Below are 72089 nucleotides of genomic sequence, written 5' to 3'. Positions count from 1 at the left end.
TTAGATGTGGAGGGAGCCCTTTTGGTGCAGGATGGAAGAAGGATTTTAAAGACCCCAGAATGAAAGTTCTGGCCACCTCCAAGTTTGTTTTTTTTTTTTTTTTTTTTGATTATTTGCCTCAAGACAGTTGTAAACCTCTAGCCTTCCAAAGATCACTAAACACTTGATCGATGCAGAGTGGGTAGCTTTGCCTCCCAGCAGAGGATGCAGTGCTAATTTCCCATAGAGAGGTTAAACTGGCTGAAGGGTTCACTCTATGTGTCCAGATGCCTTCTTCATGGTAAGTCAGGTTATTCAGAGCTACTCTTTGGTGAAGAGTTTTTAAAAATTAGGACAAGGCTGGTGCAGTGGCTCACGCCTGTAATCCTAGCACTTTGGGAGGCCAAGGTAGGTGGATCACCTGAGGTCAGGAGTTCAAGACTCATGGTGAAACCCCATCTCTACTAAAAATACAAAAATTAGCCAGGTGTGGTGGTATGCACCTGTAATCCCAGCTACTCGAGAGGCTGAGACAGGAGAATTGCTTAAACTTGGGAGGCGGAGGTTGCAATGAGCCAAGATCCTGCCATGCACTCCAGTCTGGATGACAGAGAAAGACTCCGTCTCAGAAAAAAAATAAAATAAAATAATATAAATAATGACAAAAATTTTTTAAATCTTCATAAAATTGCTGATTTTTTTTTTTTTAAATATCAAGTTAAAAGCTAAGAAAAGACAAAAAATCCAGAGGCCAGCAAAGCACTCTGAACTACTTTTGTCCTGACAGTGTTTGCCAAATTGGTCTGAGAAACAGACCAGTGGTTTTCACAGACCCTCAGTGTGGGAGGGACAGAAGCCAACGTGCAGTTCCCTCTGAAGACAAAGATTTAATGGAAGCCTCTGCATGAAAAGGGACTCTCAAAGGTGAATCCACCTTCCTGCTTCTACCCTTGAGATGTTTGGGTCAATTTCACTCAGCCAGAAGGAGCAAGGGATAAATATAAAATCCATGGGAAGTTGTAATTACAGTTCCTCCCACGAATTCAAAAGATGTGGGTGGTCTAAGGAACCTTAAACCTTGAATGAAGCTTAGAGTAGTACCAGACAGAAAGGTACCTCTGTACCTAAAAGAGGCATATACAAATTCTCCTGGAAGAAGGGCAACTTCATCTTAGGCCACAGAGCATCTCCCCAGATCATTTTCTAAGGCCAATGGGCAGCACATAATTAAAGATATCCAAGCCCACAAGGAAACCAACATAAACAAAAGAGAGCCAAAAAAATTCATGTAGACTTTATATTATTGAATGAGCAGTTATACATTACAAAACATCTCTGCTGACTGTGTCAAAGATTTTTAAAATAACTAAGGATTTTAAAAATAGCTAAGGATCAGCTGGGTGTGGTGGCTCATGCCTGTAATCCCAGCACTTTGGGAGGCCGAGGTGGGCAGATCACCTGACATTAGGAGTTCAAGACCAGCCTGATCAACATGGTGAAAACCCATCTCTACAAAAAATACAAAACTTAGTCGGGCATGGTGCCTATAATCCCAGTTACTTGGGAGATTGAGACAGGAGAATCACTTGAACTCAGAAGGCGGGGGTTGCAGTGAGCCGAGATCGCACCACTGCACTCCAGCCTGGGCAACAGAGTGAGACTTCGTCTCAAAATAAATAAATAAGTAAATAAATAAAAATAAAAGTAAAAATAAAAAGCTAAGGATTTTTAAAATAACTAAGGATTTTTTTAATAACTAAGGATTTTTAAAATATCTAAGTTTAGGCTTTCGCCAACATTAAAGGCTCAGGTGATGGGTTAGACACAATTGAAGAAACAATTAGTGAAAGAACAAAATAAATTTTTCTGAAGGCAACAAAGAATTAAAAAATGGAAAATATGACAGAGAGGTTAAGAGACATAAAAGATAATGTTAAAAAGGAATTTTAGAAGGAAGGGGAGAAAGAACTGGCCAGAGGCAGTATTTGAAGACATGGTAACCAGACATTTTCAGAGCAGATCCAGATACTGATCTAGACATCCAAGAAGCCCATTGAATCCCAAGTAGGATAAGTAAAACATCCGTAGAAATGTTGTATTAGTCTATTCCCACATTGCTATAAGGAAATACCTGGGACTGGGTAATATATAAAGAGGCTTAATTTGTTCACCACTCTACAAGTTGTATACCATCTCACACCAGTTAGAATGGCAATCATTAAAAAGTAAGGAAACAACACATGCTGGAGAGGATGTGGAGAAATAGGAATGCTTTTACACTGTTGGTGGGAGTGTAAATTAGTTCAACCATTGTGGAAGACAGTGTGGTGATTCCTCAAGGATCTAGAACTAGAAATACCTAGCAATCCCATTACCCAGCAATCCCATTACTATATACCCAAAGGATTATAAATCATGCTACTATAAAGACACATGTACATGTATGTTTACTGCAGCACGGTTCACAATGGCAAAGTCTTGGAACCAAGCCAAATGCCCATCAATGATAGACTGGATAAAGAAAATGTGGCACATATACACCATGGAATACTATGCAGCCATAAAAAAGGATGAGTTCATGTCCTTTGCAGGGACATAATGAAACTGGAAACCATCATTCTCAGCATAGTAAAGAAGAGAAACTCAAACACTGCATGTTCTCACTCATAAGTGGAAGTTGAACAATGAGAACATATGGACACAAGGAGGGGAACATCACACACCAGGGCCTGTCGGGGGATGGGTGGCTAGGGGACGGATAGCATTAGGAGAAATACCTAATGTAAATGACGAGCTGACGGGTGCAGCAAACAAACATGGCACATGTATACCTATGTAACAAATCTGCACACTGTGCACATGTACCCCAGAACTTAAAGTATACTAATAAAATATTTTTAAAAAGAGTAAGCAAAAGAGGTGGCTATACAAGCTGTATGGGAAGCATGATGCTTGCATTTGCTTGGCTTCTGGGGTGGCCTCAGGAAACTCAGGAAACAATCATGGTGGAAGGGAGGGGGAAACCAGGCAGGTTTAACACATTTTTAACCAACCAGATCTTGTAAGAACTCACTCATGATCATGAGAACAGCACCAAGGGGATGATATTAACCATTCATGAGAAATCCTTCTCCATGATCCAATCACCTCCCACCAGGCCCCACTTCCAACACTGGAGACTGCAATTACAATTTGACATGAGATTTGGTGGGGACACAGATCCAAACTGTATAACACATCATAGTGAAATTGCATAAAACCAAAGAGAAAAATCATCAAAGTAGCCAGGAAAAAAAAGAGAGAAGATTGGCTTCAACGGAGCTGTAGCTAGACTGACAGCAGATTTTCTTTATTTTTGATTTTATTTTTATTTTTATTTTTTTCCATAGTTATTGGAGAAACGGGTGGTGTTTGGTTACATGAGTAAGTTTTTTAGTGGTGATTGGTGAGATTTTGGTGCACCCATCACCTGAGCAGTATACACTGCACCCAGTTTATAACCTTTTATCCCTCACCCCTTCTCCCTCCCTTTCTCCTAAGTCCCCAAAGTCCAATGTATCATTCTTATGCCTTTGCATCCTCATAGCTTAGCTCCCACTTATGAGTAAGAGCATACGATGGTTTTCCATTTCTGCATTACTTCACTTAGAATAACAGTCTCTAATTCCATCCAGGTTGCTGCAAATGCCATTATTTCATTCCTTTTTATGACTGAATAGTATTCCATTATATATATATACACATATATGTGTGTGTGTGTGTGTGTGTGTATATCACAATTTCTTTAACCACTTATTGATTGATGGGCATTTAGGTTGGTTCCAAATTTTTGCAGTTGCAAATTGTGCTGCTAGAAACATGCATGTGCAAGTATCTTTTTCATTTTTCATGTAATGACTTCTTTTCCTCTGGGTAGATACCCAGTAGTGGGATTGCTGGATCAAATGGTAGTTCTACTTTGAGTTCTTTAAGGAATCTCCACAGTTTTCCATAGTGGTTGTAGTAGTTTACATTCCTATCAGCAGCGTAAAAGTGTTCCCTTTTCACTGCATCCCGACTAACATCTATTTTAAAAAAAATTTTTTTTAGTATGGGCATTCTTGCAGGAGTAAGGTAGTATTACATTGTGGTTTTGATTGGCATTTCCCTGATCATTAGTGATGTTGAGCATTTTTTCATATGTTTGTTGGCCATTTGTATATCTTCCTTTGAGAATTGTCTATTCATGTCCTTAGCCCACTTTTTGATAGGGCTGTTTGTTTTTTCTTGCTAATTTGTTTGAGTTCTTTGTAGATTCTGGATATTAGTCCTTTCTGAAAGCAGATTTTCAATAGCAACAGTGGAAGCTAGCAAAGCAGTGATATGATATCTGTGATATAATGAAAAAATAATTTACCAGCCTAAAATTGAATACTGAGTAAAAATATCTCTCAAGAATAAGGTCAAAATAAATGTTCCAGATAAATAAAAATTGTTAGTTCATTACTAAAAAACCCTCCTAAATGAAATGATGAAGGATATACTTGAGGAAGAAAGAAAGTAATCTCATATAAAATGTTTGAGATATAAAAAGGAGTGAAGAGCAAAGAAAGTGGTAAATGCAAATAAACTGACAATTTAAGATCATAATTAGTAATTTTTAGTTGTGTGTTAAAAATTAAATTAAAATAAAGTAATAAATAAGTAGATAAGGGGGAGTGGAATTTAAGTAGTCCAAGGTTTTTGTATTGATTGGGAAAAAGCACAGATATTGATTAACTGAAACTTTGGCATAGTAAGTATGCAAATTGAAATTTCCAGGGTAACCAACAAAAGAACAGAAACAGAGTGCATAACTTCCAGGTTAGTGGTTGTGGGGGAAGGGTAGAGGGTAATCTTTTCTTGTCTCTTTCTCTTTCTCTCCTTTTTTCCTTGCTGCTTTTTATAATTTTTCTCTTTTGTTTTATGCAATTTCACTATGATGTATCTAAGAACGTTTTACTTACTCTGCTTGGGATTCAATGGACTTCCTGGGTGTCTAGATCAGTATCTGATCAGTTCCAAAAATGTCTAGTTACTATGTCTTCAAATATTGCTCCTGCCCAATGGAATGGAATGAGGAAAATCTTTCAGTTAATCAAAAAGAAAGATACAACGGTGCTGTAGTTTTTTGACCCCTCCAAATCTCATGTTGAAATCTGACCTCCAATGTTAGAAGCGGGGCCTAATGGAAGGTGGTTGGGTCATGGGGGGTTGATCCCTTATATGAAAAGATTAATGCCTTCCCTGGATGTGTGTGGGGAGGGGTGAGTGAATTCTATTAGTTTCTACAAGAGCTGCTGGTTAAAAAGAGCCTGACCCCACTCCTGATCCCTCTTTCTTCCTTTCTTGCTGTGTGATCTCTGCACACGCCAACTCCCCTTGCCCTTCTACCATGAGTGGAAGCAGCCTGAGGCCCTCACCAGATGCCCAGTCTTGAACCTGCTGAACAACAGAACTGTGAGCTAAATAAACTTCTTTTCTTTAGAAATTACTCAGCCTCACGTATTCCTTTATAGCAACACTTAACAGACAAAGAGAAGCAGAATAAGCATCCAAGATTACACTATTTCCCTTTAGCCATGAGATAGGTGGGAGACATGAAAGCAAGAGACTGCCTAATCAATCAATCCCTCCATAGGCACTTCTGCATTAACTGTTCTCAAGGCATAGAAACCTCTGACTCAAGCTGTACTCTCACAGAAACTTGAAAGCATGAACAGAGATGTTAACTAAGTAGGGCTGAAACACATGATGGCAGCAGCCCAGAAAAATGTCTACAAGCCCCCGAGGCCCCTAGAGGAGCCGTGTTCCCTGTCACCCTTTCCTTCGCAAGACCTTGCTGTCTGGCATTTCCTTTGAGTCTGCGAATTATTCCACGTAATTTCAAGATGTTCTACCAGCAAACTCTTCTCCCTATATCCTCTCTTTTTTTCTTGCCTAACCAGCCTTGGTTTGCTTGAAACAAAAGAAACTTAATGATGCCAAAGACCACTGTGGCTCATGCCAGGCTATTTTCCTCCTTGCACAAAAATCCAGATATTTGGCACAGATGATGAGATTGTCTTCTTAGCAACTTAATCTGAAATGCAGCTAGATTTCTTGTCTCTCTTCGGGGAGATGAGGCTCCCCATGATGTAACCCAGGTAGGGTGGGCCTCCCACTGCAAGCCTTGGCTTTTACTTTACACCCACTTTGAGGCCATACTCATCACTTTGTCATATCATCCAAAACACGTTCAATCTCATAACACATTCAAGAGAAAATTGATGTTTTATTGAAGAGTCTATGGAATCTGCGAAAAAGAGGTTACATCCCATGCTTACCACCAAGCAGAAACTTAATCTATTACCTTGTCAGTCATCTTTTCTCTGCCCACCAAAAAGCTCACCTCTGCTAGTTGCGTCTTCTTTCCTCTTTTATCCAACTTAACATTTTCTCATTGTCATCTTAAGAAATTTAGCTTGATCAATAAATGTGATTCATCACATAAATAGAACTAAAACAAAAACCATGTGATCATCTCAATAGATACAGAAAAGACTTTTGATATAAAATTCAACATCCCTTCAAGTTGAAAACTTTCAACAAATTAGGCATTACAAGAACATACCTAAAAAGAATAAGAGGTATGACAAACCCACAGCCAACATCATACTGAATGGGCAAAAACTGGAAGCATTCCCGCGAGAACCAGAACACAACAAGAACATTCACTCTCACCACTCCTGTTCAGCGTAGTACTGGAAGTACTAGCCAGAGCAATCGGGCAAGAGAAAGAAGTAAAAGGCATTCAAATAGGAAGAGTGATAATTAAACTATCCCTGTTTGCAGGCAATAGGACTCTATACCTAGAAAACCCCACAGACGCTGCCCAAAACCTCCTAGATCTGATAAACAACTTTGGCAAAGTTTCAGGATACAAAATCAATGTACAAAACTCAGTAGCATTTCTATACACCAACAAGGTCCAAGCTGAGAACCAAATCAAGAACTCAATCCCATTTACAATAGCCACAAAAAGAATAAAATGCCTAGGAATACAGCTAACCAGGGAAGTGAAAGATCTCAACAGTAAGAATTACAAAACTGCTGAATGAGATCAGAGATGACAGAAAATGAAAAACCATCCCGTTAAGAATCACTTAAACGGCCATAATACCCAAAGCACTTTATAGATTCAATGCCATTCTTACCAAGCTACCAATGGCATTCTTCAGAGCATTAGAAAAATCTATTTTAAAATCCATATGGAGGCTGGGTGCAGTGGCTCACATCTATAATCCTAGCACTTTGAGAGGCCGAGGCTAGTGGATTGCCTGAGCTCAGGAGTTCGAGACCAGCCTGGCCAACATGGTGAAACTCCATCTTTACTAAAATACAAAAAATTAGCCAGGCATGATGGCGCACGCCTGCAATTTCAGCTACTTGGGTGGCTGAGGCACAAGAATTATTTGAACCCAGGAAGCAGAGGTTGTAGTGAGTCAAGATTGCACCACTGCACTCCAGCCTGGACAACAGAGCGAGACTCTGTCTTAAAAAAAAAAAAATCCATATGAAACCAAAAAGGGGCCCAAATAGCTAAAGCAATCCTATACAAAAAGAACAAAGCTGGAGGCATCACATTACCTGACTTTGAACTGTATTACAAGTCTACAGTAACCAAAACAGCATGGTACTGCTATAAAAACAGACATATAGACCAATGGAACAGAAGTAGAGAGCCCAGGAACAAAGCCATACACCTACAGCCATCTGATCTTTGACAAGGTTGACAAAAACAAGCAATAAAGGATGGGACTGGAGGTTATTATTCTAAGTGAAGTAACTCAGGAATGGAAAACCAAATATTGCATGTTCTCACTCATAAGTGGGAGCTAAGCTATGAGGATGCAAAGGCATAAGAATGATACAATGGACTTTGGGGAGTTGGGGAAAAAAGTGGGAAGCAGGTGAGGGATAAAAGGCTACAAATTGGGTTCAATGTCTACTGCTTGGGTGATGGATCCACCAAAATTTCACATATCACTACTGAAGAACTTACTCATGTAACCAAATACCACCGATTCCCCCAAAACTATGAAAAAAAAAACAAGCAATAGAAAAAGGACTCCCTATTCAATAAATGGTGCTGGGAAAACTGACTAGCCGTATGAAGAAGATTGAAACCAGACCTTTTCCTTACACTATACACAAAAATCAATTCAAGATGGACTGAAGACTTAAATGTAAAACCTAAAACTATGAAAACCCTAGAAGAAAATCTAGGAAATATCATTTCTAGACATAGGAACTGGCAAAGATTTCATGAGGAAGATGCCAAAAGCAATTGCAACAAAACAGAAATTGACAAATAGGACCTAATCAAACTAAAGGGCTTCTACACAGCAAAAGAAACTATCAACAGAATAAACAGACAACCTACAGCATGGGAGAAAGTATTTGCAAACTATACCTAATATCCAGAATCTATAAGGAACTTAAACAAATTAGCAAGCAAAAATCAAACAACCCCCATTAAAAAGTGTGCAAAGGACATGGACAGATAGACACTTTTTTTATTTTTATTTTTTTTGAGACAGAGTATTGCTCAATCGCCCAGGCTGGAGTGCGGTGGCACAATCTCAGCTCACTGCAAGTTCTGCCTCCTGAGTTCACACCATTCTCCTGCCTCAACCTCCCTAGTAGCTGGGACTACAGGCACCCGCCACCACCCCCGGCTAATTTTTTGTATTTTTAGTAGAGATGGAGTTTCACTGTGTTAGTCAGAATGGTCTTGATTTCCTAACCTTGTGATCCACCCGCCTCGGCCTCCCAAAGTGCTGGGATTACAGGTGTGAGTCACCATGCTCGGCCCAGATAGACACGTTTAAAAACAAGACATATATGTGGCCAACATACATATGGAAAAACAGTTGAACATCACTGATTATTAGAGAAACGCAAATCAAAACCACAGTGATATACCGTCTTACATCAGTCAGAGTGGCTATTAATTAAAAGTCAAAAAAATAGCAGATGCTAGTGAGGTTGTGAAGAAAAGGGAATGCTTACACACTGCTGATGGGAAGGTAAATTAGGTCAGCCACTGTGGAAAGCAGTTTGGTAATTTCTCAAATAACTTAGAATTATCAGTCAACCCAGCAATTCCATCAATGGGCATATGCCCAAAGGAATATACATCACTCTGCCATAAAGACACATGCACATGTATGTTCACTGTAGCACAATTTACAATAGCAAAGACATCTAATCAACCTTAATGCCCGTTAACAGTAGACTGAATAAAGACAATGTGGCACACATACACCATGGAATACTATGCCGCCCTAAAAAAGATGAGATAATGTCCTTTACAGGGACACAGATGGAGCTGGAGGCCATTATCCTTAGTAAACTACATCAGGAACAGAAAGCCAAATACCACAAGTTCTCACTGACAAGTGGGAGCTAAATATTGAGTACACACAGATACAAAGAGGGAAACAACAGACGCCAGGGCCTAGTTGAGGGCGGAGGGTGGGAAGAGGGTGAGGATCAAAAAACTACTTTTCAGGTACTATGTTTATCACCTGGGTGACGAAATAATCTGTACAGCAAACCCCTGGGACATGCAACGTACCTATATAACAAACCTGTACATGTACTCCTGACCCTAAAATAAAAGTGAAAAAAATGTAGCTTGTATATTCCATTCCGGAAAATTAAACCCAGGCAGTTAGCAGAATAGCACGTCCTTTGGGGTCAAGGATCTTGGTTTCTTCCACCACCCTCTCTGATGTGTCCTCCTCAACTCCCTTGTTCCTCAAGGGTGGAAACTCTTTCACACTCCTAACACCTTGAATAATGCCTGGCACCACAGGCTCAAATACAGTCATTGAATGCAGTTTATAAATCTTTGTATGCCCCATACAGTCTAGAAATATGCTTTACATGAAATATATGCTTGACAAATGGTCCTTGAATAGAAGACTGCATCACCATTATTTAGGAGCATAAAAGAGGGCGAAAGGTTGTGACCATGGACTAAACACTATGATGCACTCCAAGTTAGAGGCAAATTAATAAAGGGCACACTAACAGAACAGAGCATTAACTCAACTTATCCATTATTAAACCACGCTTTAGCGCCCCATGCTGAGGCTGTGAGCTGTATCAAAGAAAAGCTTGGAATGAAGAAGAGCAGTCTAAATTTCAATTTCAAAGACAGTGGATAAACCATGGGAAGAACTTCATTTCTATGGATATATATCTTTAACAAAGTCATTATTAGCTTAAAAGTAAAATTCAGACTGTGTCTATACAAGGCCAAAATATCTGATCTTTGCAGAGTTGCCAGATAAAAGACAGGTACTAGATTACATTTGAATTTCATATAAACTATAATTTTCAATTACAAATTTATTTTTTTAGTATAAATATTGTATTCATCAAGGTTATGCAGAGAAACAGAACGAATAGATCTACTATATATCTATCTGTCTATCTACTACCTACCTACCTACCTATTTTAATGAACTGGCTCACATGATATGGAGGCTGAGAAGTCCCAAGACCCACAGTTCAAAGGCTTGAGAATCAGGAGAGCTAATGGTGTAAACTCCAGTTCAAGTTTCAAGGCAGAAGATCAATGTCCCAGCTCAAAGACTGCCAGGCAGAGAGAAGGAGTGAATTGTCTCTTGCTCAAGACTTTTATTCTATTCAGGCCTTCAATGGATTGGATGTGGCCCACCTACACTGAGGAGTACGATCTGCTTTGCTCAGTCTACTGACTCCAATGTTAATCTCATGCAGAAACACCCTCACGGGAACACCAAGAATAATGTTTAACCAAATATCTGGTACCCTTTGGACAGTTAAACTGACATATAAAATTAATCATCACAGTATGTTCCAAGTATTGCTAAACTAAACTATGGGACATAGTTATACAAACGTCTGTCTATCTATCTATCTATCTATCTATCTATGTATCTATCTATCTATGTGCTATACATTTTTATTTGTTTCAGATTCAAATTTAACTGGGCATTATTATTTTTATCTACTAAATCTGGCAACCCCAAATCTATGGGGAAACAAATTTAATTCATTGTCTAGATATTTGGACTATGTGTCATCTGGCTAAATTAATTTCATTTTCATTTATTAATAGATGCTTGGCTTTTGCGTAAAGTGCTTCCTTCCTTTCTTCCCTTGCTTGCAAGTGTTTGGCTGATACAAAGATTTTTCTTGCCATCCCTCCAACCCTCACGGACCCAATGGCCAGAAGTTCTGGGTAATTTATTTATTTACTTTCCATGGAGAGGGCATTGATACAAGGGGTCAAAATGTGTGCCTTGGTTTTCAAAAAGCTCAAAGTGTAAAAAAGCTAAAAATGACAAAACCAACTCATTCCTCGACACACTTTCCAATCTGAGAGTCACACAGCCCTGGCCGTAAGGAACTATGCTAGAAAACCTAGTCTTAGGGAACATACTCATAATTTTTCATAACAAATAATAATGTGGACAAAAGAAACAGAGATATCCTCCCATATAGCAAATCAAACCCACAAATGCTGGGGTTTGAGGTATAAGATGCCCGTAGACTTGGATAAAAAGAAATCAGTAAAAATAGAAGGAATTTGTGCAACAATAAAAAGTTGCAATTTAAAAAGGCAACAGGGGGCTTGATGTCATTTTTAGTCTGATATACCTACATGGAAACTTTACCAACTCATTTTAGCTGGAGGTTAGATCTCCAGCTAAAGTTTCACGTTAAGAGTTCTTTAAGAAAGAAGCAAGTTTATTCCTTTCAAGCATATATACCAACTGGAATTAAGTTGATCAACTAGAACTATCAGAAGTCCTGTGTTAATGAATGGGCAAGAATAAGGGATATGGTTAAAATGACGGAGGCACCCCAAGCAGTAACTGTCTTTTTTTTTTTTTTTTTTTTTTTTTTGAGACAGAGTCTCGCTCTGTTGCCCAGGCTGGAGTGCAGTGGTGGGATCTCAGCTCACTGCAAGCTCTGCCTCCCGGGTTCACACCATTCTCCTGCCTCAGCCTCCCGAGTAGCTGGGACTACAGGCGCCTGCTAGTAACTGACTTCTTATAGCACAACTACATAATTAATGATAATACAAATATCATTGACACATATTTTACATTTGTTGGGTACAAGTGTGTTAGAATTCTTGGGGTGCTCATGAAGAGTCCTCTTTTTCTTTTTCTTTTTTTTTTTTTTCTGATACTGAGTCTCGCTCTGTAGCCCAGGCTGGAGTGTAATGGCACGATCTCGGCTCAGTGCAACCTCTGCCTCCCAGGTTCAAGCCATTCTTCTGCCCTAACTTTCTCAGTAGCTGATATTATGAGTTCCCACCACCATGCCCAGCTAATCTTTTTGTATATTTAGTAGAGACGGGGTTTCACGATGTCAGCCAGGCTGGTCTTGAAATCCTGACCTCAAGTGATCCACCTGTCTTGGCTTCCCAATGTGCTGGGATTACAGGTGTGAGTCACCATGCCCGGCAGAATAGTCCTCCTTTCTAAAAGTGACCCCAGAACTCAGGAGTGGGCTGTGCATAGACTGAGTCACCCAATCCCCTGGCCATAGATATGGGTCTAGAGGCAGATACCCGACCCACACCGGACCTATTAGAGCACTTCTCTAAGATTTTTATTGTATTTATTTTTTTTCTCTAAGATTTTAAAAGAGGAACTAAGGGAACAGAGTCCATATTCTTTGGGGCTGGAAGCCTGGTATGTGTGACCTGGGGGTCCTCAAGCTGCATGGGGAGATCCTGGCTGCAGCAGAATGACTCCACACGCAGAAAGAAATAGTGACAGAGCAGGAACATGTGTCCTGTTGAATTTCGGCCTCTGGCTCCAGGCTTACTCTGAGGCCCAGCAGTCCCTGTACTTCCTACTGCTGTGTGTGAGCAACTGTGTGTGTTTATCTAATGTACTCTTTTTTATTTTTTGCCTTTGTTAGAAAAGCACCCTGGGCTGGGCATGGTAGCTGACACCTATAATCCCAGCTCTTTGGGAAGCCAAGGTGAAAGGATCACTTGAGGCCAGGAGTTCAAGACCAACCTGGAAAACATAGGGAGCCCTCAACTCTACAGAAAAAAAAATTAAAAAATGGCCAGGTGTGGTGGCATGTGCCTGTAGTCCCTAATACTTGAGAGGCTGAGGTGGGAGGATCTCTTGGGCCCAGGAGGTCAAGGTGGCAGTGAGCTATGATTGTGCCATTGCATTCCAGCCTGTGTAACAGAGTAAGACCCTGTTTCAGGGAAAAAAAAAAAAAAAAAAAAAACTTAATGAATTAATTAAAAATAAAAATAGAAACATCCTGAATAGACTAGCATTGTGGCTCATATACTGTGCTGCTGCTATGGGGTCCGTACAGATGTGTAGAATGGGTCCTGCTCTTAAGGAACTTACCATCCTGTGCGTTAACTGGAGGATAAGGTGCAAAGTTATAAATGCTGCAAGAGCATTCAAGAGCTGTAAGAAAGCGAAAATGGGAGCAGTCCCTTCTAGCAAGAGGGTTTAGGGACAACTTCTTGTCCAACATGGGTTTTGCGCTTGCCTCTGAGGTAAGATAAGATTTGATCATGTGGCAATTGGGAGAGAAGGCTCTGGAGCTAGAGAAAATAACACAAGCAAAGATTTAGTGGCAGACAAAATGGGGTATGTGGGGAAAACAGACATGCTGGCAGGTCAAGGCATTTAGATTTTGTTCGGTGGCCAGGAGACATCTGAAGATTTCCTTCCTTCCTTGACAGAATCTCGCTCTGCTGCCCAGGCTGGAGTGCAATGGTGCAGTCATAGCTCACTGCAGCCTTAAACCCCTGGGCACAAGTGATCCTCTTGCCTCAGCCTCCCAAGTAGCTGGGACTACAGGCATGTACCACCATGCCCAGCTAATTTAAAAAAAAAAAAATTATTTTGGGGAGGGGCAGAGATGGGGTCTCACTATGTTATCCATCTGGTCTTGAACTCCTGGCCTCGAGTGATCTTCCCCTTGGCCTCCCAGAGCACTGGGACTATAGGTGTGAGCCAGCATGCCTGGCCTACCTGAAGATTTTTAAGCAAGAGAGGAATGTGGTCTTTGAGATAATAAATCTAACAGTGCACTGGAGCGAGGAGAGAATGGGGTCATGCGGTCAGGAGGTTATAACAGTGTTCCAGGCTGAAAATAAATATTCTAACCAAGAGAAGGCTGGCAGGGAGATAGAAAATGAGGCAAACCCTTATTTCAGATAATCACATTATTTTCAGTAAAGACGGATATCTGAGGAGAAGAGGGCAGGAATGGGCTGGGAACTCAGAGCAATGTGAAGGAGCCAGAGATGCCTAAGGACTGCCATGAGTTATTGAAACCTTCATGAAAGTTAAAATAGGCCAGGCACAGTGGCTCATGCCTGTAATCCCAGCACTTTGGGAGGCCAAGGTGGGCAGATCACTTGAGGTCAGTAGTTCGAGACCAGCCTGGCCAACATGGTGAAACCCTGTCTCTACTAAAAACACAAAATTAGCCGGGTGCGGGGGCGGGCACCTGTTGTTCCAGTTACTCAAGTTGAGGCAGGAGAATCGCTTGAACCCCAGAGGCAGAGTTTGCAGTGAGCCGAGATTGCACCATTGCACTCCAGCCTGGGTGACAGAGCAAGACTCTGTCTCAAAAATAAAATGAAATAAATAAGAACTGGAAGTAAACCCAGCCACCAGGAAGGACCCTCTGTTGGTGATCTCCCAGCAGAGGACACAAAGTGGAAGGGGCAGGTTACCCAGAGGGGGGTCCACATAAGGTTTGGGAAGGAGAAAGTGGGAAAGATGAAACAGGGACACAGGAAGCAGAGCCTTACAGAAACGAGGGAGGTGGGGGTGGAGGTTGGGACTCACCAGGGAAGGGCGGGATGGCTCAGAGGCGGAAATCTCTAGGCTGGGTGAACACGCAAATAAAGACTGGAGACATGGGGGAAATAGTGAGAGGGGAGTGATGAGATCTCTGGTTGAGCAAGAGGAAGACAGCGTGAGATGGTGCAGGGCAGAGAAGAATTTCAGGAATTTAGAGTGTGGGGCTGGAGCAGCTCTGCCTGGTCATCTGTTTGTGTCCTGATGATGTGGAATGAGTGGAGATAAAGGTCTCTAGACCTGTGGAGGTTGAAGAACTGCAAGGAAAGGAAATTTATGGACGTTTCTAGAATGGAGAGGGGAAAGACCAAGACCTCTGAAGAAGATCCTAGAGCATGTTGAGCAGGAAGGATTGGGAAAGGAGAGTGAACAGAATGGTGTGGACATCCATGGAGGCTGCTGAGAGTTGATGAAAGAAATAGTTGGAAAAAGGGACGGGGACTTGGAACAAGGAGAGGCCCCTAGGAAGGTGGAGAGCAAGAGGAATGTCATGCCAGGGGAGGAGGGAGCTATTGTCCAGCAGATAAAGTAGATTTTGATTAAAGTGAAGTGTTACAGAAAGGAACAGGGATGGTTTACTTCCCAGGATGCCCCAAGGAGAGCTCAGACTGAGCTGAGAGAAGCAAAAATACAGACAAAAATGAGTACAATTGATCATTTTCCACGGTAAGTTTAATGAAATGAGGGGTGGGTCAGGACTCACACAAGTGATGAGGACACAGATATATGACGATGGCTTCTCCCCAAATTCTCTTTAAAAGATTGTTTCTGGGCAGCTGAGTTGACTCATGCCTGTAATCCTAATACTTTGGGAGGATTGCTTAGGAGTTTGAGACCAGCCTGGGCAACATGGCAAAACCCTGTCTCTACAAAAAAAAAAAACCAAATTAGCCAGGTGTGGTGGTGCTTACCTGTAGTCTCAGTTATTTGGGAGGCTGAGGCAAGAGGATCACTTGAGTCCAGGAGATCAAAACTGCAGTGAGCTAATAGTGTCACTGCACTGCAGCCTGGGTGACAGAGCAGGACCCTGTCTCAAAAACTGTTTTTTAATAAAAAAAAATAATAAAACAGGCCAGGTGCGATGGTTCATGCCTGTAATTCTAACACTTTAGGAGGCCAGCACAGGCAGATTGCCTGAGCTCAGGAGTTCGAGACCAGCCTGGGCAACTTGGTGAAACCCAATCTCTACTAAAATACAAAAAATGAGCTGGGCATGGTGGCGCACACCTGTAGTCCCAGCTGCTCGGGAGGCTGAGGCAGGAGAATTGCTTGAACCCAGGAGACAGAGATTGCACTGAGCCAAGTTGGTGCCACTGCACTCCAGCCTGGGTGACAGAGCGAGACTCTGTCTCCAAAATAATAAAATAATAATAATAATAATAATAATAATACCTTGTTTCCAAGTATAGTATCTCCCCTCCCATCTTGCATCCTTTGTTTGGCAAATCATGTGTGTGTGTGTGTGTGTGTGTGCATGTGTGTGCTTATGCGTATGTGTGCACATACCTGTGTGTGTTCATGTGAGGTCACAAAGGCTCACCTGACTTTTTGACCTTTGGTGTTTGGGTATAGAGGGCCTGTGTCCCCTTTTTCCATCACTGCAGTGGACAGTTGAGTATTAAAGACTCCAGAGTAAATAAATCCCTTCCCTAACTCTCTTACTCCATCTTCTGGAACGGGGAAAAAAACAAAGGAATGCCAGGACCTACTGTGAGTTGAAAGTGGAAGCAAAGGTTATCTGAGGGTGGCTTTCCGAGATAAGCCCGTTTTCCACTGGGGGCATCTTTCCCAAAGCCTCAACATCTGAAGATTGTCACCTCTTTTGTGTTGTTCTTGCCTTGAGGGTGTATGGTAACCCTGCTAAGCTCATTCGCAACCTCACGTGGCAGCACTTTGGGGGCCCTGGCACCCCAGCTCCAGTGCCCGGATGCAAGGAGTCCTGTTTGGTGAGGCTGGAGTCTTACATAGAACAGAATTAGGTACAGGTTCCAGAACTGCGCCCAGAGTCCATGAAGGTGCCCACTCTTCAGATCTCTGGGCATTTGCCACCTATGCTCCTAACAGGGCACAAGCAGGGTGCCATAATTAGTCATCAGCTCACTTCCTGGAAACTCGGTGTCCTTCCTTGGATTGCATTATGGCGGCCACACACCCCATCTGTGATGATTCACGTCAGCACAGTGCCCGGCGCAGAATTTAGCAGGTGGGCAATATTACTATTACAGATTCAATAAGTTTCCATGGGAAGCAGGAGGAAGGCAGTATGTGTGGGGTCACTCAGTCCTTGGGCAGAACAAGAACAAAACAGAGACCAGGAGGGCCAGGCGTGGGGGCTCACGCCTGTAATCCCAGCACTTGGGGAGACCGAGGTGGGTGGATTGCCTGAGCTCAGGAGTTCTAGACCAGCCTGGGCAACATGGTGAAACCCCACCTTTACTAAAAATACAAAAAATTTGCCAGGCATGGTGGCGTACACATGTAGTCCCAGCTACTTGGGAGGCTGAGACATGAGAATCCCTTGAACCAAGTGGGAGGAGGTTGCAGCGAGCCAAGATCATGCCACTGCACTCCAGCCTGGGGGAAGAGCGAGACTCCATCTCACCAAAAAAAAAAAAAAACAAAAAAACATAGACCAGGAGTACCAGAGCAGCCAGGAGAGCTTGAGTCCATGGGGAGGAAGGGGAGCTTCACAAAGCTGGACAGAGTCCGCAGGTGTGCTCTGGACATGCAGCACTTCTATAACGAGGTCCTCCGGGCCTTGCTTTTCTTCCCTTTTCTTTTTTTTTCGTTCCTTTTTTTTTTTTTTTGAGACCAGGTCTCGCTTTGTGACCCAGGCTGGAGTGTAGTTGCACAATCGCGGCTCACTGCTACCTCCACCTCCCAGGTTCCAGTGATTCTCCTGCCTCACCCTCCCAAGTAGCTAGGATTATAGGCATGCCACAACGCCCAGCTAATTTTTTTTTTTTTTTTGTATTTTTAGTAGAGACAGTATTTCACCATGTTGGCCAGGCCGGTCTGGAACTCCTGACCTCAGGTGATCCACCCACCTCGGCCTCCCCAAGTGCTGGGATTACAGGCATGAGCCACCACGCCCGGCCTGCTTTTCAAAGTGTTGTTTGCACCAAGCCTTGGCATCCTCTGGGAGCTGATTAGAAATGCTGACTCCCAGACCGGGAGCTGGTCCCGGCTACTCGGGAGGCTGAGGCAGGAGAATGGCTTGAACCCAGGAGGCAGAGGTTGCAGTGAGCTGAGATTGCACCATTGCCCTCCAACCTGGGCGACAGAGTGAGACACCGACTCAAAAACAAAACAAAACAAAACAAACAAACAAACAGAAAAAGCTGACTCCCAGGCCCCAGCCAGCCCTCCTGAATCAGAATCTGCGTTTTAAACAAGGTGTACATTGGAGTTTGACAAGCCTTGCTGTTGGGAGCTATGGAAGCCTACAGCAGACTTCCAACAAAGGTAAGAAGAAACGTGCAATCCTCCTGCTGCTTCCGGGGAGTTACTGAGAGGAGGTGATAGTCAAAAAGAAACCTCTGGGCTGGCTGCCGCTACTTGGAGACATTTCATAGATCCCTGTCCGGTAAGGCCACTAATACGGCAAAAGAGTGGGATCGACCCTTTAGAACACCTTTACTAGTGACCAGTGATTGGAGGCCTCAGACAAAACAGGGAAACACTTTAGGGAAGCAAATTAATGTTCTAGCCCAGGCCTGCCCTGAATAGGCGCATGTTTGCAAAGTGCCTAGTGCTGTACTCATGAGTGTGTGTGCGTGTGTGTGTGTGTGAACAGTCCTCCCCTCTAACATGCACGGCCAGAGACAATGTCTGCTTTCTTTTATAAACAGAACCCATGTGTCTGCATAAAAGAGGAATACTATTTTATTAAGATCTCGTTTGAGAATACAAAAACTTCTATCTTAAAGAAAAAGCCATTTCCAAAAATCAAGAACTTTTTTTTTTTTTTTTTTTTTTGAGACAGTCTCGCTCTGTTGCCCAGGCTGGAGTGCAGTGGCGCAATCGCGGCTCACTGCAACCTCCACCTCCTGGGTTCAAGTGATTCTCCTGCCTCAGCCTCCCAAGTAGCTGGGATTACATGCCTGGCTAATTTTTCATATTTTTAGTAGAGATGGTGTTTTGCCATGTTGACTAGGCTGGTCTTGAACTCCTGACTTCAAGTGATCTGCCCGCCTCGGCCTCCCAAAGTGCTAGGATCACAGGCGTGAACCACCGCACCCTGCCAAGAATTTCTTCTTACTGTGAAATATGACTGGTTCCTCTGAATCCATCTCTCTCTTTCTCTTTGCCCTTTCCCCAATAGACTTCCTTTCTCTCTCTCTCTTTTTTTTTTTTTAACAGAGAACATGAGTTTCTAGTTGACAAAATCTGTGCTCAGCTCCTTCACTGAGCATTGCTCTGAGCCAACACATGTCAGCGAGAGGACGTGGTGACACAGACCTGTGGTTGCACCCAGAAACAAACAAGGTGGGGACAGCAGCCCCAGTTCTCCAGAATGACCTTTTCCCTCGGAATCCCTCTCCAGGAAGAGTCCAGCAGGCTCCCCTGAGCTTGGGGCTGGTCCCGTGCGCTGTCAGCAGAGACCCGTGTCCATCAGCACTCTGCATGGGTCTGTCCTGCTTCAGTGGGGAGTGTTCCTCAGATAGAGAACTGAGTGCAATGCAGGGACGCCATCGGAGTTGGCCAGGGACAGCCTGGCTTTGTCATATGGGGGGGCATGGATGGGCATGCAGTGCTCAGGGTGGACACCACACACAAAGGTTAACACTGAGCTCAGAGGAACAAATCGCGGGGAGAGAATGTGCCAGTGGTGCTTTCTCCAAGACACCTCTGACCTGGAACTGCAAACCACCGCTGGATTCCCTTGCCCAGCTCCTCTGTTAGAATGACCCCGTGGGGTTGCAGATGACTTAACAGTTATATTTAGCAAGTCATGGGAGGGATGGGCCAGTTCCAGCCAGCTAGCCTGCCTTCAGAGGCCCTGGATTCCTTTGTGCTTCCCCTCTGCCTCCCCTCCTAGTTCTTCCCACTGGCTGGCTCTTAACCCCTTCATGGCTTGAGGACTCCCCTCAAATACGGGCAAAGCAGATAGAATGTAAGGGAGGCCACCCAAGTATCCCAGCCCCCAAACTTCTCACTCATCTGCCTGGAATTCTGCTTTACAAACTCCCTTTCTTCAGTCCTGAACTTTTTTTTTTTTTTTTTTTTTATCATTAAGTGTTTCCTAATAAAATTATGCAAGTACCCTTGGGAAGGGGATGACTCAAGCTTCTCTTTGATCAGCTCACAGACTCCGCAGACTGGGCACAGTCGGGGCTTTGGAGGGGATGGGATTGACTTACAGAGAAAATGGAAGATGGTGACGCCCCCAAAATCAGTAAAACAAAGCAAAGTGATGCAAAAGGGCAAAAGGCACGGAACAAGACACAGAGGAGTTCTCCCTGGCTGGTTCTGCCAGCCCTGAATGAAACTGACAGTTAGAATAATGGAAACCCTACACATTGATTTAATCAAAATCTGTGAGAGGAGGAGTGTAGGTGGGAGATGGTGCAGATGAAACACTCTAGATCTTCATCTTCCATACGAGAAAGATATTGAAAACTGAAATACTGAGAGAGCTTGAAATATTCAGAGAACTGGATTTGCTTGTATTTTAAAAATAAGGAGTAACGCCGGGCATGGTGACTCATGCCTGTAATCCCAGCACTTTGGGAGGCCACGGCAGGTAGATCACTTGAGGTCAGGAATTTGAGACCAGCCTGGCCAACATGGAGAAACTCTGTCTCTACTAAAAATACAAAAATTAGCTGGGTGTGGTGAAGGGCGCCTGTAATCCCAGCTACTCAGGAAGCTGAGGCACGAGAATCACTTGAGCCCAGGAGGCGGGAGGCAGAGGTTGCAGTGAGCTGAGATCGCACCACTGCACTCCAGCCTGGGCCACCAAGTGAGATTCTGACTCAAAGGAGAAAAAAAAAGACACTGAGTTTGGGGGTGGCTTTTTATGCAGCATTATTGTGGCAATAGCTAACTGATATATTGCCTGACCGCAGAGCTATGTTCTTGAATGCTGCCATATTGTCAATATGAAATTGAAAGGGGAATAAAGGAAAAATAAAAATAAACATAAAAATAGAAAAGATTTTTTTAAAGGAGCAAATAGCAGAACAAAACAAAAAGGAGGAGAATTATAAGTGAAGAGGAATACACTAGGAACCCTTTTTCTTTACAATTCTAGGAGTATTTACCTTCTAAACTATTTTAAAAAGAATTAAAAAGAGGTCAATGCCTCTTATTTCAGATTTCTACATAGAGTTCTCAGCTGGGTTTTCCTTTTTTTTTTTTTTTTTTTTTTGAGACGGAGTCTCGCTCTGTCACCCAGGCTGTAGTACAGTGGTGTGATCTTGGCTCACTACAACCTCCACCTCCCGGGTTCCAGCGATTCTCCTGCCTCAGCCTCCCTCAGCTGGGTTTTTCTAAAGCCTGTGCCATTCAGAGGCCCAGCACTTTGCTGAGTAAGTTGAGTGAGACCCACCACACCCTTGAGAGGACGGCAGAAAGCACTGCCAGGGTCTTTCCCAGGAAGTAGGACTCATAAAGCTGGTCTTTTTTGTGATGAACCCAGTAGCTTTAAGCAGAGAACCAGCTTTGTGAAATGTATTTTAAAAAAAAAAGAAGTAGGACCAAGAAGACAGAATTCTTTGTCCTGGTTTGGTTTGAAAGGGGGCAAACCTGGGTGAATCCACAGGTCTTGAAGCCGCAGGTTTGTCTGTGTGTGGGGTTGCGGGGAAGAACTTGTAAACGGGCAATTCCAATGGAAGAATTTGCACACCCTTTACCTCCCAGGGCTTTATAGTTTCCATGCTCGCTGATCTGCTGTGCAGAGAAACCACACAAACAGATAGACCTGGCCTTCCTGTAATTCCTGTCCTTGTGACTGTACTCTTAGGGGGCTCAGTCTGCCATATGCAGCGGGCACTGCTTAGCTGATGTTCAGATGGCAGGGTCCACGCCAAATAGGAGCCCCAGTGCAGCATGGCCCCTTTCCACAGGTATCTGGGAATCTGGGCTCCTACAGCGCCTGTCCCATGGGTAAGCCAGGCTGGACAGTGGAAACCCGCTTCCCTGGTTTCTGTGCGCAGTTTTCTTCTCTTTATTGCATCAAAACCTGGAACTCAGCTGCTAGCATCCCTAAACTATAACTCAGACATCACCATTTCACAGTGGCATTGTACCCAACTTACAGGCGTAATGCCTGGGAGAAAAATGGACCGAAATGCAGTGTATGGAGGGCTTTGCAAAATGAGATCATGCAAAGCACTTAAAGCCTTTCCCCATGTAGTCAGCAGTCAGCATTAAAATAAAGCAACACAATAGCATGCAGCTGTAATCCCAGCTACTCGGGAGGCTGAGTCCAGGAGTTCAAGACCAGCCTGGGCAACATATCGAGACCACGTCTCTAAATAAATAGCCAGGTGTGATGGCTTGTGCCTGAATAAAATAAAGAATATTAGTCATAACTATAATAATTATTATCGCCTACTTTGATCAGGAAATATGCTAGGAACTGAGATAAATTTACATGTATTCTCCTACCAAAGTACAAACTTTTCATTTTTAAATTAAAAAATAGTTTAATAAACCCATTGTTGGATGATAAATCTCTGAATTCCAGCTTTGTAATAGTATGTGTAAAACAAAACAGTCAATCCTACTCAGCAGGTTTGAAGGGAGACTTGCATTTTTTTCTTTTTTTTTTCTTTCTTTCTTTCTTTCAAGACAAGGTTTTGCTCTGTCATCCAGGCCGGAGTGCTGTGGTATGATCATAGCTCACTGCAGCCTCAAACCTCTGGGCTTAAGCAATCCTCCCATTTTGGCCTCCCAAAGTGTTGGGATTAAAAGCATGAGCCATCATGTCCACTGAGAAAGTTCTACAACTTTCTCAGTCTTTGCCCTCCAGCTAACTAGATGTGATAATTGCCAGTCCTTTAAGACAATATAATATTGTACTGGTGAACCTACTGCACTTTTTATAATTATTCCCCCAAGTGCTGGATATTTAGGTGGTTTCTTACTTTTCTTACTATTTAGAATACTGGATGAGCATCTTTGTTCAAAAGCTCTTTTCTATCTTTAAAATTATTTCTGTACTTTAGAGTCACAATCAGGGAAATGTTAAAGGGGAATGAAGATTTTTAAAGGCTCTTGAATTTCATTCCTTAAGAATTTGAAAGTTCCCATTTTATTGAACTCTTGCTAGCATCAAATATTTTCATTTAAAAAATAATTTTAGGCCAGGCGTGGTGGCTCACGCCTGAAATACCAGCACTTTGAGAGGCTGAGGCAGGTGGATCACTTGAGGTCAGGAGTTCGAGACCAGCCTGGCCAACATGGCAAAACCCCATCTCTACTAAAAATATGAAAATTAGCCAGGCATGGTGGCACATGCCTGTAATCCCAGCTACTCAGGAGGCTGAGGCAAGAGAATTGCTTGAACCCAGGAGCCGGAGGTTGCAGTGAGCTGAGATCATGCCACTGCATCCCAGCCTGGGTGACAGAATGAAACCCTGTCTCAAACAAACAAAAAATAATTTTAATTACTTAAAATACTTAAATGGCATTTTCTTTCAGCTTGTACTTCCTGGATGACTAGCGAGATTGAACCTTGTCTTACTTGCCTGCTAATTAGTAGGATGTCTGTGTTTGCGATTTTTCTTCTGGTCATATCCTTAAGGCAATTATGCATATTTAGGACCAAATGTGATAAATATAAATACCGAATATCCTGCTTATCAAAAAAATCATACCTTTAATTCCTTGGAGTTTTTGCAATTTTTTAACTCCTGGGAGAAAGTGGTAAACTGTAAACTAAAATCTAACAACATGAATGAAGCTCATGGAAATGATGTGGAGGCAAAGAAGCCAGACACAGAAGTGCACATGCTGTAAGGTTTCGTTCAGATGAGCTCCAAGGACAGGCCAAACAAATGTCAGTGATGGAGCTCCAGGCAGTAGCTCCTGAATGAGGGCATTGATTGGGGGGTGGGGGTGGGGGTGGGGCAAAAGGAAGCAGTTTGGGAGGCTGGAAATATTCTACGTCTTGATCTACATATATATGTATACACACACATGCACACTCACATACATATGTTTAAGTCCCCCTAAGATGAGAACATTTTACATTTTACCGAGTCTCTGTTCTCTCTGTATGTGCACATGTATGTATGACATGTACATGTACATGAACATATACATAAACTTTTTCTCTCGTAAACTTACTTTAATAGCTTCCATGAGGGTCAAAACTCTGAGGATCCAACGATGGCCCAGGGGTTGTCAGTTCTACTGCAGAGTCTGGGGAAGAGGCAGCAGAGTGCCCCCCCTCCCCCAGCCCCATGTGAGAAACCAAGAGAACAAAAGTCCATTGTGAACACAGAGGGGAAAAGATGCTAGATTTCACGAGGCTCTGAACTAGGAAGTATTATAAGGTCTACAAGACTCCAGTACTTGAAGACTACAGACAATATGGCCCAAGATCTGGAGCTATTGTTAAGTCAGAAGAGACCAGAAATGGTAGGGAAGAGAGTTAGGAAGCTGTGCTGACATTTTGTCAGAAACCAAGATGTTTATGAAAGATCTCAGGTTGGTCTTCAAGGACACCTCCTGAAAAGAAACAAACGATACCCTGACACTCCTCTGAGATGTGAGAATTAATGTTTAGAAGGCGACCCTGTGTCCCTGCAAGAGACTGCACTAGAAGAAAAGATCCATTTGGCTGGATCTAGACAGGGAACGTAATATAAATATGTTCAAGGGTTTTCACTGATAAGTATTGACTCGGATTAACCTGAGTGTTCTGTTGGCAAGGCAGCCAGAAGGCACCCCTCCATAGGCATTTGGATTACCAAGCTCTGTGTCTACACTCCCTCATCCATCATTAGTGTCACCTTCAGCAGATGCTTCACACCTGAGCCTCCTTACCTCCATGTAAAATGAGGGGTTTGGACTACATGACCTCTCAGGTTTTCTCAATCCCTTACTGTATTAGTCAGTTCTGACACTGCTCTAAAGATACTACCTGAGGCTGGGCATGCTGGCTCATGCCTGTAATCCCAGCAGTTTGGGAGGCCAAGGTGGGCGGATCACTTGAGATCAGAAGTTCGAGACCAGCGTGGCCAACATGGTGAAACTCTGTCTCTACTACAAATACAAAAATTAGCCAGGTGTGGTGGCAGTCGCCTGTTATCCCAGCTACTTGTGAGGCTGAGGTAGGAGAATCGCTTAAACCTGGGAGGCAGAGGTTGCAATGAGCCAAGATTGTGCCACTGCACTCCAGCCTGGGCCACAGAGTTAGACTCTGTCTCAAAAAAATAAAAAAATAAAATGAAGATACTACCCAAGACTGGGTAATTTATAAAGGAAAGAAGTTTAATTGACTCACAGTTCCACATGACTGGGGTGGCCTCAGGAAACTTATAATCATGGCAGAAGGCAAAGGGGAAGCAGACCTTCTTCACAAGGCAGCAGGAGAGAAAAGTGCATGTGTCAGCACAGAAGAAACTACCATTTATAAAACCATCGGATCTCATGAGAATTCACTCACTATCACGAGAACAGCATGGGGGAAACCGCCCTCGTAATCCAATCACTTTCCACCTGGTCTCTCCCAAAACACTTGGGGATTACAATTCAAAATGAGATTTGGGTGGGGCCACAAAGGAAAACCATATCACTTACCATTCTATTATTTTATGCAACACAAAGACCAGGATGTGGTGTGTCAGGGACTGCAGTGTGTTTTACAGCTGTGATCCAGGACCACTTGAGCCCAGGAGGTTAAGGTTGCAGTGAGCCATGAATGCACCACTGCACTCCAGTCTGGGTGATAGAGCCAGACTTTGTCTCAAAAAAAAGAGGTTGGGGGGAGCAAAAGACTCCTCTACTTTCAGATTCCCCTGAATATACATGAGATTCTATTGTTCTCACTTCCCAGGTTTTGAGCATGAAAGTATAGCAGGGTGCAAGGACCCCATTAAGAGATAAGCAGCATCTTACTCCTTTGTTGCCTAGCTCTCTTCCCCTAGCCTAGAAAACCATTATCTGGCCTCGCCGGGTATAGGGTATCTATTCTCTCTTCAGCCTATTGTTTATGACCTTAATTTTATGATTCCTTAATGATTTCCTTTTGACACTTAAAGCCAAGCTCTTGGAACTAAAAACCACTTTTACCATAAAAAATCTTTCAGTGAAGAATGGGGATTTCTATTCATTATCCATGGAATTCATGCACCCCAGGAATGGGTCACTGATTTAGTTTCCTAAGGCTGCTATAACAAATCACCACAAATTTAGTGACTTCAAACAACACACAGTTATTATCTTGCAGTTCTGGAGGTTAAAAGGCCAACACAGGTCTCTCTGTGCTAAAGTCACAGAGCCAGCTGGGCTGTGTTTCCTCTGGAGGCTCTTGGGGAGAATCCTCTTCCTTGACTTTTGCATCCTCTAGAGGTCGTCCGCATTCCTTGGCTCGGGGCCCCTTTCTCTGTCTCCAAAGCCAGCAGCATACAGCCGTGTCTCACCATTCTGCCATCCCTCTGGTTCTTTCTCTTCTGCCTCCCACTTCTACTTATAAGGACTGTGGGCTCACCAAGATGATCCACGATAATCTCCTCATCTCAAGATCAGCTGATGAGCAAGTTTAATTCAATCTGTAACTTTCCTTGTCCTCTGTCATGCAGCCAAATGTGTTCATGGGTTCTAGAAATTGGGACATGGGTATCTTTGGAGGGGGACATAATTCTGCATTACCAAAGTCATGCCCAACTTTAGCTGATTGGCACAATCCATACCTCTGGCTACGATCACTGGTGTAAAGTCACAGACATAGAGCCAGAGCCCAGTAAAGATTAGCTGGCATCGTCACAGGCATGTAGCCTAACCTACTCCAATCAGAGTGAATGTGAACTCTAGTTGAGAGTGTGGGGACAGAACCATGTTCCTCCTTTCTCTAGACCTGAGCTGTCCAGGACAGTAGCAAACAGCCACATGAGGCTATTGAGCACTTAAAATGTGGGCACTGTGGGCCAGGCATGGTAGCTCACCCCTGTAATCTCAGCACTTTGGGAGGCTGAGGTGGGCAGATTACCTGAGGTCAGGAGTTCGAGATCAGCCTGGCCAACATGGTGAAACCCTGTCTCTACTAAAAAAATAATAATAATACAGAAATTAGCCAGGCTTGGTGGTGGGCACTTGTAATCCCAGTTACTTGGGAGACAGAAGCAGGAGAATTGCTTGAATCCAGGAGGCAAAGATTGTAATGAGCCGAGATCATGCCACTACACTCCAACCCGGGTGACAGAGTGAGTGAGACTCTGTCTCAAAAAAAAAAAAAAAAAAAAATGTGAGCAGCACGAATCAAAATGGCCTGTAAGCATAAAACACATACTGAATTTTTGGAGGGGGAGGGGACAGTGCTTTGCTCTGTCACCCAGGCTGGAGTCCAACGGCATGATCAGGGCTCACTGCATCCTCAGTCTCTCAGGCTCAAGTGAACCTCCTGCCTCAACCTCCTGAGTAGCTGGAACTACAGGCGTGCATCACCATGCCTTTCTAATTTATTGTATTATTTGTTGTAGAGATGCAGTCTCACTCTGTAGTCTCAAACTCCTGGGCTAAAGCAATCCTCCTGCCTCGGCCTTCCAAATTGCTGGGATTATAGGTGTGAGCCACTGTGCCTGGCCCACACTGAATTTTGAAGACTTGGTACAAAAGAAAAAGAATGTAAGATATCTCATTTTTATATTGATTACACATTGAAATAATATTTTATATACATTGGGTTAAATAAAAGGTATTTTTAGGATTAATTTTACCTTCTTACTTTTTTTTTTTCCTGAGACAGAGGCTCTCTCACCCAGGCTGGAGCGCAGTGGGACGATCCCGGCTCACTGCAACCTCTGCCTCCCGGGCTCAAGCGATTCTCCTGCCTCAGCCTCTTCAGTAACTGGGACTACATCTTCTTACTTTTCAAGAATGTGACTATTAGAAAATTTCACTTCATGCATAGGGCTTATGCTATGGTTTGAATGTGCCCCCTCCAAAACTAAGGTGTTACCAATGTGATAGTATTAAGAGTTGGGCTCTTTAAGAAGTGATCAGGGGATGGGCACTGTGGCTCCCACCTGTAATCCCAGCACTTTGGGAGGCTGAGGCGGGCGGATCACTTGAGGTCAGGAGTTCAAGACCAGCCTGGCCAACATGGCAAAACTGTGCCTCTACTGAAAAAATACAAAACAATTAGCCAGGTGTGGTGGCACATGCCTGTAAGCCCAGCTACTGGGGAGGCTGAAGCAGGAGAACTGCTTGAACCCAGGAGGTGGAGGTTGCAGTGAGCTGAGATTGTGCCACTATACTCCAGCCTGAGCAACAGCGAGACTCTGTCTCAAAAAAGAGAAAAAAAAAAAAAAAGTGATTAGGCCAGAAAGTCTCCTTATTTGTGGGATTAAGGCCCTTTTAAAAGAAGCTTCACCCTCCTTTAAGAGGAGGGTTTAGTTAGCTCGTTAGTTTGCTCTGTTCTGCCTCTGCCCAACGAGGACTCCGTATTCCTCCCCTTTGGAGAAGGCCATCTTCACTATACAATGGAACCTAGCAGCGCCTTGATCTGAGACCTCCCAGCCTCCAGAACTGTCAGAAAATAAATTTCTGGTCTTTATCAATTTCCCAGTCTGTGGTACTGTGTTACAGCAGCCACGAGATGGACGAAGACAGCTTACATTGTATTTCTCTGGAGGGCACTGTTCTAGATGGTATAGTGAATAGATATGAAGTGTGGAGCTACTATAGCAATTATTTTTATCCGTATGTAGGAAGTCAGTTTAGGATGAAGGTGAGATCAAAGAAGGCAGAGAGAAAAAGAAATCAGCTTCCTTTTAAAAAAAAAAAAAATATATATATATATATATATATATATAATATATATATATATATATATATATTTATTTATTTTAGGCTGGGCGTGGTGGCTCACACTTACATTCCCAGCACTTTGGGAGATGAGGCGGGCAGAACTGAGGTCAGGAGATTGAGACCAGCCTGACCAACATGGAGAAACTCTGTCTCTACTAAAACTACAAAATTAGCCAGGTGGGTGGCGCATGCCTGTAATCCCAGCTACTCAGGAGGCTGAGGCAGGAGAATTGCTTGAACTCAGGAGGCGGAGGTTGCAGTGAGCTGAGATCGTGCCATTGCACTTCAGCCTGGGCACAAAGAGTGAAACTCCATCTCAAAAAAAAAAAAAATTATTTTAGAGAGACAGAGTCTTGCTCTGTCACCCAGGCTGGAGTGCAGTGGTGCCATCATAGCTTGCCGTAGCCTTGAACCCCAGCCCCAGACATAGACAAACCATCTTCAGAGTGCTTGGCTGGAGACTTCCTTTCCTAGGGAATCATAGGTTGTTCTGATAAACACCTAATTAGAAAGCTTTCTGCTTTTCTTTCTCCATAATCAGAGGAAAGCAGTAGGTGCCTGGTCCACATGGGGGCTCAAAGATAGTTGTTTGTGTCTGCCTATCCATGGTTCTGTCTCTGCCATCAAGCAACCGGGATGCTCGCATTGAGTCCAGTCATTTCAGCAAGTCTCTCGCTGCTCTGTTCCCTTCTTTACATCCTGTACGTGTACCTGCCTTAGACATCCAGTTTTTCTATTTTTGCCCACTGCTTTGAGATGACACAAGTTGGGGGGAAAGCTGGCTTTTACAGTCAACTCAGCTATTTTCCTGTACATCACCTTCTCAGATAAAAAACACTTCCCTTCTGGGTGCGGTGGCTCACGTCTTTAATCCTAGCACTTTGGGAGGCCGAGGTGGGTGGATCACTTGAGGCCAGGAGTTCAAGACCAGCCTGGCCTACATGGTGAAACCCTGTCTCTACTAAAAATACAAACATTAGCTGGGCATGGTGGTTTGTGCCTGTAATCCCAGCTACTCGGGAGGCTAAGGCAGAAGAATCGCTTGAACCTGGGAGGCGGAGGCTGCAGTGAGCTGAGATCGTGCCACTGCACTCCAGCCTGGGTGACAGAGTGAGACTCTGTCTCAAAAAAAAAAAAAAAAGCATACCCCTAATTATGGTTCCTAACCACAGGAGTTATAGGGCCTGGAAAGTTCCAAGGGAGAACTATGAAACAAGATGTGAAACAAGATTTTTCCCATCAGACTGGAATTGTGGCTGAGGCTGAAAGCTGAGGACAAGGGTTGCTAATACCATGAGAAGTTGCTAATAACTGGGAACTAGAAGCATTCTTCACAGCTTACCAAGAAGTGGAAGAACGGGCTCTGCTACCATCACCCTCCTCACTGTGGATTCTATTAGGGAACACTGGGGTGGGGCTCTGGGCTCATAATGAGGGGAGAATCTCTCCCCATCCACCAAGGAAAGAAATGCTTCCCTTTCATGAACCCCAGTGAAGACAGGGTGCTCCTCAGAGAATAGCTTACAGGAAATGAGGGTGCCCACAAGAGGCTGTTGTTGGGCACCTCATTTCCCGGTTGGACATTGACTTAAGTCACAGATTTACTTGCTGACAGCCCCTGTGCTGGTGTGAGCAGGAACAAGGGAGTTGGGAAGAGATGGCTGGACTCCGGGAAGGGGTAGGCAAGGAGCAGCCGCAGTCCCAGCACTGGGAAGGGAAGGCAGCACCACTACCACCCATACAGCATCAGTTTTGTTGGGGGTGGCTTTGTGGTGCCAACTCAGCTGGGCTGAACTAGGCTCCTGTCATTCCCTTTCTTATACGTTTCTGGTTAGGGTTGGCCACAGGAGGAATTTGCATGAGATTTGGATCATGGAAGCTCAGCAGCACCTGTGTTTTTGTCTCAGAAAGTCCAGGTAGGTCAGGTTTTAGCAAATGCAATGGGTCCATTGTTGGTGTGGGCAGCAATCTGGCCTAAAGCTCCAGCCCCCACGGGATAACTTCCTTCAGCTTTTCTGAATCCTGGGCCTGGTGCAACTATGGCCCTGGGCAAGACAGCAACTTCTCCTGCAGATAGTCTGTGGGCCCGGAGTTGGAGGCTCTGAGATGGGAAGGGGCTGACGTGGATGCCAGTGAGACACAGACAGAGGTCCAGCTGCCTGCCTCTCTCCCAATTTGTGTTCCCCTTTCCTTCCCATCCCCTGCCCTGTGACTTTGAGCTTGGCACCAGGCACAGGAGAAACAGCCGGACTAAGACTGCTTTATGGCTCTCTCGAGTTGAATCCCTACAAGAAGTACCTTGTTCTATCTACATCACACTTAGCAGTTCTGCTTCTTGGACTCAGTGCTGATTGATACTTCCAGATTACATGGAGAAACTTGGTACGGTAAAAAGAACATAGTCAGATACATGTTCTAATTTCATCTGTTTGGCTGGGTGTGGTGGCTCATGCCTGTAATCCCAGCACTTTGGGAGGCCAAGGCAGGGGGATCACTTGTGTCCAGGAGTTCAAGACCAGCCTGGGCAACATAGTGAGACCTCATCTTCACAAAACTTTTTTTTTTTTTTTTTTTTTGAGACAGAGTCTTGCTCTGTCACCCAGGCTGGAGTGCAATTGTGCAATCTTGGCTCACTGCAACCTCCACCTCTCGGGTTCAAGTGATTCTCCTACCTCAACTTCCCAAGCAGCCAGGATTACAGGTGTGTGCAACCATGCCCAGCTAGTTTTTTTTGTATTTTTATTAGGGATGGGGTTTCGCCATGTTGTCCAGGCTGGTCTCAAATTCCTGACCTCAGGTGATCCACCCGCCTTGGCCTCCCAAAGTGCTGGGATTGCAGGCGTGAGCCACCACGCCCAGCTCACAAAACATTTTTTAAAATTAGCTGAGTGTGCTGATACGTGCCTATAGTCCCAGCCACTTGGGAGGCTAAGGCAGAAGAATAGCTTGAGCCCAGAAGGTTAAGGCTGCAGTGAGCCAAAATCATACCACCACACTCAGGCTGCACAACAGAGTGAGATGCTATCTCAGAAGAAAAGAGAGAGAGAAAGAAACAATTTCATCCATTCATCTTTTCAGCTAATTTGCTGTGTGACCTCGGGCATGTCACTTTGCCCACCGAGTTCCAGTTTCATCGCTGGTTTAAATAAAGGAGGGTTGGATTAGGTGGTCTGTACAGATGTTCCCGGATTTACACATGTAAGCAGACACATGATATTACATTTTATATTTAAGAGTTTCTGAACTCTTGAAAAGCAGTTGTGAAAATTATACCCTAACAAAACTATTGCCTACTGGCTAATTCCAAACTTTATAACAATTCTCCCGCTGCTCAGTTATGGTTAACACTTTTTCAGGTGTGGGCAAAACTCACAATTCCTCATTCTCTGGGAACTGCCACCAGGTGCACTGGGGTAGGGCCCTGGCAGCCATGCTGATATTACGGGGTACTCTCTGCTCTTGCCTATTGCTGACTGGACCAGAGGCGAATACCTGCTCCAAGGTGGCCTCAGGTCCTCTCCCCTGGGAAATTGAGAATTGGGACCGGGAAGCTGCTCAGTTTTTCCGGGCTGGTGCCTCAACCTCTGGAAACAGTGAGGTGGCCAGAGAAGCAGAGAAAGTGTCTAAACTGAGAAAGACGAAAGAATGAAGCACATGCTTCAGAGAAAAGCAAAGACAAGAGCTAGAGAGAAAAAAAATTCTACCCGTTTCTATCCGCATTCCTGTCCCGTTTCCTTGCGAGGATCTGATTTTATTTCTTCCTTTCTGTTTATGTGAGCCCGGGTTCACCTGTATTACTTGTCTCTAAAGAACTTTGATAAGCCAAATGGAAGATCTATTTTTCTTAATAAAAACTGGTTAACATTTGATTTTGGGGGAAAGAGGGTGTCACTCTGCTCCCTAGGCTGGAACGCAGTGGTGCAATCACAGCTCACTGCAGCCTCGACCTCCCGGGGTTCAGGAAATTCTCCCACCTCAGCCTTCTCAGTAGCAGAGACCACAGGCATGTGCCACCACGTCTGGCCAATTTTTTAATTTTTTGTAGAAACGGGGTTACCCAGGCTGGCCTCAAACTCCTGGGCTCAAGTGATCCACCCACTTTGGCCTCCCAAAGTACTAGGATTACAGGTGTGAGTCACCTTGCCTTGCCGGATTTTATTTATTTATTTATTTATTTATTTATTTATTTGAGACAGGGTCTTACTCTGTCACCCAGGCTGAAGTGCAGTGGCATGATCTCAGCTTACTGCAACCTCCGCCTCCTGGGTTCAAGTGATTCTCGTGCCTTAGCCTCCCAAGTAGCTGGGATTACAGGTGCATGCCACCACGTCCAGCTAATTTTTTTTTTTTTGTATTTTTAGTAGTGACAGGGTTTCACCATGTTGGCCCAGCTGGTCTTGAACTCCTGACCTCAAATGATCTGCTCATCTCAGCCTCCCAAAGTGCTGGGATTACAGGCTTGAGCCACCATGCCTGGCCTCTGATTTTTTATTATTGCCCTTCTTCATTCAAAACAGGAATTTTGGTTTTGAAAAAATAGCCTAGCTGTTAAAAAGTGGACACTCTTGGGCTGCTGATAATATTATATTTGGTAGCAATAGTAACAATGACTTCCATTGTCAGTCTCAGTCTCTCTTTCTATGGCAAACAAGAATTAACCTTCCAACTGAACACTCTCACACGAAAGTTTACTGAGTTGCCAATGGTCCCATATTGGCGCACTGGGCCTGGCTTATAAAGGTAGGGTTCAAGTCCCACTTCTGCCATTTACTATATGTGTGCCCTTGGAAAACTGTGCAAGCTCTCTGACCCGCAAATATGTCATCTATTTGTGTTAGTCCGTTTTGCATTGCTCTAAAGGGGAATAATTGAGGTTGGGTAATGTATGCAGAAAAGAGGTTTATTTGGCTCATGGTTCTGCAGGCTGTACAAGCATGGTGCCAGCATGTGCTTCTGGTGGGGGCCTCAGGTGTCTGTACTCATGGTGAAAGGTGACGGGGGAGCAAGCATAGGGAGCAAGAGAGAAAGGAGAAGGTGCCAAGCTCTTTTTTTATTTTTATTTTTTCCTTGAGATGGAGTTTCGCTCTTGCTGCCCAGGCTGGAGTGCAACGGTGTGATCTCAGCTCACTGAAACCTCCATCTCCTGGGTTCAAGCAATTCTCTTGTCTCAGCCTCCCAAGTAGTTGGGATCACAGGCATGTGCCACCACATCTGGCTAATTTTGTATTTTTAGTAGAGATGGGGTTTCACTATGTTGGCCAGGCTGGTCTCAAACTCCCGACCTCAGATGATCTGCCCACCTCAGCCTCTCAAAGTGCTGGGATTACAGGCATGAGCCACTGCACGCAGCCTGGTGCCAGGATCTTTTAAGCAACCAGCTCTCACGTGAACTGATAGAGTGAGCACTCACTCATCACTGCAAGGACAGCCCCAAGACATTCATGAGGGATCTGCCCCTATGATCCCAACACCTCCCATTAGGCCCCATCTCCAACACTGGGGATCACATTTCAACATGAGATTTGAAGGGGACAGACGTCAAGCTATCTCACTATTAAACAGGGACAATGTTTTCCACACAGTTATTGTGACATTTACATGAATTGCTATATGCAAAAAGTGTTTTAAAAACCATAAAGCTCTTTACACACATGAATTCTGGATACTGAATATTTGAGTGTGTTGAAATATAGTAGAAAAAAACCACAAACAATAGGAGGAAGAGAAAGGAATTATTGTCAGACAATGGACTTCCAAGTGGAGGGCGAAAACCGCAATGGAAAATTCCTTTTTTTGCCCCAATTAATCTAAAATTAGAGTAACAGAAATAACATAGAAATGAGCTCTCCAAGTCTACACTAAGGTAGAACTTCTTTACCAAGAATGTTTTTTAAACATTTTCTTATATTTTTGTGGGTACATAGGTGTATATATTTATGGGGTACATAAGATGTTTTCATACAGCCTGCAATGTGAAATAATCACATCAAACAGAATGAGGTATCCATTCCCTCAAGCATTTATCCTTTGTGTTACAAACAATCCAATTACAATCTTAGTTATTTTAAATTGTACAATTAAATCACCCTGTTGTGTCTACCAAGAATGTTGTTCTCTACAAGAATGTGGTTCTTTCCCACAAGCCAATTTTGTGAACATGGGCTTGAACAGAAACTCTAATACAGAGACTCAAAAACGTGCTTTTTGTTTTTCCTTTTTTTTTTTTTTTTTTGAGACAGAGTCTCATTCTGTCACCCAGGCTGGAATACAATGGTGCAATCTTGGCTAACTGCAACCCCCGTCTCCTGGGTTCAAGCAATTCCCCCGCCTCAGCCTCCCAAGTAGCTGGGATCACAAGTATGCACCACCACACCCAGCTAACTTTTGTATTTTTAGTAGAGGTGGGGTTTCGTCATGTTGGCCAGGCTGGTCTCAAACTCCTGACCTCAGGTGATCCACCCGCCTCAGCCTCCCAAAGTGCCGGGATTACAGGCATGAGCCACCATGCCTGGCCCTCAAAAATGTGTTTTTATAACTTTAGCTCAATTAGATGTGGCATGTCATCTATATATACAAACACTTCTGTGAATGTTCATAATTCCCCATATAGCACATAGACCTATTTACATAGAATCGTAAGGATTCCAAAGTGATAGCCTCACCAGGGGAATCCACTGGGAATTCTGACATGTCCAGGCGTGGCTGCAGAGCCACGATGTGAGATCACCCAGGATCACCCAGGATCTATTTACATGAAGACCTGAGATGCCGGGAGTATGAGACAATGATGGGAAATGCTGAGACAGAGAGTGGATTCCCCCAAGAATAAGCTCACCTGCCTTTGGGGAAACAGGGAGATCCGTTACCAGCTCTTTGCTGCTGACCAGTGTGCCTAAGAGGAAGAGGGATTAGACACACAGTACCCTGGGTCTGGAGCCATAGTTAAGGGTGCAAGGAGGTCTAGTTTCCCACGGCACCGATATGCTGCATTGGTGTCACCCAGATGCCCTCAGTATCCCTCTCTTGTGACCAAGAACTAAGCTATGCGGGCCAAGTAAGACAGTGTAAGGAGATGCGGGCGGAAGTCATTGCCTCTGTGCTTCAATATGGTGTCTGTCTATTCAAAGTCAATCAGGGGCCAGGCACAATGGCTCATGCCTGTAATCCCAGCACTTTGGGAGGCTGAGGTAGGCAGATCACCTGAGGTCAGGAGTTTGAGACCAGCCTGGCCAATATGGTGAAACCTCATCTCTACTAAAAATACAAAAATTAGCTGGGTGTGGTGGGACATGCCTGTAATCCCAGCTACTCGGGAGGCTGAGACAGGAGAATCACTTGAACCCAAGAGGCGGAGGTTGCAGTGAGCCAAGATCGTGCCACTGCACTCCAGGCTGGGGGACAGGGGGAGACTCTGTCACACAAAAAAAAAAAAAAAAAAAAAAAGCCAGTAAGGCCCATGAAAACAAGAGATGTATTGCGGGCAGCACCTATCTACCATGACATGGACCAGCTGACCTCTCCAACTCACATCCCTCATCACCCCTCACTCTGTTTATCTGTCCCATGCCTGTGGCAACTTTCTCTCTATCCAGAAATGAAGCTGTTTGCACCCTCTAAAAAAACTCCTGTGACTCAACACAAATGCAGATGTCTGTATTCTCTATGTCACCGCATCTTGGTGTGCCATGAACCCCTCACAAAGATGATGCAGCCTTAACAGGGCAGAGAGAGTGATCTTTTATTTAATTTTAATTTTTGTAGAGAAGGGATCTTGCTATGTTGCCCAGGTTGGCCTCTAACTCCTGGCCTCAAGCAATCCTCCTGCCTTGGTCTTTCAAAGTGCTAAAATTGCAGGCATGAACCACCACACCCAGCCAGAGCAATCCTTTAAAGTGTGTCACGTCATGTCTCTGCCCAAAACACTCTACTGCTCCCTGTCCTACTCAGAGGAGAAACCCTAGTCACCTCCTTGTCTTCATCTCTCTTTACTTCTACCTTCAGCATCAGATCCAGGTTTTGTGGAGCCTGAAGCTTATAAAATGGAGAGCTTTTTAAGAGGTATCATCCAAAATAATGTATGAACTTGAATATTTATTAGAGTAAGAACATAAACCAGAACAGATGAAAAATCTCCCTGTATTCATCAGGGTTCTCCAAAGAGACAGAACCAATAGGGCAGATATGCAGTGTAGATAAATAAGAGGGATTTATTAGGGGAATTTGCTGACATGATTATAGAGGCTGAAAAGTCCCATGACAGGCGTCTGCAAGCTGGAGACCTTGGAATGCTGGTAGCATGGCTCAGGGCAAGTCCTCAGAACCTCAGAACCCAAGGGGCCACTGTAAGTCCTGAAGCCAGAAAGCCTGAGGTCCAAGGGCAGGAGCAAGGGAGTATAACCAAGCTCCAGGAAAGAGAGCAACCAATTTGCCTTTCCTCTGTTTTTGTTCTGTCCAAGCCTCTAGCCAATTGGATGGCATCTGCCCACATTGAGGGTGGATCGTCTCCACTGAGTCCGCTCAGGGTCACACGCCAAACTCCTCTGGAAACACCCTCAAAGACACACACCCACATAATGGAGTATTAGTCTGTTTTCATGCCACTGATAAAGATATACCCCAAACTGGGCAATTTACAAAAGAGGTTTAATGACTTACAGTTCCACGTGTCTGGGGAGGCCTCACAATCATGGTGGAAGGCAAGGAGGAGCAAGTCACATCTCATGTGGATTGCAGCAGGCAAATAGAGAGATTGTGAGAGAAACTCCCATCTTCAAAACCATCAGGTCTCATGAGACCCGTTCACTATCATGAGAACAGCACAGGAAAGACCTGCCCCCATGATTCAATCTTCTCCCACCAGCTCCATCCTACAACACATGGGAATTATGGGAGCTACAAGATGAGATTTGGGTGGAAACACAGAGCCAAACCATATCAAATGCTTTACCAGTTCTTGAGGTGTTCCTCAATTTAGCTAGGTTGACACTTAAAATTAACCATCACACTCCCAACTCAACTTCCTCTTAGTTGGATCCAGAAAATGTCAAATGCCAAATGACCAACACCATCTAACTCAGGGGATGTGCAACAGAGGGGAAGTGGCAGTGGAAGGAGACAGCAGTCCCAATCATTTGCAGTTGAAATATCTTATTTCTGCAAAGTTTGCAAAATGTATGACCACAGGAGCACATTGCTAGGGCTCTCTCAGGGCTTGGAGGGCACCATGCAAGTGAGGTGTCCTGAAACTTTGCAGTGAATCCACCTCTCTCTGCTTCCTTTTCTATTTTCTCTTCTTTCTAGCCATGTTGGCTTCCTCTGCAGGAAAATACCAAGTCTGTTCCCTTTTCAAGGCTTTGCTTTTGCTGATCTCTCAGCCTGCAATTATTTTCCCTAAGATATCTGAATGGTTCCCTTCCTCATTCCCTTCTGGTCCCTGCTCAAATATCACTGTGTCAGAGAGTCCTTCCCAGACATCCTACATGAAAAATTACCCCCACCACTCTCCACCCCTCTTGCCCTGACGCATTCCTCCCCCTGGTACATGTCAGCACCTGATATACTTCTAGCTATTTGCTGTCTGTTTTTCCTCACTAGAATGTGAGGCAGGCAGAGACTTAACTGTTTGACTCATTAATTTATCTCCAGTACCTATAACAATGCCCTGTCTATAGTAGATGATTGGTAAATACTCATTGAATCAATAAAGGTAGATGTTTTATTTGTTGCAGGTGTTACTTTGCAACTACTTATTGAATCAATAAACGTAAATGTTTTATTTGTTGCAGGTGTTACTTTGCAAATACTTATTGACTGGCCTTGGTTGGACGGTATAATTCTGGGGAGCAGGGGGCTTATTTCTCCTTTCATTTATTAATTCACCAAATCTGAGCACCACATGTTAGGCAGTGGATAGGCAATGATAACAAAAATGGTCCTGACCCCAACGTCAGGGAATCTGCAGCATATACTACAAAAAGTAGATTTTGGCTGAGCGCAGTGGCTCATGTCTGTAATCCCAGTACTTTGGGAGGCTGAGGCAGGCGGATCACTTGAGGTCAGGAGTTTGACACCAGCCTGGCCAACATGGTAAAACCCCATCTCTACGAAAAGTACAAAAATTAGCCAGGCATGGTAGTGCACACCTGTAATCCCAGCTACTCGGGGGGCTGAGGCAGGAGAATTGCTTGAACCCAGGAGGCGGAGGTTGTAGTGAGCCAAGATGGCTCCACTGTACTCCAGCCTGGGTGACAGAGTTGAGACGTTGCCTCAAAAACATAGATTTTGCTACAAATGTTCACGGGAGGCAGGGTATGTTGAAGATAGAGTCTGAGAGCACTGTGGGAAGCATGGGATCTTAGCAAGAGCAATCACAGCTAACATTTATTTTGCACTTCCTATGTGTCAGGCACCGTTACCTGAAAGCAACAACACTGAGGTGGATGACACTACGATCCTCATTTACAGATGAGGAAAGGTGGCACAGGGAGGTTACACACCTCACCCAGGGTCACGCAAATAGTACCTGGCAGAAACAGGATGTGAACACAGGCAACTTGCCTCCAGAGCCACGCTCTTAGCATTCGGCTATAGAAGGTTTAAGAACCACCCATCCCCCTCACCTTGCAGATGAAGATCACAACTTTTCTTTCTTCCATCTCCAGCATCCGACGCATGTATGTTAGCTGGTTTGAGCTGACACTCCAACCCTCTGCAGAGCTTACAAGCTCTGGTACTACCTCCTCCATGCTATTCAGTTACCCATGGCCTTGATATTTGTCATAATCACTAATATTAGTTCAGTAGTTAATCAGTTCACAAAGCATTCTCACATGCCTTATGTATTAGTCTGTTTTCACGCTGCTAATGAAGACATACCCAAGACTGGGCAATTTACAAAAGAAAGAGGTTTAATGACTTACTGTTCCACATGGCTGGGGAGGCCGCAAAATCATGGCAGAAGGCAAGGAGAAGCAAGTCACATCTCATGAGGACGGCAGCAGCAAAGAAATTGGGCAGGGAAACTCCCCCCTTATAATACCACCAGATCTCGTGAGACTTATTTGCTTTCGCGAGAACAGCACGGGAAAGACCTACCCCCATGATTCAGTTACCTCCCACCAGGTCCCTCCCACAACACGTGGGAGTTCAAGATGAGATTTGGGTGAGGACACAGCCAAACCATATCACCTTATCACACTTAATCTTCATAGTCATACTAATTGGTAGGTATCATGATGCCCATTTTACATGAGAAGAAATTGAGAGGATGAGAGAAGGACATTGCCAAGGATGTTGCCTTAGAAGGAGTGGGACCTGGCCGGGTGCAGTGGCTCACCCCTGTAATACCAGCACTTTGGGAGACAGAGGCAGTCAGATCGCCTGAGGTCAGGAGTTCAAGACCAGCCTGGCCAACATGGTGAAACCCCGTCTCTACTAAAAATACAAAAAATTAGCTGGGCGCTGTGGCAGGTGTCTGTAATCCCAGCTACTCGAGAGGCTGAAGCAGGAGAATTGCTTGAACCCCAGAGGCAGAGGTTGCAGTGAGCCAAGATTGTGCCACTGCACTCCAGCCTGGGCAACAGCAGTAAGACTCCATCTCAAAAACAAAAACAAAAACAAAACAGAAGAAGGAGTGGGACTTTTGGAGTAGCCTCATTGGGATTTCTGGTCACAGACTTGGACTTTACTAGCGCTGAAGTCTTGAGCAAGTTCCTCTGCCAGGGACAGATGGGTAATGCAGGGTTTTTTTTCTGAAGCCCAGCCTTGTTACTTTAAGCAGGTTTCTCACCCTTGGCACTCCTGACATTTGTAGGGAGCTATCCTGTGTGCTGTAGGACATATATCAGCATCCCTGGCTTCTACCCGCTAGATGCCAATAGCACCCCTCTTCCAGTTCTAACAACTAGAAATGTCTCCACACATTGGCAAATGTCCCCTAAGGATAAAATTGCTCCTGATTGAGAATCACTGCCTTAAAGACAGACCAGGGAGGCCATGAGTCATTGAAGCTCCTCCCGAAGCATGTGGGCATATATCGAGATAGAGCCACTGGGTCTTCCCAGCCTTATAGCCGATCAAAGTCTTCCTGATCTGCCAGACAGGAATCTACACTTTGTATTTAGCAAGTGTCTTATTATTTAATACTATAATTTTTGTTTGTTTGTTTCGTTTTGTTTTTGAGACAGAGTCTTACTCTGTAGCCCAGGCAGGTGTGCAGTGGTATGATCTTGGCTCACTGCAATCTTTGCCTTCAAGCGATTCTCGTGCCTCAGCCTCCCAAGTAGCTGGGATTACAGGTGTGTGCCACCATGCCCGGCTAATTTTGGTGTTTTTAGTAGAGATAGGGTTTTACCATGTTGGCCAGGCTGGTCTCGAACTCCTGACCTCAGGTGATCCGCCCACCTCGGCCTCCTAAAGTGCTAGAATTACAGGCATGAACCACCACGCCTGATCTTAACATTATAAATCTTTATACTGGGTTCTGTCACAGTTCACCTCACCACGTGTTTCCAGTATGTAGTGGAGCCTTTCGCTGCAGCTGAGAGTGAGGTGAGGGTGGACCCGGGATGGAGTTTACAGAGCCAGCAACAGGCTAAAGGTCTGGCTGATCAGGTGGTTCCAGGGATCACCTGGCTGCATAGGCTGGTAGATTGGGCCCTAGCAAAGCCCTGTGTGCCTGCTTGAATATTTAATTTAGAGACCTGGGTTCTAGCCATATTTTAGCCATCTGGCTCTGGTGTGGCCTTCATAAAGTCCTAGTTTGCTCCCCCCTAACTTAGGGTCAACTGTACCTGCCTTGCTCAGTTGAGATGAAGCAGGCAGAGGCTCTTTTAAACTGTGTTGCATGTCAGCTATTAATACAAAAAGTATCTGCCCTTTTCCTACAGGCCTACTGACTGTTGCCAGAAACTGTACCATCAGGACATTTCTTGGGGGCTCAGGCATGGTCTGGAACTAATCTGAAATCTGTGCTAGCTTCCTGGAGCTCTGGCCCAGCCTTTCTGAATTTGCTCCCATTCAGGCCTGCCTCTATCAGCTGGCTTGTCTACCTACCTAGAGGTTTCCCAGGAACGAAGTCCATGTGAGGTGCAGACCATCTGGAAGAGGGCCAGTAAAATCTGGAACAAGGACTGGCTCCTGGAGTCTCCTGCCAGCCACAAACTGCCCTGGTGACTGGAAAACTGTAGGTAGCCCTTACCAGCTTTACTTTAAACAGCAGCTGGGGAAACTAAGGGAATGATGCTGTCCACTTGTGAATTAGCACACGTAGCATGGACTTTATAGTATTGCCTGTGGTTTCTGTAACAATTAACGAGAAATAGTTTAGCTGGGTGCAGCAGCTCATGCCTGTAATCCTAGCACTTTGAGAGGCCAAGGTAGATGGATCGCTTGAGCCCAGGAGTTCAAGATCAGCCTGGGCAACATGGTGAAACCCTGTCTCTAGGAAAAATACAGAAATTAGGCATGGTAGCCTCTGCCTGTAGTCCCATTTACCTAGGAGGCTGAGGTGGGAGGATGTCCTGACGTCGGGAGGTCAAGACTATAGTTAGCTGAGATCACACCACTGCACTCCAGCCTGGGCAACGGAGCAAGACCCTGTCTCAAAAACTTTTTTAAAAGGTAAGAAATGGTTTGAAGTACACTTCTCTTCTTTCTATATTTTATATGGATGTTAAATTCCCACTTTAAATCTGTGTTTTTAGAAATAGTCAAAAAAAATCTGCCCTTTCTGATGAAGGTTCATTTTTTTTAACATAGAAAATGTCAAGATTTCCTAAATACACCATTTTCAAATAGCTGGAGATGCTGCATTCAGTGTGTAAATTTGTTAAATTTTTGTTTGTTTTTTATTACTATTATTTTTTGTAAAGACAGGGTTTTGCCATGTTGCTCAGGCTGGTCTCAAATTCCTGAGCTCAAGCGATCTGCACACCTCAGCCTCCCAAAGTGCTGGGAATTTCTGTTAAATTTTCTAAGTTAATTTTTAAATTTAACGTCTGCTTCTTTCCTATCTGCCACTGTGCACAGTATCACGAGTCAGAACCCTCTGTAGTTCAGTATCTCCAGAGACAAAACCTGTCAACCTCAGTGGTTTTCAACAAAGTTTCTTCAAGGAAATTTCCTTCCAATTGTAGAAAAAATTTAAATTCTTGACATCACTGCTGAAAGGGGTAGACCAAGCAAGTGGAAAAAAGGCTATGGGGTGTGAGACTTCAAAATTGTTGATAAAAAAAGAAGAAAAAAACCAACAAAAGAAAAAAACAAGCAGAATTGGTTGAAATACAAATTTTCTAAATTAAAAATTGACAAAGATATTAAAAGCACAAGTCAATTTTAAGCTAGTTTTGTTAACAAGTTTTGACGTTTGTTGTTGTAGTTGTAGATACAGGATCTCAATATGTTGCCTAGGCTGGGCTTAAACTTCTGGCCTCAAGTGGTCTTTTTACTTTGACCTCCCAAATGCTGGGATTACAGGTATAAGCCACCATCTCTGGCCTCACCTATTTGTTTAACCAAAATGTCTGCTTCCATGAACTACTTCTTGTTCTTCAAATAATACTTGGTCCATTTTCTGCTGCTGTAACAAAATACCACAGACTGGGTGGTTTACAAAGAACAAAAATTTATTTGGCTCATGTTTCTGGAGACTGGAAAGTCTAAAAGCATGGCACTGGCATCTGGTGAGGACCATCCCATGGTGAAAAGCAGAAGGCAAAATTGAGCACGTGAGACAGAGAATAGGGGCCAAACTTATCTTTTTATCAGAAGCCTACTCCTGAGATAACTTACCCACTCCCATGAGAACACCATTAATCCATTCATGATCTAATCACCCTGTAAAGGTGTCACCTCTAAATACTGTTACAATGGCAATTAATTTTCTCTTTTAAAAAAATACAGACAGGTCTTGCTGTATTACCCACATGAGTCTCAAACTCCTGGGTTCAAGCAATCCTCCTGTCTCAGCCTCCAATGTGTTGAAATGACAGGAGTGAGCCACTGGTCCGGCTGGCAATTAATTTTCAACATGAGTTTTGGCAGGGACATTCAAACCATAGCAAATACACAATTCATTGTTCATTCTATTTAATGCTTTACTCCGTAGTTATTTATTGATTCTCCTCAGGGTCCCTGGCAAACAGTGAAAAACTTCATCTTTGGCCTCCTTGACCTCTGCTAATTCATTCATTTAACAGACATTTGTTGAGAACCTGCTGTGCCTTGGACAATATACAAGCAATGTGAATCCAGACCAGGAAGAGCTCATAATAAACGGTGAACCACAAATAGTACACAGGTAAGAGCTACGACTGAGAATTACGTATGAAATATTGTGTGACTACAGCTGAGAAACCATAGAACTTCCAGTGACAGCGTGAGTCAGCTTGGCTAATGAAGTGACAGTTGAGGTATTTTATTTTTTTTATTTTTATTTTTATTTTTATTTTTATTTTTTTTTTTGAGGCAGAGTCTCGCTCTGTCGCCCGGACTGGAGTGCAGTGGCCGGATCTCAGCTCACTGCAAGCTCCGCCTCCCGGGTTTACGCCATTCTCCTGCCTCAGCCTCCCGAGTAGCTGGGACTACAGGCGCCGCCACCTCGCCCGGCTAGTTTTTGTATTTTTAGTAGAGACGGGATTTCACTGTGTTAGCCAGGATGGTCTCGATCTCCTGACCTCGTGATCCGCCCGTCTCGGCCTCCCAAAGTGCTGGGATTACAGGCTTGAGCCACCGCGCCCGGCCCAGTTGAGGTATTTTAAAATCACTTCAGCCCATATCATCTGGCTCACTCATCTTCTCCACTACATGCAAAAGAAAATAAAACCTATTGTGTTTTCCATTCAAATGAAAACATAGGTTGAAGTTCTCTCCTGAGTTGTCATCTTTTTTCTACCTGTGTTTTCCCAGAAGACTGTGATACGGTGAGAGGTCACAGAATTTGGAATCAAAATTAGAATTTTGTGCCACTTAATTGCTATGATCTTTGGACAAGTTACTTGACTTCTGTGGATCTTAGAGTCTTCGTCTGTTAAAACAGGAGTCCCCAGTCCCTGGGCCATGGACTGGTGCTGGTCTCCAACCCCTGGGCCGTGGACTGGTGCCGGTCCATGGCCTGTTAAGAACTGGGTCACACAGCAAGAGGGAAGTGGCAAGCAAGAGAAGCTTCATCTGTATTTACAGCTGCTCCCCATCACATCACTGCCTGCGCTCCATCCACCTGTCAGATCAGTGGTGGCATTAGATTCTCATAGAAACATGAACCCTATTGTGAACTGCACATGCAAGGGATCTAGGCTATGCACCTTTTATGAGTATCTAATGCTGGATGATCTGTCACTGTCTCCCCTCATCCCCAGATGGGACTGTCTAGTTGCAGGAAAGCAAGTTCAGGGCTCCCACTGATTCTACATTATGGTGAGTTGTATAATTATTATATGTTCCAAGGTAATAATATTATAAATAAAGTGCCCAATAAATGTAATGTGGTTGAATCATCCTGAAACCATCCTTGCCACCCCTTGCCAAAAATTATCTTTCATGAAATGGATCCCTGGTGCCAAAAATGTTGGGGACTGCTGGGTTAAAAGAGATGACAGATGCTGGGCGCGGTGGCTCACATCTGTAATCCCAGCACTTTGGGAGGCCGAGACAGGCAGATCACAAGGTCGGGAGATGGAGACCATCCTGGCTAACACACTGAAACCCCATCTCTACTAAAACTACAAAAAATAAATAAATAAATAAAAGCCAGGTGTGGTAGCAGGTGCCTGTAGTCCTAGCTACTCGGGAGGCTGAGGCAGGAGAATGATGTGAACCTGGGAGGCAGAGCTTGCAGTGAGCCAAGATCACGCCACCGCACTCCAGCCTGGGCGACAGAGCAAGAATGTGTCTCAAAAAAAAAAAAAAAACAAAAGATGACAATAGCCTGGGTGTGGTGACTCACACCTCTAATCCCAGCACTTTGGGAGGCCGAGGCAGGGGGGGATCACTTGAGGCCACGAGTTCGAGACCAGTCTGGCCAACATGGTGAAACCCCATCTCTACTAAAAACACAAAAATTAGCTGGGCGTGGTGGTGCACGCCTGTAATTCTAGCTACTCAGGAGGCTGAAGCAGGAGAATCGCTTGAACCCAGGAGGTTATAGGTTGCAGTGAGCTGAGATCGTGTCACTGTACTCCAACCTGGGCAACAGAGCAAGGCTTCGTCAAAAAAAAAAAAAAAAAAAAGAAATAGCAACTATGTGGCAGGCTGCTGTCAGTATTAGCAATAATGTATACAAAATTATATACTGTTGTACTGATGGCTCCCATTGACTCAGACCTACTGATATTCCTGGTATTCATACCCTTGGGTAGCCTCCTCCCATATTGACTCTGGGCTTGGTCATATGACTTGTTGGCTAATGAGACATAACTGTGACCCAAGCAGAGGCTCAATAAATATTTGCACATTCAGCCTGGCCAACATGGTGAAACCCCGTCTCTACTAAAAATGCAAAAATTAGCTGGGCATGGTGGCGGGTGCCTGAAGTCCCAGCTACTTGGGAGGCTGAGGCAGGAGAATCGCTTGAACCCAGGAGACAGAGGTTGCAGTGAGCCAAGATCGTGCCACTGCACTCCAGCCTGGGCGACAGAGCCAGATTCTGTCTCAAAAAAAGAAAAAAAAAAAAATTGTGCACATTGAGGCTTACACTCTTGGAACTCAGATGCCATGTAAAGAAATTTGGGCTACCCTACGTAAAGAGAGAGGCCCCAATCTTCCAGCTGTCCCCACCAAGTGAGGCCCTCTGGGACCTTCCAGTTCCAGCCAACCCACCAGCTGAACACAGCTTCTTCAGTGAGCCCAGGAAAGCAAGCTCAGGGCTCCCACTGATTCTACATTATGGTGAGTTGAACTACGCAGCCAGGCCACAAAATCATGAGAAATTACTGTTTTGTTTCAAGCCACTACATTTTAGGATGGCTTGTTAAGCAAGAATATATAATGGATACACTAATATTTTAAAAATACTCACATATACCTACTATGAGCCGAACACTATGCTAGGCTTTAGGGAGACAGCAGTGAACAAGACCAACAAGGGCCTCCCTCTCATGGAGCTCACATTCTAGTGGGGAAGATAGACCAGAAAAATCAAACGATTGTGCTTTGTTTTGTGTACTATAAAGGACAAGGTTTATGAGCTGAAGCAGAGAATAACAGGGAACAGCAGTTGCTTTTGATAAGGTAATCAGGGAAAACCTCTCTGAGATTAAATTCCAGCAGAAACTTAAAACATGAGAAGAAAGTAGCCAGGCAAAGAGTAATAGACTAGGTCCTCAATAAATCACAGCTATAACTAGTAACATATAAAATTATTGATATTTATTATTTGTATACTTGGTATACAGAAGACATATATATATATAAAATCCTCATCTATATATAAAATCCATATATCTATATACTTCATATATCTATATATATAGATATATATAATTTCCTGCCCTTTCCCTTCCCCTGTGTCACCAGTCAGGGTCCAATTAGAAAAACAGAAATCACAGAAGGGATTGTATTATCCTGTTCTCACACTGCTATAAATAAATACCTGAGACTGGGCAATTTATAAAGGAAACAGGTTTAATTGTCTCACCGTTCCACAGTGCTGGGGAGGCCTCAGGAAACTTACTATCATGGCGAAAGGTGAAGGGGAGGCAAAGACCTTCTTCACAAGGCGGCAGGAGAGAGAAGGGAGAGTGCAGGACAAAAACTGCCACTTTTGAAAACCATCAGATCTTATGGGACTCATTCACTGTCGCTAGAACAGCATAATCTAATCACTTCCCTTCCCCAACACGTGGGGATTACAGGGCCCTTCCTTGACATGTGGGGATTACAATTTGAGATTTCAAGATGAGATTTGGGTAGGGACACAGATCCAAACTCTATCAGGGATTTAATATAGAGGATTTGTTTCAGGTGTCAGAAAGCTGAAAGAGCAGAAAGCAATATTGAGGTAGCCTAGAGGGCTACAGAGAGCAACTAATTCTTGTAGTGCTGGAATAACTAAAGGGAAGGGGTTGGGAGTCACCATTGCCCAGAAACTCGGAGGAGCATCTATGAAGAGAAAGCATCACTCAGCTGCTATTGATATTTCTGAGAGGGCTCAATGAGGTTGGTTCTCAAGGAGCACCTAAAGTAGCTGGAAGCTGGAGCCAACTATTTGTAAAGTAAAGTGTTGTTTTGGGGGTAACACTGGCTGAAAGAGCAAGTTAGAAGGAAGAAAGTCCCTTCTTCTTTTCTGTTACCTTCCAATTTTCCTCTAGTGCCTACTATTGACAGAGCTTTGCAGGAATGCAGCTAGCAAAGAAATCTGTTAAAGGAACAGTGCAGCATCCCAGACAGCATAAAAGAGAGGAGCATGCAAAGGCAGACTTGGAGCTGAGAAACGGCAGGCAAAGAGCTAAGAATGTCCAGGTTACTTTTCCTAACTCCTGTTTTTCCAGCATCTGATCCAGTATAGCATTTGTTCTGACTCTCTGTTGTTATTTTTAAGAAGGAATTTTTCTTTTAAAAAAGTTTTTGAATAAAACTGGTTCTGGCCAGGTGCAGTGGCTCACACCTGTAATCCCAGCACTTTGGGAGGCCGGGGCAGGTGGATCGTTTTGGTTCAGGAGTTCCAGACCACCCTGACCAACATGGTGATACCCCATCTCTATTAAAAATACAAAAAAAATTAGCCAGGCGCAGTGGCGCATGCCTGTAATCCCAGCTACTTGGAAGGCTGAGGCAGGAGAATCGCTTGAACCCGGGAGGTGGAAGTTGCGGTGAGCCGAGATCGCACCACTGCGCTCCAGGCTCTGTCTCAAAAAAACAAACAAAACAAAACAAAAAAACCTGTTTTATATATACTAATGTAATAAAATGATGATCAAGTACATATTAGGTTGGTGCAAAAGTAGTTGCAGTTTTTGCCATTGAAGGTAATGGCAAATATGTCCTTCATCAGAACATGATGGCAGGAACTTCTATCCTTGCCTGTCTCAGTAGAAATGAATGAATGGGTGAGTGCCTGGATGAATGGAACTTCCAAGATCTGTCTTTCCAATGGCCGGGGGGCATTTGATCCCCACACTAAGGCTATCGGACATCTGCACAGGACAGTCCTATTTTTGGTGTCCTTTCCTTTCTGAAAATAAAGCTGTGCTTATAGAATTAAAAAAAAAAAGTGATGGCAAAAACCGCAATTACTTTTGCACCAACCTAATATATAAACTACGTACAGCAGCCACTAAAACTTAATCAAAGATATATACTTAAAAACACTAATAAATAAAAAAAAAAAGGAACTCTGAAAGATGTTCAAATAACCCACAGGAAGACAGAAAAAAAAAAAACCATAAAGACAAAAACAGGGGAGAGCCAACAGAAAACAAAATAGGAGACAAACACCAATATATTAATAATATCATTAGCTGCTACAGCCCCTGCCTTGAATGCATGGCACTCCAGCCTGCATGAATGCTCCCCACAGCTGCCACCACCCATTGGAATGGCCAACAGGGTACCTGCATGTGGCCTGAGCCAGGTGGTGCAGCAGAAAATTGAGAATCCATATGATGCAGACCTGGAGCAGATCAATGGGTCACCACCCAGTGCCAAAAGCTTGTGGGCTGGCCCCAGCCTGGACACGAGAACTTCCAGAATTTCCTCAAGGAGGGCACAGAGCTATGTGAGCTCATTAACACACTGCGCCCCAAGGGGCAGGCCCCAGTAAAGAAGACCCGGGCCTCCACCATGGCCTTAAAGCAGATGGAGCAGATTATCTCAGTGCCTGCAAGCAGCTGAGCGCTACGGCGTTAACACCACCGACATCTTCCAAACTGTGCACCCCCGGGGAGGAAAGGACATGCCCTGTGTGCAGTGGATCCTGATGAACCTGGGTGGGCTGCCAGTAGCCCAGGACAATGGGCTCTTCTCTGGGGCTCCCGTATGGTTCCCTAAGAAACGCAAGGAGAATCCTTGGAACTTCTCAGACAACCAGCTACAAGAAGGCAGGAACATGATTGGGGTACAGATGGGCACCAACTGTGAGGTGTCTCAGGCTGGCATGACCAGCTATGGGATGTCATTCTAGATCCTCTGATCTGAGGACTAAGCTCTGATTTTTTTTTAAATCTTGCCCAAATTCCTATCTGGGGAGTCATGCCCTACAAACCACAAGTTCTCATCAGATGGGTTTTACTTAACCCTGTACATTGTGACTTACTTTCCAATCTGACTCTGGAATAACAGTACGAGACAAGGAAGGAAATCAAAATATTTTACCCCAAGACATGTTTCTTTGCCGTATCTTCATATGGCCCTGCAAAGCTGTCCTTTTGGGGGGAAATTTTGCATCTGTAAATAATCTCTATCAACATAGCTAGATCTTTTTTTTTTTTTTCCAGGCCCTCCCAATCCTAAAGAAATTGAAAGTTTTGCACCTTTCGTTTTTGAGATGGAGTCTCGCTCTGTCGCCCAGGCTGGAGTGCAGTGGCGTGATCTCGGGTCACTGCAACCTCTGCCTCCTGGGTTCAAGTGATTCTCCTGCCTCAGCCTCCTAAGTAGCTGGGATTACAGGCACGTGACATCATGCCCAGCTGATTTTTGTATTTTTAGTAGCGACGGGGAAACTCAGTCTCAGGTAACCTCTGCCTCACAGGTTCAAGTGAGTCTCACTTGATTCTTGTGCCTCAGTCACCCAAGTAGCTGGAATTACAGGTGCCCGCCACCATGCCAGGCTAGTTTTTATATTTTTAGTAGAGACAGGGTTTCACCATGTTGGCCAGGTTGGTCTCGAACTCCTGACCTCAAGTGATCTGCCTGCCTCAGCCTCCCAAAGTGCTGGGATTACAGGCGTGGGCCACTGCGCCAGGCCTGAGATCAGAGTTTTTAAGGACAACTTACCAGGAGAGGGGAAGCCAGTGAGCTGTGAGTGCCGATCGGTCCGGGCAGAGATGAAATCATAGGGAGTTGATGTTGTCTTCTTGTGCTGAGTCAGTTCCTAGGTGGGGGCCACGAGATCAGATGAGCCAGTTTATGGATCTGGGCAGTGCCAGCTGACCCATGAAGGGCAGGGTCTGCAAAATATCTCAAGCAATGATTTTAGGAGCAGTTTAGGGAGGGTCAGAATCTTGTAGCCTCCAGCTGCAGGACACCTAAACCATAATTTCTAATCTCATGGCTAATTTGTTAGTCCTATAAAGTCAGTCTAGTCCCCAGGCAAGAAGGAGGTTTGTTTTGGGAAAAGGCTGTTATCATCTTTGTTTTAAGCTATAAACTAAGTTCCTCTCAAAGTTAGTTCAGCCTTGGCCCAGGAAGGAACAAGGACAGCTTAAAGGTAGAACCAATATGGAGTCGGTTAGGTTAGATCTCTTTCACTGTCTCGGTTATAATTTTGCAAAGGTGGTTTTACTTCTCCCACAGCTGTGGCTACAGGGACTTAATTTATAGGGAGGGGTCTGTGGCAGCTGCTACCCCAGCCGCTGCTGCACCGTGCTCACCACACATCTAGGGTAGCCTTCTCTGGCAGAGGCCCTCCTGGCTTCCCATTTTCCATTCTCCTCGCTATGGCTAGGGAGTGGGGGTGACAGAACAGAGGAAGGAGGGCTGCCTACCATGGTCTGGGGCTTGAGTAATAAAGAACCCCAGGCCAGGTGCAGTGGCTCATGCCTGAAATCCCAGCACTTTGGGAGGCCGAGGTGGGTGGATTACCTGAGGTCAGGAATATAAGACCAGCCTGGTCAACATGGCAAAATCCCGTCTCTACTAAAAAAATAGAAACCTTAGCCAGGCATGGTGGTGGCGTCTGTAATCCCAGCTACTCGAGAGGCTGAGGCAAGACTGCAGCCTGGGCAACAAGAGTGAAACTCCATCTCAAAAATACAAAAAATAAAAAATAAACTGAGTCTCCCCTAGACAGCATATAGTTTGATCATGTCTTTTTTATCCTTCTCTCAATATTTCCCTTTGATTGAAGTGTTTAATCAATTTATATTTAATGTAATTATTGTAGGATTTTTATCTGCCATTTTGCTATTTGTTTTCTGTATATCTTACGGCATTTTATTGTTCCTCTATTCCTTTATTACTGCCCTCTTTTGTGTTAGATATTTTCTCATGTACCATTTTAATTCTCTTGTCATTTATTTTCTTTCTTTCCTTTTTTTTTTTTTTGACAGATTCTTGCTCTGTCGCCCAGGCTGGAGCGCAAGGTCACAATCTCGGCTTACCACAGCCTCCGCCTCAAGGTTCAAGTGATTCTCCTGCCTCAACCTCCTTAGTAGCTAGGATTACAGGCATGTGCCACCAGGCCTGACTAATTTTTGTATTTTTAGTAGAGATGGGGTTCACCATGTTGGTCTCAAACTCCTGACCTCATGATCCACCCACCTCAGCCTCCCAACTTTCTTTTTTTTAGAGATGGGATCTTGCTATGTTGCCCAGGTTAAACTTGAACTCCTGGGCTCAAACAATCTTCCCACCTCAGCCTTCCAAGTAGCTGGGACTATAAGTGTTTGCCACCACACCCAGCTCTTATCATTTCTCTTACTGTATTTTCTATTTATGTTCTCTGTTGCCCTTGTGATTACAGTTAACATCTTAAGTTATAGCCATCCACTTTAAATTAATACCAACTTAATTTCAATAATATACAAGAGCTTTGTTCCTATATAGTTCTATTACTTCACCACTAGTCTGTGCTATTATAGTCATACAAAATAAGCCCAATACAGCTTTATAATTATTGCTTATTCAGTTATCTTTTAAATCGGGTAGAAGAAGGAAAGACTTATACACACACAAAAATCATTTATGTCTTTTACATTTACCTGTATAGGAGGTACCATTACTAGTGCTTTATTCCTTTGTGTGGGTCATAATTACTGTCTATTTCCTTTCATTTGTTCAGGGTCTCCGTCACCCAGGCTGGAGTGCAGTGGTGTAATCATAGTTCACTGCAACTTCAAACTCTAGTGCTCAAGTGATCACCCTGCCTCATCCTTCCAAAGTGTTGAGATTACAACCATGAGCCACCATGCCTGACCCACAGTTTTCTGTTTTCAACCAGCGAGTGTCTTTATTTCTCCTTCACCTTTAAAGGATAGCTTTACTGGATATAAAATTGTTGACTGACAGTACTTTTTAACTTTGGCACTTCATATGTCACCCCAGTGCCTTCTGGTCTCCATGATTTCTGATGAGAGATTCTCTGTTAATCTTATTGAGGCCTTACTGTATGTGACAAGGTACTTCTGTCTTGCTGCTTTCAAGATTCTCTCTTTGTCTTTGTCTTCAACAGTTGGATTAGGATGTTTTTAGGTGTTGATCTCTTTGAGTTTATCTTACTTGGAGTTTGGTGAGGTTCCGGATGTGTATATTAATGTTTTTCATCAAATTTGTGAAGTTGTAGGTTGTTATTATTTAAGATATTAATTATGCCCCATTCTCTCTCTCCTCTCTTTTGGGACTCCTATTATATATATGCTGACATGCTTGATGGTGGCTCAAAGATCTGTGAGTCTCTTGTTTATTTTTATTCATTTATTTTCCTTCTATTCCTCAGATTGGATGATCTCAATTGACCTATCTTCAAGTTTGCTGTTGTACCCCTCTAATGAATTTTTTATTTCAGGTTTTGTACTTTTCAACTTCAGAATTTCTATCTGGTTCTTTTTTAAATATAATTTCTATATCATAATTGATGTACATATGGTGCACATTGTTCTTTTTTTTTTTTTTTTGAGACAGAGTCTCGCTCTGACCCCCAGGCTGGAGTGCAGTGGCACAATCTCTGCTCACTGCAAGCTCCGCCTCCCGGGATCACGCCATTCTCCTGCCTCAGCCTCCTGAGTAGCTGGGACTACAGGCGCCCACCACTGCGCCCGGCTAATTTTTTTTGCATTTTTAGTAGAGACGAGGTTTCACCATGGTCTCGATCTCCTGACCTTGTGATCCGCCCGCCTCGGCCTCCCAAAGTGCTGGGATTACAGGCGTGAGCCACCGCGCCCGGCCCAGTGCACATTGTTCTTATGCTTTCCTTTAGTTCTTTAAATATATTAGTTCTTTGAACATATTTTTAATAGCTGATTTAAAGTCTTTGTCTAGTAAGTGTAATGTCTGGGGTCCCTAGAGGACACTGAAAGTTTACTGGCACCATATGACCTTTTTTGACCTAGTCTTTTATTTTGTTTAGGCAGTCACACAAGTCCACCCAATTTCAAGTGGGGAGTGGCAAGGCTCTGGAAGAGCAGGTGGGACCAGAAATGCTTGTGTGACCATTTGTGGAAAATATAATCTGCCATATTTACTGTTTTGGAAAATCAAGTCACTAATGGCAGCACTGCTTATAGTAGTCAAGTCACCAGTTCAATACACTTGTCTCAGCCTGCATTAGTACCATAAAGCACATATATGAAGATGATTTTTTTTTTTTTTTTTGAGACAGAGTTTCACTCCTGTTGCCCAGGCTGGAGTAAAATGGTGCAATCTTGGCTCACTGCAACCTCCCCCTCCTGGGTTCAAGTGATTCTCCTGCCTCAGCCTCCCGAGTCACTGGGATTACAGATGACCACCATCACGCCCAGCTAATTTTTGTTATTTCTAGTAGAGACGGGATTTTGCCATGTTGGCCAGGCTGGTCTCGAATTGCTGACCTCAGGTGATCCACCCGCCTCGGCCTCCCAAAGTGTCAGGATTACAGGCGTGAGCCACTGTGCCCAGCTGAAGATGATTTTTAAGATGTGAGCGTTAAGCTACTTCTTGGGTCTTCTGGAGTTGTAGTGGTCAAGTATTTTTATATTAAAGTACCTTTCATAAATTAGCTTTATTTTATTTATCTTTTATATAACAGTTATGACATTACATTTATTTTCTGCATTAAATAATTATTAAATTTTATAATTTTTTTATTGAAGTATAACATATATGCTGAAGTACCCAAATCTTCAGTGTATAGCTCAAGAAATTTTTTCAAAGTAATAGTACTTATTTATTATCTCACAGTTTCCATTGGTCAGGAATTCAAAAGCAGCTGAGTTGGTGGTTCTGGCTCAGAGTCGTTCATCATGTTGGAGTCATATGTCGGCTGGGACTGCAGTTATCTGCAGGCTTCACTGGGGCTGGAGGATTCACTTTCAGTGTGGTTCACATGGCTGGCAAGTTGGTGCTGGCTGGTGGTTGGGGGCCTCAGATCCTTTCTCCATGGGGCTCTCCCTGGGTTTCTCTGAGTGTCCTGACAATATGGTGGATGGATTCCCACAGAGCAAATAATCCCAGATACCAAGGTGGAACTGGCAATACCATTTATGATCTAGCCTTCAAAGCCACATGCCATCATTTCTACCATATTTTATTGGCCACATAGAGCCAACTCTGATTCACTGTGGGAGGAGACTACACAAGGGCATGAATATCAGGAGGCTGGGATTACTGGGAGACGGCTACTACATTGCCCCATAGATGGATTCTCTTCTGGGTTCCATAGACACATCAGTGTCTTGCATTGCCTTCTTTTTTTTTTGAGATGGAGTTTCACTCTTGTCACCCAGGCTAGAGTGCAATGGTGCAGTCTTGGTTCATGTGAATCACTTCTTAACTTCCTGTGTCTTGAATGTTGCATTTGTGTTTTCCAACAATCACCCTTGGCTCCTCAAGGCTGTGCCCTCCTTAGTATCTTTGAGTCCTGAGAACAGTTTGTTACTAGCCAAGCAATAATTCCCATTGCCAAAGCTCCAAGGCTCAGCTGCCTGTTTGTCTGGAGGTTTTCAAATAGACAAGGACGTGTTAATGACCTAGTACGTTATCTGTTAAGTTTTGGCAGGCAGCACGGAAATGTGACTTTTTAAATACGAAAAATAAAATTGTAATTGTATTCTTTTTTTGTTTTGTTTTGTTTTTTTGTTTTTTTTTTGAGGCGGAGTCTTGCTCTGTCGCCCGGACTGGAGCGCAGTGGCTGGATCTCAGCTCACTGCAAGCTCCGCCTCCCGGGTTTACGCCATTCCCCTGCCTCAGCCTCCCGAGTAGCTGGGACTACAGGCACCCGCCACCTCGCCCGGCTAGTTTTTTTTTGTATTTTTAGTAGAGACGGGGTTTCACCGTGTTAGCCAAGATGGTCTCGATCTCCTGACCTCGTGATCCGCCCGTCTCGGCCTCCCAAAGTGCTGGGATTACAGGCTTGAGCCACCGCGCCCGGCCTGTAATTGTATTCTTAAACAACCACAATTACTTACTAATGGTATGTGTGCCTGTTGGGCAATGCACAGTTCCTCAAACCATGGAATCAAATTAGACATTGCCATTCACATTTCCTGTTCCACATCGATATTTACACACTACTTGCTTTTTTTAATAATGGGAAATATTTATAATTTAAAAAATTTTAAATTAAACATTTTTAAATAAAAGGAAACACTGATGAACACTTTGTTTTCTATTTTGCACCATCACTAACAATATTCCAAAGAATGTCTCATACAAATATCCTTGTTCCTACGTGGGAGTGTTTCACAATAGTTTATTAGAACTGGAATTTCTGGCTCATAGAACATTTGCATTTCCAATCTTACTAGGTAATTCTGAGTTGTTCTCCATAGTAATTTACTCATTTATGCTCCTCAAATGTTTAAGAATTTCCCTTTTCTCCATTCTTGCCAAGTTGAGTATTATTAAACTTCTCCATGTCTGCCCATCTGATGGGTGTGAAGTGCATCTCATTTTTTAAAAAATTAGGATAAAATACAGGTAACATAACATTTACCTGCATCTCATTTTTTCCAATCTTAAACACAGTTGTATTTAAGACATTGCATTTTCCACTTACAATACAGTGCTTATAAAGTGCAAAGTTATTTCCTTCCCTTGTGCACGTGTTCCATATGTAAGTATTGAGAATGCCCAGTAATTTACTATAGCAGCTGAACTTTAAAGCTGCCATAGAATTTGCTACAAATTTAAGTCCTTCCATGTTTTCACTGTGTGGAACGATGCTACATCTTTTCTTGGGTTGGCTTAATTAACCTCTTCAATGGTGGGCCCTGAGGAAGCACGGACAGAGGCAGCAGCTCCCTCACCAGGGAATCCCGCAGGCATTCCTCCTGGTGTGCTTCCTGCACTCTAGTACAGCTTGGTAATGATGGGGTTGCAGACTGTCTCCAGCTCTTTCTGCTGATGTTCAAATTCTTCCTTCACTGCAGTCTGATTCCGTTGATAATGTCATTATACTTGTCAAGAAACTTCTGTTCGTCTGCATTGTTAATCTTGCCTCGAAGATTAACAATGCTTCAACAGTGCTTTCATGTTGAATGTATCTTCAACAGTGCTTTCATGTTGAATGCATGGGACTCAAGTGAATTCTTGGATGACACCTTGTCCCTCTGCTTCTTATCTTCAGCTTTGCACTTCTCAGCTTCCTGGACCACAACTCAATATCTTCCTTGTCCAAATGGCTCTTGTCATTAGTGACAGTAATCTTGTTCTCTTTTTCTGTACTACTGTCCACAGCAGAGACATTGAGGATGCCACTGGCATCAGTGTCAAAAGTGACTTCGATCTGAGGAACAGTGGAGTGCAGGAAGTAGGCCCGTGAGTTCAAACTTGCCAATCCATAGAGACAGAGAGTAGACGGATGTTTTCTAGAGGGAGGAATAGGTGAATGGAGAATGACGGCTATTGGATATGGGATTTCTTTTCAGGTTGATCACACTATTATAATATTTTTGTGGTTGTTGTTTGTTTTTGAGACAGAGTTTTGCTCTTGTTGCCCAGGCTGGAGTGCAGTGGCACCATCTCGGCTTACTGAAACCTCCCATGTTCAAGCAATTCTCCTGCCTCAGCCTCCCGAATAGCTGGGACTACAGGTGCCCACCACCACGCCTGGCTGATTTTCATATTTTTGGTAGACATGGGGTTTCACCATGATGACCAGCCTGGTCGTGAACTCCTGATCTGAAGTGATCTGCCTGCCTTAGCCTCCCAAAGTGCTGGGATTACAGGTATGAGCCACCACGCCCAGCCAAACTATTATAATATTAGAAAACAGTGATAGTTGTGTATCACTGCATATATACCAAAACATGTCAAATTGTATACTTTAAAAGAATGATGTTTATTGTATTTACTAATATCTCAATAAATTTGTGATAAAATAAGATGAAAATGCATCTCAAAATTCTTCCCTTTATGTTTCTTTTACATATAACACTTAGAAATGGAAATTTCCAGTAAGAAGACCCATCTAGAGACCTTGTGATGTGGTCTGGATGTTTTCTATCTCCAAACGTCATGTTGAAATTTGATTTCCAGAGGTGAAGCTGGTACCCGGTGGGAGGTGATTTGATCATGAGGGTGGATCCCTCATGAATGACTTAGCACCATTCTCTTGGCGATGAGTGAGTTCTTGCTCAGTTAGTTGATGTGAGATCTGGTTGTTTAAAAGAGTCTGGGATCCTCCTCTTCACTCTCTGGCCATGTGATACACTGCTCCCCTTCAATTTCCACCGTGATTGTAAGCTCCCTAAGGCTCATGCCATAAACGAGATGTTTGCACCACGCTTCCTGTACAGCCTCCAGAACCATGAGCCAAAATAAACATCTTTTCTTCATTAAAAAAAATTTTTTAAAGCCCCAAAACTTGCCAAACAGGTTGTAATCCTTGGTCATGGGATGCTCATCTTTATAAACCTGAATAAGCACACCAGGGTGGTTGTAAGCAGTGAAATTCTGTGTCTGGGTAAAAATGGTAGCATTACACTTAATGAGGACAGTTGTGACTCCGTCAGCAGTTTCAATACCAAGGGAAAGAGGAGTGACATCCAACAGAAGCAAAATCTGGAACATTTTCAGACTTGTCTCCAGGTAGGGGGGCTGCCTGGACAGCTGTGCTATAAGCAACAGCTTCATCAGGGTTGATGCTCTTATTCAGTTCTTTTCCACTGAAGAAGTCTTGGAGAAGCTTCTGAAGGTTAGGGATATGAGTAGAACCACCAGCCAGGACAATATCATGAATCTGTGACTTGTTGAGTTTGGTGTCTCAAAAGGCTTTCTCTATGGGGTCCACGGTGCCATGGAACAAGTCAGTCCTTCAGGTCAATTCTTCAAATCCAGCATTGGTAATGGAGGTACAGAAGTCAATTGCTTCATAGACAGAATCAATCTCGATACTGGCCTGGGTGCTGGAAGAGAGAGTTATACTTACCACATTCACAAACCATATGAAAGTGTGAAATAGCTCTTTTGTTCTCACTGACATCCTTCTTTTTTATTTGTTTATTTATTTATTTTTATATTTATTTTTATTTTTTTGAGACAGAGTCTTGCTCTGTTGCCCAGCCTGGAGTACAGTGGTGTGATCTCGGTTCACTGCAAGCTCCGCCTCCCGGGTTCAAGCGATTCTCTTGCCTCAGCTTCCCGAGTAGCTGGGACTACAGGCGCATGTCACCACACCTGGCTAATTTTTGTATTTTTAGTAGAGATGGGGTTTCACCATGTTGGTCAGGCTGATCTCAAACCCCTGACCTCGTGATCTGCCCGCCTCGGCCTCCCAAAGTGCTGGGATTACAGGTGGGAGCCACGATGCCCAGCCTCACTGACATCCTTCTTATGCTTGCCCTTGAACTCAGCAATAAGATGGTTGACTATTAGGTTGTCAAAGTCTTCTCCACCCAAGTGAGTTCTCCAGGTGTAAATTTTTTTTTTTTTTTTTTTTTTTTTTTTGAGATGGAGTCTTGCTCTGTTGCCCAGGCTGGAGTGCAGTGGCATGACCTTGGCTCACTGCAAACTCCACCTCCTGGGTTCAAATGATTCTCCTGTCTCAGCCTACCAAGTAGCTGGGATTACAGGTGCACACCACCACACCGGGCTAATTTTTGTATTTTAGTAGAGATGGGGTTTCAACACTTTGGCCAGGCTGGTCTTGAACTCCTGACCTCAAGTGATCTGCCCACCTCGGCCTCCCAAAGTGCTAGGATTATAGGCATGAGCCACTGTGCCTGGCATTCCAGCTGTAGATTTGACTTCAAAGATCCCATTCTCAATAGTGAGGACTGACACATCAAAAGTGCCACCTCCCAGGTCAAAGATCAGCATAATTATTTCAGCTCCAACCTTTTTCTGTCTAAGCTATAAGCAATAGCACCTGCAGTTGTCTCGTCGATAATTCTAAGTACACTGAGACCAGCAATAGTTCCAGCATCTTTGGTAGCCTGATGCTGAGAGTTGTTAAAGTCAGCTGGCACTGTGATCACAGCATTGGTAACTGTTTTCCCAAGATCAGCTTCTGTAATGTCCTTCATCTTTGTCAGAACCATAGAGGACATCTCTGGGTAGAAGCTTTTTGTCTCTCCCCTGTATCCTCCTTGGACCTTGGGCGTGCCAGCATCACTCACCACCATGAAGGGCCAATGCTTTACATCACACTGGACAACAGCATCATGAGATCTGCATCCAGTCAGACATTTGGCACTGAAAACTGTGTTGATGGGGTTCACTGCAACTTGATTATTTGTGGCATCACCAACCAATCATTTGGTGTCTGTAAAGGCAACATAGCTTGGAGTAGTTTGGCTTCCCTGATCATTGGCAATTGTCTCTACTTTTCCGTGTTGGAAAACACCCACACAAGAGTAGGTGGTGCCAAGATCAGTACCAACTGTAGGTCCCTTAGACATGGTTGCTGGTGTGTAGGTCCAGCTCAGACAGCGAAAAAAGACACAGGAACCCCAAGAGCTGCAGGAACCCCAAGAGCTGCAGGCACGTTCCATGAGCTGCACCTTTTTTTCTTTTTTCTTTTTTTGAGATGGAGCTTCACTCTTGTTGCCCAGACTGGAGTGCACTGTCGCTATCTTGGCTCACTGCAACTTCCACCTCCCGGGTTCAAGTGATTCTCCTGGCTCAGCCTCCTAAGTAGCTGGGATTACAGGTGCCCGCCACCACACCCAGGTAATTTTTTGTATTTTTAGTAGGAATGGGGATTCATCATGTTGATAGGCTGGTCTCGAACTCCTGACCTCAGGTGATCCACCTGCCTCAGCCTCCCAAATTGTGAGCTGCCACACCCGGCTACATCTCATTTTTAATTCAGATTTTTCTGGAGATAACTGCAGATTCATATACAGCTGTAAAAACAAATACAGAGAGAGCCCTTGTTCAAGCATTTTTTTTTTTTTTAGAGAGATGAGGGTCTTACTATGTTGCCCAGGCTGGACTTGGCAATAAAAAATTAAATAAAATTTATATATCACTGATGATTAATAAACACAGTGTATTTATCACATTTGTATACTATAAAAGTATATTTATACATTTAGGGGAGTTGGAGCTGATGAGACTGAGAACCGCTGTGTCTAGTAAGACTTCCTTAGGCTGGTAGGTTGGAAGCATCAGGAAATGTGTTTTTCACCCTTTGCTTATTTCCATTATCTGTCCCAGTCTGTAGTCTCAGGCATTGTGCCTAGGGAGGCATTACATAAAAATGGAATGATTAAGTTGCTTATTTGTTTGTTTGTTTTTTATTTATTTATTTATTTATTTTGAGACAGAGTCTCACTCTATTGCCCAGGCTGGAGTGCAGTGGCATCTCACCTCACTGCAACCTCCATCCCCCAGGCTCAAGTCATTCTCTCACCTCAGCCTCCTGAGTAGCTAGGATTACAGGCATGTACCATCATGCCCAGCTAATTTTTGTATTTTTAGTAAAGACGGGGTTTTACCATGTTGTCCAGGCTGGTCGAACTCCTGACCTTAAGTGATCCGCCTGCCTTGGCTTCCCAAAGTGCTGGGATTAGAGGCGTGAGCCACTGCTGCGCCCAGCCAAATTGCCTTGTTTGAAAGTAATTGATGATGGTCTTAGAATTCGCCCAGCCCCACCCCTCGATGTGCTTTTTTTTTTTTTTTTGGAGACAGGAACTCACTCTGTTGTCCAGATTGGAGAGTGCAGTGGCGTGACCTCAGCTCACTGCAACCTCCGCCTCCAAGGCTCAAGCGATTCTCCTGCCTCAGACTCCCAAGTTGCTGGGATTACAGGCACCTGCCACCACGCCCGGCTACTTTTTGTGTTTTTAGTAGAGATAGGGTTTTACCATGTTTGCCATGCTGGTCTTGAACCCCTGACCTCAAATGATCCACTCTCCTTGGCCTCCCAATGTGCTGGGATTACAAGTGTGAACCACTGCACCTGGTCTCGATGTCCTATTTCTTATTTATGTCACCTTTTCTGTTTTTACTGGAAAAGGAGTAAGACAAAGAGCATGGATTACCAAGAGGACGTCATCCTTGACCACCATGCAACAGGTAGACACCACGAGAACCCAGAGAGCAGGAAGTACAGGCAGACTTTGGCTGAGGACCGGGTCAGGAATTCTCTGTCTTGTGGTTCACCAGTGGTTGGTTCCTGTTGGTTACAGGAAGAAGGGACTAAGAGTATCTGAGTATATGATATGCAATTTTATGCACAGGGAACTCTGTTGGGCACATTGTGTAGATATCATTTAATCTTCACAACAACCCCGTGAAACAGGTGTTACAATTCCCTTTCTCTAGATTAAAAAGGGGGGGGGAAGGTACCTTGTCTCTACTAAAAATACAAAAATTAGCCACAGGAGGCAGTAGGGAAGAGGACAGAGTGAGAAAAAAGAGTGCATCTAGTACCTTCCGGCCAACCATTATTTGAATAACTGAGCAGAAGAGGAAGGCTCTGCAGAGGTATGAGGAAGAGGCCAGGTCCACCGGAAGCCAAGGCATGGCAGCTAACATGATTCACCACTGCTGAGAGGGAAAGAAGAGGATGGAAACATGTCTGCTGACATTAGCAACAGGAGTGTCTTGGGTGATGACGCTGATTGGGGTGAAGAATGAACAGGAAATGAGGCCATGGGACTGTGGGTATGGACCACTCTTTGGAGAAGTTTACTTGCAAAGGAGATACGAGTGGAGTTGACGTGTTAAGGCTGTGTATGTGTGTTGTTTTGTTCTTACTGAACATGACTTGTGCATATTATGGAATCAGTAGAAAAGATCTGAAGGAGCTGGAGATTGAGACAGGAGAACGAAGGGATGATAGACAGTTCTATGTTCCTACCAAGGACTCTTGGCCAAGATGCAAGGCAGGAATGAGAGCCTCACCTTTGATGGGAGAAACAGCAACCCCTGCTATAACAAGAGGCAAGGAGAGGAAAAAGTGAGCCTTTCAGTTGGTGTTGGGAAGAAGAGGCAACTATTGGCTTAAACACTTCAATTTTTCTGACTCTTAGCAGCTAGGTCAGCCTGAGAGTGAGAGGATCTGAGCAGAACAGAGTGGGCTGGAAACCATGCTTGCATGAGTAAGAAAATGAGTCAGGCTGGGCACGGTGGCTCATACATGTAATCCCAGCATTTGGGAGGCCGAGGCAGGAGGATCACCTGAGTTTGGGAGTTTGAGACCAGCCTGACCAACATGGAGAAACCTCGTCTCTACTAAAAATACAAAATTAGCCGGGTGTGGTGGCACATGCTTGTAACCCCAGCTACTCACGAGGCTGAGGCAGGAGAATCGTTTGAACCCGGGAGGGTTGTGGTGAGCCGAGATTGCGTCATTGCACTCCAGCCTAGGCAACAAGAGCAAAACTCCATCTCAAAAAAAAGAAAAGAAAAGAAAAGAAAGAAAGTGAGTGGACTGGCAAAGCCTAATAGTGTTACCCTGAAGGTCTAGTGGACTATTTGTGGAAAGGAACCAACCTGACTAAGGTCAAAGTGAAATTTGCCTCGTACCCGTGGATATAATCTGAAGAAAGGGCACTAGACATGCACAGATGAACAAGAATCAGTCCTTGCTCTTCAGGGCTGGTAGTCCATTGGAAAATTTCAAGGACACAGGTTGTAGGATAAGCATTAGGTTTGGCTGGGAGTAAAGGAGATCCCTCCAAAATCAAATAGTTTCTTTCTCTCTCAGAAATAATGTGTGTAGTATCCCAGAGCTAGTATGGCACACCACAGTGTTGTGAACCAAGACTTCTGTCTTGTTGCTCTAACATGTATGGCTTCCACTCCCAGGATATCTCATGATCTTAGGCAGCTGCCATAGCTCCAGCCATTACACTGCTATTCCAACCAAGAGAAATATGGAAGACAGAAAGAATTGGCAATGGGTGCATGCCAGCTATCTTTTATAGGGTTTCCTGGAAGCTGTCATCTCACTGGCCAGAATTTTATTATTTTTTTCTGAAATGGAGTCTCATTCTGTCACCCAGGCTGGAGTGCAGTGGCACAATCATGGCTGACTAAAGCCTCGACTTCCCACACTCAAGGATCTTCCCTCTCCAGCCTCCTGAGCAGCTGGGACTACAGGCTGTGCCACCACACCCAGCTATTTCATATTTTTTGCAGAGGCAAGGTTTTTCTATGTTGCCCTGGCTGATCTCAGACTCCTGGGCTCAAATGATCCTCCAGCCTTGGCCTCCCAAAGTGCTGGGATTACAGGTGTGAGCCACTGCGTCCAGCCCAGAACCGAATCATACTACCATACCTCTCAGTAAGGGAGCCTGGCGAATGTCAGCTTTATTCCATTTAGCAATGTGCCAAACGTAACACTTGGGGGAGGGGGACTTAACTACCAAGGAAGTGGGAAGGAGCAGAAATTAGAGATCACTAACTGTCTCTTCCATATAGATAAATTAACAGATGAATGAGGCAAGGCACGGTGGCTCATGCCTGTAATGCCAACACTTTGGAAGGCCTAGGCAGGAGGATCGCTTGAGCCCAGGAATTAGAGACCAGGCTGGACAACATAGGGAGGCCTCGTCTCTACTAAAAACAATTTTTTAAATTAGCTGGGCATGGTGGCACATACCTATAGTCCCAGCTACTTGGGAGGCTGAGGTGGGAGGATTGTTTGAACCTCAGAGGTTGAGACTGCAGTCAGTTGTGATTGTGCCACTGCATTCTAGCCTGGATGACAGAGCAAGACCCCATCTCAACAGCAGCAACAACAACAACAACAACAACAACAACAACAACAACGAAACCCAACCAAGTAACCAACAAACAGATGAGCACAGAGCAGTGATACAGGCTGAGAACCACGTACAGAAAAGGGAGCCATCAGCTTAGCTTGAAGCGGCCAAGAAAAGCTACATGGAGCTCAAATGGGGGTTCTTTGGGTGCCATTTACAGAAACCATCAGGCAGACAGTGAATTGTTCCTTCATTATCTATTCTCTCCTTCTTCCATAGAATAGGATTTCAGCTGTCCAACTAAGACCTATATTCCTAGACTGTCTTGCAGCTAGGTGGGGTTATTATTAAGTTTTGGCCAATGAGTTGTGAGCAGAAGTGGTGTATACCATTTCTGAGTCTTGCCCTTCTAAATCCTGAGCATATTCCTCCCTGGTGTGTAGGTGTGGTGCTGGGAGCTAGCTTTGATCTTGCAGAGAAAAGCAATACTTTAAGACATGGACTGCTGGGAAACAGAGAGAGAAAAAGCCTGGTTACCTGGATGTCCTAGTGCCTCGGAGCGCCCAGCCTCCCTGGAATGCCTGCCTACAGATATAATAGGTAAACTATCCTGTTGGAGCTATATTTGGGGGTCTTTGGGGCAGCAGCAGCAGTTTAGCCTATGCTGTAAATAATTTATTACTCAAGCTATTTGAAGGAAAAAAGAAAAGAGGACAATAAAGGGGTACTATGCAACCCAAGCAGTGGAAAATGCTGCCCAGCCTTAGGGAGGAAAAGGAGCTAGGAATTGGAGTCTGGGTGGAAACCCACATATACCTTTTCTGACTCTCATCCCTGCTTTGCTCTGCACACCTGCTTCAGTTGTCTGTCCCCTGCAGAACAGCTTTGTCTGATTCTGCCCTTACACAGCTCTTAGGGCTGCCCCACTGTTTCCAGTGTATTTGTTATTGTTCTAGACACAGGTCAGCAATAAGCAGTGGTTTCAATCCCACTTTCAGATTCCTGAGAGGAAGGATCAGATTTGCCTGTCCCGGGTCAGGAGTTCATCCGCGGAGCTGTCAGCTAACTATGAGCAAGACAGTGAGGGTCAAATACTGTCAGCTGGGGGCTGGGTGTGGTGGCTCATGCCTGTAATCCCAGAACTTTGGGAGGCTAAGGTGGGGGGATCACCTGAGGTCAGGAATTCGAGACCAGCCTGGCCAACATGGTGAAACCCCCGTCTCTACTAAAAATACAAACATTAGCCAGGCGTGGTGGTGGGCAGCTGTAATCCCAGCTACCCAAGAGGCTGAGGTAGGATAATCGCTTGAACCCAGAAGACGGAGGTTGCAGTGAGCCAAGATGGTGTCACTGGACTCTAGCCTGGGCAACAGAGTACGACTCCATCTCAAACAACAAAACAACAAAAACACCTATCAGCTGGCTACCTGGACCCCAACCCATGGAGTGACAGAATTTTTGGACATGGTCATGGTTCTTGGACTGGGAAGGACCTCCTGATATGGCTTGGCTCTGTGTCCCCACCTAAATCTTATCTCGACTTGTAATCCCCACGTATCGATGGAGGGACCTGGTGGTAGGTGACTGGATCATGGGGGCAGTTTCTCCTGTGCTATTCTCACGATAGTGAGTTCTCAAAAGATTTGATGGTTTATAAGTGGTAGTTTCCCCTGTGCTCTCTCTCCTGCAGCCTTGTGAAGAAGGTACTTGCTTCTCCTTCTCCTTCCACCTTGACTCTAAGTTTCCTGAGGTTTTCCCAGCCAGGTGGAACTGTGAGTCAATTAAAGGTCTTTTGCTTATAAATTACCAAGTCTCAGGTGGTATGTTTATAGCAGTGTGAGAACAGACTAATGCAACACCCAAAGCATCTACTCTGCAGGGTAAAATCAAACTTCCTCAGTTTGATGTATAAGGCCTGGTGCAACCTGATTCCACCCCATTTTCTCTCTCACCTGCCTTCCCTACACACATACCCACTCCCCACAATGAACATACCTTATCTCCCACAAGACTACAGGTCTCTGCACATGCTGTTCACACTCTGGAATTTTCCTCCTTCTTTTCTGCTTGGTTAGCTTCTATGCATGCTTCAAGAGCCTACTCAAATGTTGCATTCTCTTGAGTAGACAACTTGATTCTAAGTTTCATTTTACTGGAATTTTATCAGCTCAATTGCCATTGTGATAACACTTGTCATCCCTGAGGAGGAAGTAATAGATGTCTCATTAACATGAAATGTGCACAGTAAACTGCTACAGGACGTTCTACTCACCAGAAATTTCTATGAACTGGCATTTCTAAACTATGCAATTGCAACTGATGGCAACACTAGAAGATACAAAGTTGTTTCACAAATCAATTAAAAATAAAGTGAGGTGTGAAAGAGAGAGATGCTTTCTGACCAGACTGCTAGTTGCCCCGTTTTTATTTTATTTTATGTTTTATTTGAGAGGTTCTTGCTCTGTCACCCAGGCTTGGGTGTAGTAGTGTCATCATAGCTCACTGCAGCTTTAAACTCTCGGGCTCAAACAATCCTCTTGCCTCAGCCTCCTGAGTAGCTGGGACTACAGGCGTATACCACATGTCCAGCTAATTTGTCCATTTCTTTATTTTTGTAGAGACGGAGTCTTGCTATGTCGCCCAGGCTGCCCGACATTTCTAACTAGGGTTATCACTGCCTAACAAAAGGCTACATTTCCCAGCCTTCCTGGTAGCTATTTGTGGCCATAGGAGTAGGTCCATGCCCTAGAATGTGAATGGAAGTGCTAGGTGTGACTTCTGTGTTTCTTGCTTAAAAGCAAAATTGCATGCCCTCCACTTTTTCCCTTCCCTTCTCCAGGGTGAAGCATGGATGAGGTTATGACTCAGCTTTGACCATGCGGCCAAAGACAACATCCTAGGATCTGTGAGGCAAGGGGATGGGAGGAAGCCATGGCCCTGACTAACCCGATGGAGTTGAGTATCCCGACCAGTCTGGACCATCCACGCCTGGTCTTTTGCTGGAGAAATAAATTAATTGTATCTTCTTTAAACCTCTGAGTAGCTTATCCAGTATCTTATGTACCTCTCATATGTATAATTATATCTTATAATTAAGATTAGCAGCTTAGCAGCTTAGCCAATGCTATGGATATGGATAATTTTATATATAAATGTTAAATAATTTTATATCTATATATGTATAAATAAATTTATATCTATATTATGTATACATTTATAAATTATTTACACAAATTTATATATAATATAAACATAATTTTATATCTATATCATGTGTACATACCTTTATACATAATATAAATATAAAATTATATCTCATACATAATTATATATAATATAAACATATACCTTATATATAATTATCCATATCCATAGCAATGGCTATGAAATATATGTGTTTCATATATATTTCATATATAGCTGCTAATTCAGATTAGTAGTCTGGGCTCGGTGGCTCACAACTGTAATCCCAGCACTTTGGGAGGTTGAGGAGGGTGGATGGCTTGAGCCCAGGAGTTCAAAACTAGCCTGGACAACATGGTGAGATGCCACCTCTATGAAAAATACAAAAATTAGCTGGGTGTGGTGGCCCACACCTGCAATTCTAGCTACCCAGGAGGCTGAGGTGGAAGGATCATTTGAGCCTGGGAGGTCGAGGCTTCAGTGAGCTGTGATCACACCACTGCACTCCAGTGTGGGTGACAGAGTGAGACTCAGTCTCCAAAAAAAAAAAAAAATTTAGCAGCTTAGCCATAGCAGCTTAGCCAATGCTATAAATATGAATAATTATATACATCATTTATATATAATTATCTGCAATTAATATAAATATATATAATATATATGAAATATAAGTATATAATTATCCATATCCATAGCATTGGCTAAGCTGCTATGACAAATATACATACATATATACACATGTATAACATGTATATCTATATGTATATACTACATAATATATAATAGCATATATGTGTATATGTATGCACACATATTTGTTGTAGCAGCTTAGTCAATTTTTTCTTTTTTTGAGTCGGACTCTCGCTCTGTTGCACAGGCTGGAGTGCAATGGTATGATCTTCAGCTCACTGCAACCTCTGCCTCCTGGGTTCAAGCAATTGTCCTGCCTCAGTCTCCCAAGTAGCTGGTATTACAGGTGTCTGCCACCACACCCAGCTAATTTTTGTATTTTTAGTAGGGATGGGGTTTCACCATATTGGCCAGTCTGGTCTCTTGGCCAGGCTGGTCTCGAACTCCTGACCTCATGATCTGTCTGCCTCAGCCTCCCAAAGTGCTGGGATTACAGGCGTGAACCACCGCGCCCGGCTGCCAACGTTTTAACATAGCAGCTTAGCCCTTTCCTAGGCAGAGCAAGCCATGCAATTCTCTGGAACAGAGGTGAAATCTCTGTCATCTTTTCATTTCCAGCCCCCGGATAGCCCCTTACAAACAACGAATGTTCAATAAACCTCTGCTGATTGAATGTGTGCCTGAACTGGCAAGAACTAAGGCAGTAAAACATGAGTTGGGCCAAATATGAAGGGCCTGGGATGTACCAGTTAGGAATCTGGACTTTGCTCTTGCCCACACACATTTTGGTGCCGTCAAAGGTGTAGGGAAAAATAACCTCACCTTTTTAGGCTTCCCTGAATCGTGTTGGCTGGGGTGACACCTGCTGGCAAATTGAAATACTGCAGCCTCAATCTGTCTCCGCCAGAGATCCAGGAAGCCGTTGTTAAATATTGTTAAGTTACAAATAGGAGGTGCTGAGGAAAATATGATGAATAGCAATAGTTTGGAAATACTCTGGGCTAGTCATGGTAATGGGTGCCATAGTGGGGATGCAGAAACCTTTTGACAGTTCTGTGATGGTGAGTTTCAGGGTTTGGTTTTGTTAAGAGATGGTCTCTTCCTTTGATCTTGATAAGCTGTAAAATGCCTCTCCCACATTTTCCTCTTCCTGGAATTGATCCTTCGTTATCTATTTGCATAGCTTTTGATTTTTCTCATTTCTGCCAAAGGGGTTAATAACCATGACAATGTTATTTGAGTCAACCTGTGAATCTGATTAAAAACAACGCAAAAAAAGGAACTACCACCCAAAACCAACCAAAAATGCCCCCTTCCGCCCCCGCAACACTTATGAAAACAGAGCAGTTGGGCTGGGTGCAGTGGCTTATGCCTGTAATCCCAGCACTTTGGGAGGCTGAGGTGAGAGGATCACTTGAGCCCAGGAGTTTGAGACCAGACTGAGCAACATAATGAGACCCCATCTCTATTTTAAAAAGAAAAGAAAGAAAGAAAAAGAAAGCTGGGCAGTCTTCCCAGGTGAGATAGTGCATCAGCGCTGCTTGGCTGGGCCCACTGGGGGAGATTTCTCTCTCTTCTCATTTTTGAGAGACAGCAAGATGTGCTATTCCTAAACACCAGTGTGATCACCCCTAAGGCCTGTGCAGCTGCTGCAATGATCATTTGCCCTTTTGCTTTGGCCTCCCGAAAACTTGGAGAGAATCCTAGTCCTCTTCCAGCAACTGTAGAAGACTGTGCTTTTCCCAGCCTGGGCAACATGGCAAAACCCCGTCTCTACTAAAATACAAAAAATTAGCAGGGTGTGGTCGTGCGTGTCTGTAATCCCAGCTACTCCGGATGCTGAGGCAGGAGAATCGCTTGAACCAGGGAAACAGAGGTTGCAGTGAGCCAAGATCATGCCACTGCACTCCAGCCTGGAGACAGAGCGAGACTCTGCCTCAAAAAAAAAAAAAAAAGACTGCGCTTTGCTCAGTGCTAAAGACATAACCTGGCTTTAAATTTTTTTCTTCTCTTATTTTGCCCAATCCATTTGGTATTTTTGTAAGCCACCTGAAATCCCGAATACATAAGGACCAAACATTAGAACAAGTGGCCCAAGTAGTGCCTTGGTGGTGGGGCTGGGGAGTCATAGAAGTGAGGGAAGAAGCCAGGTGTGGTGGCTCACGCCTGTAATCCTAGCACTTTGGGAGGCCCAGGCAGGTGGATCACCTGAGATCCAGAGTTCAAGACCTGCCCGACCAACATGGTAAAACCTCGTCTCTACTAAAAATACAAAAATTAGCCGTGTGTGGTGGTGGGTGCCTGTAATCCCAGCTACTCGGGAGGCTAAGGCAGGAGAATTGCTTGAACCCAGTGAGAGACAGGACTAGCTGGATTTCCTAGGCCAACTAAGAATCTCTAAGCCTAGCTGGGAAGGTGACTGCATCCACCTTTAAACACTGGGCTTGCAACTTAGCTCACACTCGACCAATCAGGTAGTAAAGAGAGCTCACTAAAATGCTAATTAGGAAAAACAGGAGGTAAAGAAATAGCCAATCATCTATTGCTTGAGAGCACAGTGGAAGGGATAATGATCGGGATATAAACCCAGGCATTGGAGCCAGCAACCCGCTACCCTCTTTGGGTCCCCTTCCTTTGTATGGGAGCTCTGTTTTCACATTATTACATCTTGCAACTGCACTCTCTTCTGGTCTGTGTTTGTTATGGCTCAAACTGAGCTTTCGCTCGCCGTCCACCACTGCTGTTTGCCACCATCACAGACCCCCGCTGACTTCCATCCCTCCGGATTCGGCAGGATGTCCGCCTTGCTCCTGATCCAGCGAGGCACCCATTGCCGCTCCCTATCAGGCTAAAGGCTTGCCATTGTTCCTGCATGGCTAAGTGCCTGGATTCGTCCTAATCAAGCTGAACACTAGTCACTGGGTTCCAGGGTTCTCTTCTGTGACCCACGGCTTCTAATAGAGCGGTAACACTCACTGCATGGCTCAAGATTCCATTCCTTGGAATCCGTGAGGCCAAGAACCCCAAGTCAGAGAACACGAGGCTTGCCACCATCTTGGAAGTGGGCTGCCTCCATTTTGGAAGTGGCCCGCCACCATCCTGAGAGCTCAGGGAGGAAGGACCCCCGCTAACACCAGGAGGCGGAGGTTGCAGTGAGCCAAGATCATGCCATGCACTCCAGGCTGGGCAACAAGAGTGCAACTCCATCTCAAAAAAAAAAAGAAAGAAAGAAGTGAGTGGAAGACAGATGTGAATGAGGGGACGGAGGTTAGGAAAGGACCCATACCTGGGGAAGCAGGGCTTGATTAAGCATTGAAAGGTGACACCGACGGCAAACAATGCAAGGTGGGCTCACTCCCCCATCAACTCTGGCACCATTTTCTGATAACACTTCTCCTGGCCTCTTTAAATGACAAAGGCCTGTCCCTTGAGTTCATTTTTAAAATACCTGGTG

At 44.2% G+C, this 72089-nt stretch overlaps 1 long non-coding RNA gene and 2 pseudogenes across 1 annotated transcript; 1 reads left to right on the top strand and 2 right to left on the bottom strand.

The window, feature by feature from the left end:
- Positions 1-49395: 49395 nt before the first annotated feature.
- Positions 49396-49995, top strand: LOC117092060 (annotated as a pseudogene).
- A 6110-nt stretch (positions 49996-56105) lies between these two features.
- On the bottom strand, positions 56106-60740 carry LOC117094433 (annotated as a pseudogene).
- A 97-nt stretch (positions 60741-60837) lies between these two features.
- On the bottom strand, positions 60838-70009 carry LOC117092181. Its single transcript, XR_004440663.1, has 4 exons — positions 69458-70009; positions 66818-67021; positions 62153-62286; positions 60838-61012 (listed from the first exon to the last, which is right to left on the bottom strand). It is a non-coding gene; the product is annotated as an uncharacterized LOC117092181 (long non-coding RNA).
- Positions 70010-72089: the final 2080 nt, after the last annotated feature.

Source organism: Trachypithecus francoisi, unplaced genomic scaffold (assembly GCF_009764315.1).
Source record: "Trachypithecus francoisi isolate TF-2019V2 unplaced genomic scaffold, Tfra_2.0 Contig01440, whole genome shotgun sequence".
NCBI lineage: Eukaryota > Metazoa > Chordata > Mammalia > Primates > Cercopithecidae > Trachypithecus > Trachypithecus francoisi.
Note: the sequence above shows the minus strand (reverse complement) of the source record. Positions and strands in the feature narration are given on the sequence as shown.